This window comes from Nylanderia fulva, unplaced genomic scaffold (genome assembly GCF_048542155.1).
Source record: "Nylanderia fulva isolate GAGA-0341 unplaced genomic scaffold, ASM4854215v1 Scaffold390, whole genome shotgun sequence".
NCBI classification, from domain to species: domain Eukaryota; kingdom Metazoa; phylum Arthropoda; class Insecta; order Hymenoptera; family Formicidae; genus Nylanderia; species Nylanderia fulva.
Window position 1 is genome coordinate 5,667 of NW_028190467.1, and position 72,089 is coordinate 77,755.

The window sequence follows — 72,089 nt, forward strand, 5'->3', positions numbered from 1 at the left end:
CATGATTGTCAAAACAATCTAATAGTTTTTCCTAAAGTTCAGTCGCAAGGTGACGGTTATAATTGTGGTCCTATGGCAATTGCGATTGTTACATCTATTCTGTTTGGCGTAAATCCTTGCATCGTGACGTATAATCAATCGTTGCTAAGACCTCATTTGTCCGCAATGTTTGAAAAACAAACAATAACTCATTTTCCGTACCTCTATGATTCAATTGCTCCATTAACGCTACTGCCGTTGGAGACATTGAAAAGACGAGAGAGGGATGCACTGAGAAAAAGACTTGCACGTAGTAAGGAAACTGAGGAACAGCGTTCGAAACGAATCGAAAAAGATGCTTTTTCTCACAAAGAAAAATATTTTATGAATCCTGCAACAAAACGTCAGATAATGCGTGATCAGTACCATAAGGATCCTGAAACAAAACGTCAGATGGTGCGTGATCAGTACCATAAGGATCCTGAAACAAAACGTCAGATGGTGCGTGATCAGTACCATAAGGATCCTGAAACAAAACGTCAGATGATGCGTGATCAGTACCATAAGGATTCTGAAACAAAACGTCAGATGGTGCGTGATCAGTATCATAAGGATCCTGAAACAAAACTTCAGATGGTGCGTGATCAGTACCAAAAGGATCCTGAAACAAAGCGTCAAAAGATGCGTGATATAACGTTCGCAACGCTCGTACCCAGACGAAAACACAATGCGATGCCTCTCACTCGCACCCGCATGCTCTCCGGTCCGATGAGCTGGTCGCCGCTCATAATTTTTGGATTCGACGGATTCAACTCAATCTATTTGCTGACGACATAGCTCGCCTAAAACAACTACGTTGCGTCTCAAAGTCCATTAGCTTCGCTTTCTCCTTACATAGACAGAGACAACTTGTTACGCGTTCGAGGCCGATTAAAGCACGCAAGCCTGTCAGATGACGCTAAACATCCGCTTATTTTAAAATCACATCCATTGGTCCACCTCCTTATCAAACAGATTCATGTTGCGGCCCTACACGCCGGTCCGCAACTCACACTCACGCTCCTGCGACAACAGTATTGGCTAATTCGCGCTCGCGCCACTGTGCGTACCGTCCTCTACCAATGTATTGTGTGCACACGGGAGAATGCACGCGTGCCCGAACAGCTTATGGGCGACCTGCCGGATTTCCGCGTGAACCCGACTTCACGCGCCTTTAATCATACCGGCGTCGATTACGCGGGTCCGTTACTAGTGCGTACGACTAAAGGTCGTGGTCATAAAGCCCAGAAGATTTGCCAATATTTTGTGGAAGTATGAACTTATTACATTCATAATTAATTACTGTATTTTAATCAAATATTTTTATATTTCTTATTCAATTCGGTTAAAATCGTAGATATTTTGTAGATATGAACTGGTAATTATCTATAGTTTCTGTTGTCGATATCAGTAGGCGCGACGGCGTCGCTCTAATTCAAATTATTGTTGATCAACTGGTGGCTTGTACAGCCTCGTGAAGGCTCGCTCCGAGAGGAAAGTGATTACAGCAACGAACATATGTTTACTTGTATTTGCAGCTGATCGATAGCACGGTTCGCAGAGATCTGATTCTCGGTTTTCGGGAGAGTTCCGAGTTTTCGTCACGGAATCCTCTCTTTCTCGGGATCGGATGTTTGTTTCGGCGAATCGGAGCAACGAAAGAATAGGAGTAAATAAAATGTACACGTGACAGCGTGACTCTTATCACATGGGATGGTGAACAAGGTCGATAATGTTGTCGTGTGTCGGTTCGAACGATCGAACCTTTCCGTTGATATACGAGCGATTAATATAAGAGTCTATTGATTATACAAATTTATGACATGCGTCAACAGTTTCTGTATTCGAAAGTCCGGAGGAGATTAAAAAAAGAAACATTTTTCAATATTTCTGTGTATGTAGATGTGGTTGACTATGCATTGCCATATCTGTAAGATTTATGATTAAAATATATACTTCACTGTAAATGTTTTCATAGGCTACGTTTTGATATTTACTGCCAGTATTATAAATCTGTAGTACATAATATAAAATATAGATTTTCAACTAGCAGAATGAATATCAAAAAGCAGCCTTAGCCTTAGCTGTTAATTTTAAATATACATGCTTTTATTTTAGATGGAAGCATACTTCTTGGAGATGCTGCACATCCATGCCTTCTCCAATTAATTACTCCATATCGGGATAATGGACATTTGACACAGGCCCAAAGAAATTTTAATCGTATACACAGTCAATGCAGAATTTCAGTTGAGCATGGATTTGGAATACTGAAACAACGTTTCAGACAGTTATATTTCCTCAAGTTGAGGAATATGCAATTTATCGTCAAATTCATCTTCGCTTGCTGCGTTCTTCACAATTTGGCTGACTTGGATGATTTGCAACACATGGAAGAACCTGAAGTCGACAACCATGCTGATATAAATGCGCAGGTATTGTTACATAATGTCCCAGCAGCAGATAGAAATGAAGATCCGGATGATGATCGACATGGTCGCGATCTCAGAGACGAATTATGTAGACAACTGTTTCAACGATGATTTGAATAAGAGTATCCAAATAAATTTGTTTAAATATTATGTTCTAATATTAATATTTAAATATTATGTTTATTATTTTTTTAAATATCAATATCGTGTCGTTGTCAACGTCGACATATCACATACTGCATTGTATCAATCTGTGTCGTTCAATTAAAAATATGTATGATATGTATTTAATGTACAAAACTATTAAAGTGCTTTCAAATATTTATGTTTTTTTAGTTATAAAAATTAGGAAACAATGTACAATTATAGTTTCAAGATTATAACGATTATAACCATAACGATTACACAAATATATTTCATTTATTAATAATTATGAATATTACGATTATATATCTTCTATTCAGCTCATTTTAATTAAAAATTATTAAAGTTTGATATTAAATTTTATAAAATAAATTCTTATGTAATATGTAAGACAACAAATAAAACAATTTTGTTAAAAATTTATCCATACATCAGTCTTTTATTGCCAGTCATATACGCCTATTTTTCATACAAATAGAGAAATATAACTGCATAATGCAAATATATATTTTATTATGATTTTTTATCGATAATTAACAAAAAAATGTAAATTGAACAAGAAATGACAGTTTTGATTTTCAATCACGTTTTGTACGTTTGACTGCAAGTAAATAATGCTGCTTTATTATGTAAAAAAAAAACTCGATAAGTAAATGCAGCTTTTCCCAATTAAAAAAACTCAATAAATAAATGCAGCTTTTTTCAACTAAAAGAACTCAATAAGTAAATGTAGCTTTCCTCTCTTGCAGAGCTTGATACAGCTTTGTCACGCTGTTTATCAAAATAACAGAAAATAAATAAATAAAAAACTAAAATAAACTTTAATAAAATAAAAGTTATTTCAACTTGAAATAAAAATTTTAAATAAAATTAACAAAATTATATAAATTTTAAATACATATAACTTCATTTACGTGAAATGTTCATAAAGTTTGTAACTTTGGTTATAAAGTAAAAAATGAAGTGATTGAAAATGTGTACATTTATTAGCTTTTTTTTACCTTTGAATCCTGTAGAGTTACACATTTTTCCCAATGATGAAAGATCTAATTATTAGATCTAATTAAGATATAATTATTGTAAAAACCAACACACTTGTCTTTTAACAAAATTAAAATTAAACTTAATAAACTGTTCATAAATTTTATAAATTTGTAATAATATCTTATTAACATTTTTTAAAAGACAATGTGTCTATTTTTATAATTACTATATCTGACAGATCTTGTCAGGAAAAATGTGTAACTTCGCAGAATTTATATGTAGAAAAGATTAATAAATGTGTTTTACTACATTTTCTCCTTTAAGTAGGCAAAGGAACAAACTTTATGAATGTCTTATGTATACATATAATTTAGTAAACCTTCAGTCTTATTATATCTTATTAATCTTCTTCGTCTGATAATTCTTGTGTTGAGTATTTTTTACTTTCTATTCTCTCTAGTATCTTAAGTTGCCTTTGTAAGATACTATTTCGTTCTTTTTGCAATTGTAATTGTTCTATTTGTAATTCATTACATTTTTTAAGCTCCGTCAGATATTTTGTACGTGTTTCTTGTTTGGCATCACTTTCTCTTTGTAGCACAGCACAGATGGATTCCTTAAGTGATTGTAGAGTATGCGCCAATTTGCCATCTCGTACTTTTGCTTTTGTATTTATTAAAGATGAGCAACTGCTATCCGTCATGGACGATTTGCTGCTACCTATTACTGATTGAGATTGACTGTTAACTGCAGATGGTGTCGAAGGTGGCGAGTCTAGTGCAATAGAAGATTGTTCTTCATTTACATTCCTATAATAGAAAACATTTTAAATTATATCTAAAAATATATCTAGAAATGAATTAAAAAACATTTTAAGGAGATGATTACTCACTGAGACAAATGTTGACTGACCACTTTTTGCAAAATGTTTTCTTGAGAAACCATTCCATTGCGGCCAGCTACAAAAGATGGTACTCCACTGTGACTTTTTCCAAATAAGTTTATCATTTCACTGTAAAGATACATATGTATTCTATTACTTACTTGTTAAATACTAAATATAATACTAACTACTTAATAAAAACAGAATATTGTAAGAATGACAAAATAAAAATATGAAACAAATCGACTGAACTATTAATTATAATGTTTAATTCAAAAATATCATATATATAATTATATACAGAAAACACAAGATAGAACTTACTCTTTAAATGGAAGAGGTTTAGTGCCTTTTCCAGAACTATTTTTTCCCATGGTCTGTTTGATATGTTTATCCCATTTCTTCTTCAACAATTTAAATTTATTTTTCATGTGATTTTTAGTAGCATTCACATAACCTCTTTCTTGGAAGGATTCTGCTATCGCTTGAAACATAGCCTCTTTACTTTGATATTTTCTTTTCTGGAATTTTTTTTCATGCTGTTCATACTCTGTGAAAAACAACATTATGGTTTTATAGTCCCAAATAAAATAGCCATCATTATTGACACCAGAAGTATTCTCTTTTTCATTATCTGAGTCTATAATTGAAGAGTCCAATGAAGACACAATTGTAGGCGTGTGCTGCATAAAGCTTGTTACAGGAATCGTAACAGAAGAACTCTCATGGATTTTAATTTGAGGCTGAATTTCAGAAGGACCTGCTTTATTTAGTAAAGCATTCACAATTGAAGAGTCTAGTGAAGACAAAGTTGTAGGTGTGTACTGCATAGAGCTTGTTACAGGAACTGTAACAGAAGGACTCTCGTGGATTATAGTCTGAGGTTGAATTGTAGAAAAACTTATTTTATTCAGTACAGAATCCAAAGGCGCAGTTGTGGTTAGGAACTGTGTCGAGTTTGTTGTAGCAGTTACAACAGAAGTACACGCAAAAGTCTGGGGAGGCTTAATTAATTTTAATGATACCAGTTTAGGTTTCACAGCTGAAAAATAAAACTATTAATATAGTACAATATTTATGCAATTTAAATTATCTTAGAATAAAATCATTTAATCTATCTCTTAGAATTTATTTTATTAGTTAATTAAGTAAAAATATAAAAAGTATTATGAGTATTTAAGTAATCAGCATCATATATAAAATTCTTACCTGAATACTTAAAAGAAGTTTCCATTGTGAAATATCAAGACAGTGACGGCGTAGCCGAATAATAAAAGCGAGATTATTGGACTACCCGACTCTTGAGCAGTGGATACTGTTTACAGTACAAGCTTCACACGCATGCGCGATAAAATAGCCCCAAATGCACCACCTTCGAAGGTGAGGCAAATAGAGCGTGCTCTTAATTGCTCCTTAGAGTATGCTCTAACGTGACGCGAACATCTAGTCGCCATCTTGTTTCCGGTGACACGAACGTATTGGAGCGCATTGGAGTGAGAAGGAGCATCTTAGGGCATGCGACGTGAACAAACCTTCGAAGTCATGCCGGCGGGGGCTATGCCCCTGGTAGGTTCAACCTTGCCGGATGAGTTTGGAAGGAGAGGACAGACTAAGAATGCACCAAACGTCTTAAGCCAAGGTGTAAGGCAACGTGCCGATGGCTGCTTGGCCACGAAGACGTGAAACAGCGCGGTCGCAAACGTTCCCTCTGGGGTACCTGCCGACCCCCCAGAGTAGCTAGGCTTGGTGATATCATGGAGGCTCTGAATCACTTGATACTTGTTCCTACCATACTCGTGGGATGAAAAATAGAGAAAAATGAAAAAACTAAAAATACATTCAAACCAAAGTTAACGATGAAACACAAACCCGGAGATAAAGAACAGGACCCGTTCAAGAGAAGGGAGTCTATTCCCAGATCACCACCACCGTCGGCGAAAATAATAACTGGAGGAATAAATAGGCCTTGCTTTAGCGCTTTGCTTGAACAAGGTTAGGAGGCATACGACTCTCCGGCTGAAAAAAAAACGACAAAACGCCCCAGTTCAAAAAATACCAGAGAAACTGATGATAATGATGTATTTATTTTTCCTGAACCTGTTCAAGAAAGCAGTGCGAATAGTGTGGAAAGAGAGAAACTGGAACAAAAAGGTTCACCGAAAGTTGAAAAGGACGACAAGGAAGTTACGCTAGAAGAAGTGAGATCTGAAAGAGTAGCTCTAGAAGAGTTTCTCTTTAATGAAAACAATAAAATCAATAAGAATACAATTAAGTTCATATTGTCTAAGTGGGTGCTACTAGAAGGGAAATTACAAGAGAGTATCGTTGAGAGAGAAAAATTAAAGTGTACTTACCTGGCATCAAAAAATTCTATCAGTTCGATGTCCTATGTTCAAGTGGCGTTCACTCCATGGTCCGGAACAGCAGCATCTGAAACAGAAAAAAAAGAAATTATCCAACGTACTACACTAAAAAGCGGATTCAAGACTAATTCTTCGGTAATGATTGTTAAGCCTTTAAATGAAAAGGACAATTTAACGTGTGAGGATGTCAAAGAAAAACTTACAAAGAAAATGAATCCGTTAATTAAAGAAATAAGGATTAAAAGAATGAGAAAGGTGGGAGACAGAGGCATTCTAGTGGAAACGGAAGGTGGAAACGAATTAAAAAAGATCCAGCAGATAATAGAAGACAATGAATGCGGGCTGAAAACAGAGCTGCCTAAGAAAACTGGACCCAGTATGATAGTATATGACGTAGAAAAGTCGGTCACAAAGGAGCAGTTTATGGAACAATTTTGGTCTAAGAATGTTGAAAAACTTGGAATCGCCAAGCAGGAAAATAAAAGCAGGGTTAAATACAGATACAACACATTTGTTAAAACCAGAAATACTAATAACTGGGTAATAGAGGTGACAGGAGAGATAAGAAGAAAACTCTTGGTGCAAGAACGACTATATATTGACTGGAGATCATACAAGGTTAATGATTACTTAGCCTTGACTAGGTGCTTCCGTTGTCTAGGCTTAGGCCACAGTGTTAAACACTGCAAGGAAAAGACCCCCACTTGTGGACACTGTGGGGGGGGGCGGGCCATATAAGCACCAATTGCTCAGAGAGAGAGAGAAATCTGCAGTCTGCGCTAATTGTACAAGAGCTAAAAGGAAAGACACACATCATACTGTAAGTGATAAGAGATGCCCGGAGTATCTAAGAGTAACTAAAATCGTAAAGAATAAAATAGATTATACATAATGATAAAATTCTTTCAAATAAATGTTGGCCGTTCGCAGACGGCATCATACGAATTAAGATTAAAAGTAGAGGAACAAGGCATTGATGTGTGTCTGATACAAGAACCATACGTATTCCAAGGACAAGTCAAAGGCTGCGCTTCACTTGGTGCAAGAGTTGTTCAAAGTAATAAGGTGACAGATACAAAAGCTGCTATAGTTGTATATAATCAGGAAATAACTGTCACAAAAATCGAACAGTTTACGGACGAACATATAGCTTGCGCACATATAGTACATAATGAAGTAAACTTATATTTGGTATCAGTTTATTGTCAATTTTCCATGGAGCTAAACTATTTTATTAATAAGTTGGAGACTATAATAGAAACGTTCAAAAGCCACGACATGATCATATCAATGGACTCCAATGCTCACTCCAAAACTTGGTACTGCAAAGAGAACGACGCGAAAGGCGAATTACTCGAGGATTTCCTAATAAATAAAAATGTATACATTTTGAATCAGCCTGGAAACGAACCAACGTTCTCTACTATAATAGGAGAGGCCAATATAGACTTGACTGTGGTGAATAGTGGAGTCCTGAAGGATATTAATGATTGGAAGGTCTTCCCGAAAATGACTTCCTCAGACCATAATTGTATATACTTTGAACATAACAACAATAAAAATTCAGAAACAAATCAGGTAATCACAGGACAACTCTATAACTTAAAGAAGGTCAATTGGGATCAGTTTGGCGATGTTATTAAATCAGAACTCAATGGGACCTTTTGTAAAGAAATCACAAATACAAGTCCGGAGAACGCCGTTAATCTATTTAATAGAAAGATTGATCTTATATGCAGTAGCAATCTAAGTAGGAGAAGACCTCTGTCTAGGAAAACAGTACCGTGGTAGAGCGAACAACTGACAAACTTAAAGAAAAGATTGGCGGCATTTCGTAGAAGCTGTAAACGGTACAGGAAACTTAAATATGAAAAGGCGTTTCCTGCCTTCCAAACAATTTTTAATATTTCCGCTGTTATTTAATCCGGACCAGGAACTTTTTTCTTCTTTGTTCTTTTAATTGCTTCATCTATTTCGTCCATTCTTATTTCCTGTTCCATATTGTAGTTTAAGTATTCGCTATATCTGTTCTTTATGTTTTGTGAATCCTCTGCTTCTGTACTTTCCTCTCCATCCGGCATTAATGTTTCCAAAAGTCTCTTCGCCGATGAAGTCCAATCAGTTGTAAAATCGCTACCTAATTTAATCGTACTTAGGATATTACTATTTTTAATCTTTCCCATCATTAGCTTGTATGCCAGTCCCCAAGGGTTTTTCGTAGTGTTCCGGTTCACGAAATCATTCCACGAGTCCTTTTTTGCCTTTCCAATCTCTCTCTTGTAGTCCCTTCTTAGTCTGCAGTATTGTCACGTCCGGCTTCATTAATATGTCAGGGTATGTAAATTTTTTTCCATCTATAAGAAATAAATCCTAAGACTATCAAACATTATTTGAAAAACGCGCCAAAGCCGGCCATGACGCTTAACTCCGCCTAGAAACTAAGCGTGGCGCTTCGTAGCGCCTAAGGGTCTCCCACCACGGTGAGAGTCCCTACTCCGGAGAGTTCCCCCTCTCCAGGCCGCCGCAGGCCCGAGCCGCCGAAACGAAGGACCTCAGAACAGTCCCGAATTTCGTCAGTTCTCTGCGCGACACCGAACAGTACAGTCGCACTTCTAAATTCTAACTCTGAGTCCAAATTCTAACTCTAATTCTAAAATTCTAACTCTAAGTATAATATCCTAACTCTAAAATCTAAATTCTAAGTCTAAGTCTAAATTCTAAGTTCTAGTTTCAAATCCTGTACTACTATACGAATAAATCAGTGTATTCATGTGTGAAAACTAGTGTTCAGTACTCCTCAAAACTTCCACTCCCGTGATAAAATACGACAGCATTTAAATCTGTCATACGGCATTTGAATTCAGAATAATTTAAACTGTTTTGGAGCGGACCACCGCTCATCACAGTTAGAATTAACATTCTCAGCATTTGCCAAAATAAGGAATTGATAGTGAGGTCCGCCGCATATCAACCCTCCTTATTTGAGTAATCATTCAGAGGATGCATCAAATTCAATATGCCTAAGACGCGACGCGCGGGAAGGAAGAATCAACTACGAAAACTAAACCGACTCTATCGTGAATCAGCGACCGAGGAATACTCTCAATTTCTCGGAGTGGAGTATCAGGCCGATCCTGAATACGAGGACATTTTCAACATTAAAAATAATAAGAGCGACGAACTCCTACAGTGGAAGTGTATACCAATAACGTTCCAACCACGACGCCTGCCGCCGCCAAACATCCCAGTGAACGACCCTCGCCGCACGCACTACCTCCAAGTACGAGCCGACACGATCAAGAAAGTGCTACTAAAGGTAAGTGAAATTCATGTTAACCTGAGGAATCGCGCGTGTTAGCAAATTCAGAGACGGTTTTACCACGTGGAAGAGAACATTCTAGAAAAATCTCCGACGCATTTTTCCTCTTTTCCATCGTCACTGCGGAAGCTATAAAAAAAGGGTCAGGCTATAAAACTAGGGTCGTCCACTGCACACGGTACAACTCTCGAACTTCTAACACGGAAAAACGCAAATAATTCAATCTTTTAAAAATCTTTGTGTCTCAGGAAATAACTTCGTAAATCCGTACAACAAAGTAGTCATTTAACCAATAAACTATTAAGAACACTCTCGATTTACCAACAGTATACCGACGTACGTTCTTTTATCGACGATCTTACCAACGATTTACCACCGGCTTATACCGACGGCCTTTACCGACGATCGTTACCGATAGTTGCCGACGTTATATCGACGCCACATCGACTCACTTTGCCGACATTTACCGACCTCTCGACAACGTCCGGTCTCATCAACCACCTACGAGCGAACAACGCATGATCTTTTAATACAACTAACGTGGCAAGTATAGATGTGCCCAATCCCCTTTAGAGGTGTAACCCCTCTTCCAGGAGTTAATCTCCTAATATCTCTCGAGCCTCCGTATTACTGTCAAGTCGGTATCGGGTACATCCATTTTGAAACTAAAGCCGCTCTTTGTCTTTCATGCTTCGCCGCATTACCTCGAACTTCTCAATTGTTCTGGACGCGGATCCGGAAACATAGCCTAACCATAGGTGGATTATTAGTTGGGATAGTTTGCGGAACTTGCAGCAACCGCCTCACCCTCTCTCGGGCGGGTGACCTATGCGAACTTTGCGAGTCTGTATACGAAGACTACTCGCGTAACCCAGATAGCGTCCCGGCGAGGATAGAAGACGGAACCACGATCATAACTGTAGAATTACAGATAGGCTCCACGCCGTAACTGCTACTTTAAGGGTAACACATTCTTTCCCTTTCCTCCGCATCGTGCAACCTTTGTCGGAAAACCCTTCGTCGTGGGTATCCCCGGAAAAATTTCCGTAATACGACGTTGTCTCGCGCAATAGTTCGAGTACGTGCAACGCGAATCATACACTCGCGAATAACACGCCGCGACTGCGAACGGGACGTAACAAAATTGGTGACAGCGGTGGGATACGTAATTTCCGAGCTATGGTTGACACGCGCCGGAAACAAGGAGAAAGGGAAGATTCGGTAGAAAAGGAGGGAACGAGGAAAGAGTTTTCCGAAGCAGAGTTAGCTGAAATTCAGTTGAAACTAAAACAACGAGAAACCGAGTTAGCCGAAACTCAGACTAGACTAAAGACTAGGGAAGCCGCGTTAAGGTCTAAAGAAAATAGTTTGAAAGACGAAGCCGCCTACCTAACCGACTAACGTAAAAAGCAGGATAAGAGAGAGCGCGAGTTGGAAACCCTTAGAGAAATAATGCAAAAAACTTCGGAGGACGCCGCTCCTCGAGAAATGACGGCGTTAAAAGATAGCATCCTCGCTGAAATGGAGGAATTGCGCCGGGAAGTAGCTCGTCTCCGCAGAGAGACCAGTCCGTCTCTACGGCTCTCTGGACAACCCTTATTGTCCCTCGACGATTCAAACGGGCAACCCGGCCCACATATGGAGTCGCCTCAACTCCCCAAGGTCTCATTTCGCGAAGCAACGGAATCTGTACCTTTTTTCGACGGATATAACGTACCACTAGGGCAATTCACGCGAGCATGTCGTCGCGCTCGGGAAATTATTCCTCCTTCCTCGGAGCGGAACCTCACTGCTCTGCTAAAAACTAAACTTCGTGGACGCGCCTATTACGCCGTCGAGGACGAACCTTGCGAAAGTGTCGTACAATTAATAGACCTACTCAATAACGCTTTTGGCTCCGCGAAAACAATCGATCAATATAAAGGAGAACTTAGTACGGTGTACTTGAAACCACACGAGCATATGTTAGATTACATTAGTCGTGTTAAGGAACTCAGATCCGCGATCCTAGATGCCAAGCGCCGTACAACGGGAAATGTGAACGACGAAATTGCTCTCGAAATCGACGAACTCACGGCACGATCATTCTGTGACGGTCTACCTCTTCAGTACAGACTGCAGATGGATAGACGCCTTTTTTCCGTACCGTTTGAGGCATTTGCAAGGGCAAAGGAACTTGCAAAGAGAGAGGAGCTGGACAGAGATCGAAATAAGCCGCGCGACCGTCGCAAACCGGACCCCCCACGTAATGAATATACACGCCAGGCGCAAACTGATACTATTCCGCGCAATGGAAATTATTCTCGAGAGCGTTATCCGAATAATTTATCGCGTAACAATTACGCGAGACCCCCTGTAACGCGAGAAAGAGAGGATCGTCCAGCCTACAACGACAGACGGCAAACCTATAATAACGCGAACTCTAATAATGCTCTTCTTCGTCAAAATGACCGCCTTAACAAATGGTGTCGCTATTGTAAAAACAATGGACACGAAATCGAGGAGTGTAGAAAACGCGAATACAATAATAACGCGCGGAAGAATGAGACGGGAAACGCATCGAGCCCTGCGGGAAGGTCGGGTACACTTCACCAAGGGGCTTCTCCCCAAACGACCCGTCCGATAAATCTAGTCGAAGGAACGAGTACCGAGAAGCCAGAATCGCAACATTAAATTTACCCGGTCATTCACACGCGCCCACCGTCGCCTTAATTGCTGACGGACTTTTACAAGAAACAACATTTATGATAGATACGGGGGCCGCCCCTAATCTCATTAAAATTCGAAATCTACATCCCGAGGTTAAAATCCGTCAAGATGACACGTTGTACCTTAGCGGTATTACAAACGAGAAGATAAAAACACTCGGGTCCACCGAAATCGTGTACATGGGTTATCCCCTCTATCTCCACGCGGTACCAAATAATTTCCCAATCCTTCAAGAAGGGATCCTAGGATCCGACTTCCTCCAAGATGCTAGCAGCATTAATCTCAAGGAAGGGTCAGTGTACTGGCGAAATATTCAAATTCCTTTCTCGCAGCGCGAAACTATAGTAGTACCTGCTCGATCGCGCTCAACGTTCTACGTCAACGTACAAAATTCCGACGTTGCAGTAGGATACGTCCCGCGTCTTAGCGTCTGCGAAAACGTATTCCTCGGAGAAGCGATAGTCACTAATCACGGTGGAAGGGCATACCTCCACGCAATCAATGCTAGTGATACAGACCGCGAGTTAGTGGTCCCTACGATAGACCTCCAGGAAATAGAACAAATCTCTAGCGGAAGCGAATCCGATGCAACCTTAGGGTCATCAAACCAAATCCTTTCTATTTCCTCAACCACAGAGTTATCCTCTGTCGAACAGAAATCCACTATCCGGGATCTCCTTCGTCTCGACCATCTAAACAAAGAAGAAATTAACCATGTAACTAACCTAATAGAAACGTACAGCGACTTGTTTCACCTGCCAAACAAGAAGCTAGGGTACACAGGGTTGCTATCTCACAAAATTACGACAGCCGACGATCAACCCATACATACCAAACAATATCGTTTCCCTCCAATCCACAAGGAGGAAATTGACAAGCAAATAAAAGAATTACTAAACAACGATGTAATTAAACATTCGGAATCACCGTATAATTCACCCTTGTGGATAGTACCTAAGAAACCCGATTCGAAGGGAAACAAGCGTTGGAGAATGGTCGTGGACTATCGAGCACTAAACGAAAAGACGATAGGCGACGCGTATCCTTTGCCGAACATAACAGAAATTCTCGATCAGCTAGGCAGCGCAAAATACTTTAGTGTATTCGACCTCGCGTCCGGATTCCACCAAATACCGATGCACGAGTCGCACGCGCAAAAAACTGCATTCTCGACACCGCATGGACATTACGAGTTCAAGCGAATGCCGTTCGGCTTAAAAAACGCCCCAGCGACGTTCCAACGACTCATGGATCAGGTTCTATGCGGACTACAAGGAATCGAACTTTTCGTTTATCTCGACGATATCGTATTGTACGCCAGCTCACTCCGGGAACACGAAATCAAGTTCAACAAACTAGCCGAGAGATTACGCAAGGCTAACTTGAAGCTCCAACCAGACAAATGCGAATTTCTGCGCAAGGAAGTCGGATATTTGGGCCACATAATTAGCAGCGATGGGGTAAAACCAGACCCATCTAAAGTAATCGCGGTAAAGGAATTCCCCAGGCCCCGCAACGCGAAAAATATTAAACAATTCCTTGGCCTTGCTGGATACTATCGTAGATTTATCCCGGATTTTTCTAAAATTGCACGGCCCCTTACAGACTTGCTAAAGAAAGACAAAGCATTTGTTTGGGAAAACGACCAAGAAAAGAGTTTTACGAAACTCCGCGATGCATTATGCTCTAAGCCCATTCTCCAATTTCCCGATTTTACGCGACCTTTCGTCGTCACAACAGACGCTTCCGGTTACGCTATCGGAGGAGTCTTGAGCCAGGGGGAAATCGGCAAAGACCTACCCATTACTTATACATCTCGTCTTTTGAATAGCGCAGAAAAAAATTATTCAACAATCGAAAAGGAACTACTAGCTATCGTCTATTGCGTCAATTACTTCCGTCCTTATATATATGGACGAAAGTTTACACTAGTTACGGATCATAGACCGCTGGTGTGGATGCATTCCGTAACGGACCCCACCTCACGGCTCATCCGATGGCGCTTAAAACTTGCGGAATACGAATATAGCGTAGTGTATAAGCCGGGAAAAATTAACGATAACGCCGATGCACTTTCCCGAAACCCAATCCAACCTGCTAACCTAAACGTGATAAAGCAAATCCTACCTCTTGAACAAACCCGAGAACTCTCCAGTTCCGAGGAATCATTATTTAACCCAAAAAAAAGGCGATCCGTCGAAACGCCGCAACAAATCGGAAGATCGTCGCAGCAAACGGAAAGCGACGATACAGACGACCCACCAAACACGCGATCTTCTAACAAAACCGATATCAACAACGACGATATTAACAATGACGAAACCGGCGAAATAAGCGAGACTGAGAGCGACAACAGTTCCGATCCTAGCGACGACACCCCTATTTTCGATAATATAAATGATCGATTCGTGCAAAGAACTAAAATCGGACCGCAAGTTATATCGATCCCAGATAATTTCGTCACGCGTAAGGATAACCTAGTCGTTTTTGTCACACAACAAGGTACACCAATCGACCTTGGAGCTCGCATGCTCCAAGAGAACAAATCTTTGCCCACGATTAGAGGAGCAGCTCTAGCCAGGGCAAAGGTAAACCGCGACGGAAATCGCCAAATTATATCGTTAGTCGTTAAAGAACGCGAATCGGGAATTACCGAAAAAGAGATACTACAAGAATCATTACAATCGCTGTTGGATGTCGTCAGAGAATTGGAACTGTCTTCTATCTCATTAGCCAGAGGCGATATCGACAACGTCCCCTGGAACGCGGTACACTCTTTACTAACGCGCATTCTAAGCGAAATTAATGTAAAAATATTCATTTGTAATAACGAAATATCTATTCCCAAAAAAACCGAGAGAGAAAACATTATCGCCGAAAATCATAATTCAGCGATCGGTGGCCATAAAGGCATCACAAAAACATACCAACGTATAAAGAAACGCTACCAATGGAACGGTATGAAAAATGACATTCAAATTTTTATAAAAAACTGTCGCCCTTGTCAACTAAAAAAATTAGTCCGCGTAAAGACCAGACAACCCATGGTTCTAACGGACACTCCTGGCACAGCCTTCGATAAAATCTCGATGGACATTATGGGACCGTTACCCGTCACACGGACTAATAACAAATATATACTTACCATACAAGATCTTTTAACAAGATATTCCTTAGCAATCCCTCTGCAACACGCTAACGCGATTGACGTAGCTGACGCGTTCACCAATGAACTAATATGCGTCTTCGGAGCGCCAAAAGCTATTCTAACAGATCAGGGATCGCATTTTCTAAATAGCCTAATGCGTAACATAGCAAAAAGGTTTAAAATTAAGCACTTCAAAACGACGGCTTACCGGCCGCAATCTAATGGCTCAATAGAGCGATCCCACCATGTCTTGTGGGAATACTTAAAGCAATACGTAGATAGAAACAATGATTGGGACAAATACTTAAAACTAGCGTCATTTTCTTATAATACTAGCGTACACGAAGGGACGCGATATACTCCCCATGAATTAGTCTTTGGGAGGATAGCCAAGTTGCCTTCCAATTACCCCGATGTCGCCGACGTTACGGACGAGAGTTACGCTAACTATCTTACAAACCTTTTTAACAAACTGAGTGACGCCCAAGCCGTCGCCCGCGGAAACTTAATAGCCGCTAAACAAAGGTCAAAGGTCTACTACGACCGCCGAGTTAACGCCCAACAGTTTCAAGCGGGAACCTACGTGTACTTATTAAAAGAACCAAATAAAGGCAAATTAAGCAATCAATACACCGGTCCCTATAAAATCATTAGTCTCTTAGGTAATCGTAACGTTAAGTTAGCCATAAGTAGAAATAAGACAAAAATTGTACACGAAGACAAGCTAAAAACTTCCCCACATCAAGACCCTATCGAGGAAGACCCCCACTCCGGGCCAGACGACTATATCTTGGATGCATCGGCGGAGGACCGGCCAGTAATCGACGAACCTCAGTAGAATGAAGACCTACGCTAGTATCCTAATAGCAGTCTCGCTGTTAGCCATAACCTCTGACGGACTAATAGGTTATGACTGCGGAGGGCATGGTCTAAACATTACTTCACTATCTCTCACGGATATCAGAGAATGTAACCTAGATAACATTGAAGCGGACAATGAAGAAGTATATATACAACTGCTACAACTGAGCGAATTCGACCACACCATCGGACTCCAATGTAAGGTTGAAATCGATCGAACCATCTACTATTGTGGGATGCACTCACATGTATCCTTGGTGCACAATGGAAGGCGCGAATACATCCGCGAAGTATCGGCAGAAACCTGCAAGAAACTATACAACACCGGAACTATATTCCTGGGAAACAACGGCCTCATCACGGACATCAAGGTGAATACCACCAACCACCGTAGCTTGACCCTCGCAGGAACCACCAGAACCGACGGAACATGCTTCGGAACTCAGTTCAGCGACCCGTTTGGCACTTGGGATAACGTGGTCGTTCAAGCATCTATAAAAATTACCACCCGAAGACTCGAGCTCCCCGTCAGACATAGCACCAATGAAGTAATATTACCCTCCGGTGCTCGATGTCCCGTAGCTGAAGGAGAATGCAACGACGCAGATGGCTCAACCACATATTGGACGGCGCTACCCAGCGATAACTGCCACTTCAATCGCTACGACGTTCTCTACCAAGGCCTAGCGCACCGCCTCTCATCTAAGCCCACACAGAGGGAATCACCGACTATCTACACAGTCACCACGCAAGAAACCACTTTTGCTTTAGCACGAACCACGGAAATAAATGTGTGCGGCTACAGAATTTTGAGGACGGAACATCCCAAACTCTGCATACTCGAGACTCAACCTGGACATACGTTTAAGGGCCACTCCAGAGTCCCAATCGATAACCTCGATATATTTTCCTACGTAAATTCCAAATTCATTTACGTGGAAAAACACTTGAAAACACAATTGACACAATTGTATCAAGACATAATGGAACAAAAATGTGCTTTAGAGAGACAAATTCTACAAAACGCTCTCTCTCTCGCCAGCATCGCCCCGGACGAAATGGCGCATCGAATCATGAAGGCACCAGGCTACACCGCCATTACGGCAGGCGAAGTCCTCCATTTGATCAAATGCGTACCGGTGGAGTGCCGAGTACGACAAGCTGAAAGATGCTACAACGAACTCCCCGTCACCCACCAAAACAAATCCCTCTTCCTGTTGCCAAGATCAAGGATACTTACCAAAACAGGAACACCCAGGGATTGCCACGAACTACTTCCAGCGATGTATCAAGTACACAACATCTGGTATCGTTTAACTCCAAAGCCAGTGGAATCAATGGCGCCGCCGATGATTCAACCACTAACCAAACCACAATGGAGATACGTCAGTCCGGATTCGCTCGCCTCCAGCGGCATCTATACCAGCGAGGACCTTGATCGTCTTCGCGACCACATTATGTTTCCCATGGAGAAACCCTCTATGCTCAATACAATTGCTAGAGGAGCAATGGGACAAGAAGTCCCCGCGGGAAGCCTCTCTATGCTAAACCTGTTGGACGAGAAAACCCTCGACCAGCTAGCAGAAAATACGGGAGCCCGCTTGTGGAAAGGATTCGTAAGTTTCGGATCAGCAAGCGCTGGAATCCTCGGAATATTCGTCATCGTCCGTGTCGCCAAACTAATTATCGACACACTAATACATGGCTACGCACTCCATTCCGTATATGGATGGAGTTTGCACCTCCTGGGAGCCGTTTGGACCTCAGTAACAAACGTTTTACTGCACCTCGGAAAACCAGCGGACGAGAACCAGGACAACGGACAAGAGCTAACACCCCTAAATCCCCCTTCGACGACCGAAGTTTTTGCACCCCCGACAGAAAAAGTCCAAAGTGAAGTGCCCATAGACTACAAAGAACTGCGTAACCTCCTTAACGAAGGAGTATAGATCAACGATAAGTTAACAAAATTATACCTTGTAAATTCTACTACTAAGATCGGAAAACGTTGGAACATGGTCCAACATTTTCTTCTAAGGGGGGAGGTGTCACGTCCGGCTTCATTAATATGTCAGGGTATGTAAATTTTTTTCCATCTATAAGAAATAAATCCTAAGACTATCAAACATTATTTGAAAAACGCGCCAAAGCCGGCCATGACGCTTAACTCCGCCTAGAAACTAAGCGTGGCGCTTCGTAGCGCCTAAGGGTCTCCCACCACGGTGAGAGTCCCTACTCCGGAGAGTTCCCCCTCTCCAGGCCGCCGCAGGCCCGAGCCGCCGAAACGAAGGACCTCAGAACAGTCCCGAATTTCGTCAGTTCTCTGCGCGACACCGAACAGTACAGTCGCACTTCTAAATTCTAACTCTGAGTCCAAATTCTAACTCTAATTCTAAAATTCTAACTCTAAGTATAATATCCTAACTCTAAAATCTAAATTCTAAGTCTAAGTCTAAATTCTAAGTTCTAGTTTCAAATCCTGTACTACTATACGAATAAATCAGTGTATTCATGTGTGAAAACTAGTGTTCAGTACTCCTCAAAACTTCCACTCCCGTGATAAAATACGACAGCATTTAAATCTGTCATACGGCATTTGAATTCAGAATAATTTAAACTGTTTTGGAGCGGACCACCGCTCATCACAGTTAGAATTAACATTCTCAGCATTTGCCAAAATAAGGAATTGATAGTGAGGTCCGCCGCATATCAACCCTCCTTATTTGAGTAATCATTCAGAGGATGCATCAAATTCAATATGCCTAAGACGCGACGCGCGGGAAGGAAGAATCAACTACGAAAACTAAACCGACTCTATCGTGAATCAGCGACCGAGGAATACTCTCAATTTCTCGGAGTGGAGTATCAGGCCGATCCTGAATACGAGGACATTTTCAACATTAAAAATAATAAGAGCGACGAACTCCTACAGTGGAAGTGTATACCAATAACGTTCCAACCACGACGCCTGCCGCCGCCAAACATCCCAGTGAACGACCCTCGCCGCACGCACTACCTCCAAGTACGAGCCGACACGATCAAGAAAGTGCTACTAAAGGTAAGTGAAATTCATGTTAACCTGAGGAATCGCGCGTGTTAGCAAATTCAGAGACGGTTTTACCACGTGGAAGAGAACATTCTAGAAAAATCTCCGACGCATTTTTCCTCTTTTCCATCGTCACTGCGGAAGCTATAAAAAAAGGGTCAGGCTATAAAACTAGGGTCGTCCACTGCACACGGTACAACTCTCGAACTTCTAACACGGAAAAACGCAAATAATTCAATCTTTTAAAAATCTTTGTGTCTCAGGAAATAACTTCGTAAATCCGTACAACAAAGTAGTCATTTAACCAATAAACTATTAAGAACACTCTCGATTTACCAACAGTATACCGACGTACGTTCTTTTATCGACGATCTTACCAACGATTTACCACCGGCTTATACCGACGGCCTTTACCGACGATCGTTACCGATAGTTGCCGACGTTATATCGACGCCACATCGACTCACTTTGCCGACATTTACCGACCTCTCGACAACGTCCGGTCTCATCAACCACCTACGAGCGAACAACGCATGATCTTTTAATACAACTAACGTGGCAAGTATAGATGTGCCCAATCCCCTTTAGAGGTGTAACCCCTCTTCCAGGAGTTAATCTCCTAATACCTCTCGAGCCTCCGTATTACTGTCAAGTCGGTATCGGGTACATCCATTTTGAAACTAAAGCCGCTCTTTGTCTTTCATGCTTCGCCGCATTACCTCGAACTTCTCAATTGTTCTGGACGCGGATCCGGAAACATAGCCTAACCATAGGTGGATTATTAGTTGGGATAGTTTGCGGAACTTGCAGCAACCGCCTCACCCTCTCTCGGGCGGGTGACCTATGCGAACTTTGCGAGTCTGTATACGAAGACTACTCGCGTAACCCAGATAGCGTCCCGGCGAGGATAGAAGACGGAACCACGATCATAACTGTAGAATTACAGATAGGCTCCACGCCGTAACTGCTACTTTAAGGGTAACACATTCTTTCCCTTTCCTCCGCATCGTGCAACCTTTGTCGGAAAACCCTTCGTCGTGGGTATCCCCGGAAAAATTTCCGTAATACGACGTTGTCTCGCGCAATAGTTCGAGTACGTGCAACGCGAATCATACACTCGCGAATAACACGCCGCGACTGCGAACGGGACGTAACAGTATATATCAAAACTGTATTCATACGCCTTTTCATATTTAAGTTTCCTGTACCGTTTACAGCTTCTACGAGATGCCGCCAATCTTTTCTTTAAGTTTGTCAGTTGTTCGCTCTACCACGGTACTGTTTTCCTAGACAGAGGTCTTCTCCTACTTAGATTGCTACTGCATATAAGATCAATCTTTCTATTAAATAGATTAACGGCGTTCTCCGGACTTGTATTTGTGATTTCTTTACAAAAGGTCCCATTGAGTTCTGATTTAATAACATCGCCAAACTGATCCCAATTGACCTTCTTTAAGTTATAGAGTTGTCCTGTGATCACCTGATTTGTTTCTGAATTTTTATTGTTGTTATGTTCAAAGTATATACAATTATGGTCTGAGGAAGTCATTTTCGGGAAGACCTTCCAATCATTAATATCCTTCAGGACTCCACTATTCACCACAGTCAAGTCTATATTGGCCTCTCCTATTATAGTAGAGAACGTTGGTTCGTTTCCAGGCTGATTCAAAATGTATACATTTTTATTTATTAGGAAATCCTCGAGTAATTCGCCTTTCGCGTCGTTCTCTTTGCAGTACCAAGTTTTGGAGTGAGCATTGGAGTCCATTGATATGATCATGTCGTGGCTTTTGAACGTTTCTATTATAGTCTCCAACTTATTAATAAAATAGTTTAGCTCCATGGAAAATTGACAATAAACTGATACCAAATATAAGTTTACTTCATTATGTACTATATGTGCGCAAGCTATATGTTCGTCCGTAAACTGTTCGATTTTTGTGACAGTTATTTCCTGATTATATACAACTATAGCAGCTTTTGTATCTGTCACCTTATTCCTTATTACTTTGAACAACTCTTGCACCAAGTGAAGCGCAGCCTTTGACTTGTCCTTGGAATACGTATGGTTCTTGTATCAGACACACATCAATGCCTTGTTCCTCTACTTTTAATCTTAATTCGTATGATGCCGTCTGCGAACGGCCAACATTTATTTGAAAGAATTTTATCATTATGTATAATCTATTTTATTCTTTACGATTTTAGTTACTCTTAGATACTCCGGGCATCTCTTGTCACTTACAGTATGATGTGTGTCTTTCCTTTTAGCTCTTGTACAATTAGCGCAGACTGCAGATTTCTCTCTCTCTCTGAGCAATTGGTGCTTATATGGCCCGCCCCCCCCCCCCCCCCCACAGTGTCCACAAGTGGGGGTCTTTTCCTTGCAGTGTTTAACACTGTGGCCTAAGCCTAGACAACGGAAGCACCTAGTCAAGACTAAGTAATCATTAACCTTGTATGATCTCCAGTCAAGTCAATATATAGTCGTTCTTGCACCAAGAGTTTTCTTCTTATCTCTCCTGTCACCTCTATTACCCAGTTATTAGTATTTCTGGTTTTAACAAATGTGTTGTATCTGTATTTAACCCTGCTTTTATTTTCCTGCTTGGCGATTCCAAGTTTTTCAACATTCTTAGACCAAAATTGTTCCATAAACTGCTCCTTTGTGACCGACTTTTCTACGTCATATACTATCATACTGGGTCCAGTTTTCTTAGGCAGCTCTGTTTTCAGCCCGCATTCATTGTCTTCTATTATCTGCTGGATCTTTTTTAATTCGTTTCCACCTTCTGTTTCCACTAGAATGCCTCTGTCTCCCACCTTTCTCATTCTTTTAATCCTTATTTCTTTAATTAACGGATTCATTTTCTTTGTAAGTTTTTCTTTGACATCCTCACACGTTAAATTGTCCTTTTCATTTAAAGGCTTAACAATCATTACCGAAGAATTAGTCTTGAATCCGCGTACGTTGGATAATTTCTTTTTTTTCTGTTTCAGATGCTGCTGTTCCGGACCATGGAGTGAACGCCACTTGAACATAGGACATCGAACTGATAGAATTTTTTGATGCCAGGTAAGTACACTTTAATTTTTCTCTCTCAACGATACTCTCTTGTAATTTCCCTTCTAGTAGCACCCACTTAGACAATATGAACTTAATTGTATTCTTATTGATTTTATTGTTTTCATTAAAGAGAAACTCTTCTAGAGCTACTCTTTCAGATCTCACTTCTTCTAGCGTAACTTCCTTGTCGTCCTTTTCAACTTTCGGTGAACCTTTTTGTTCCAGTTTCTCTCTTTCCACACTATTCGCACTGCTTTCTTGAACAGGTTCAGGAAAAATAAATACATCATTATCATCAGTTTCTCTGGTATTTTTTGAACTGGGGCGTTTTGTCGTTTTTTTTCAGCCGGAGAGTCGTATGCCTCCTCACCTTGTTCAAGCAAAGCGCTAAAGCAAGGCAGGCCTATTTATTCCTCCAGTTATTATTTTCGCCGATGGTGGTGGTGATCTGGGAATAGACTCCCTTCTCTTGAACGGGTCCTGTTCTTTATCTCCGGGTTTGTGTTTCATCGTTAACTTTGGTTTGAATGTATTTTTAGTTTTTTCATTTTTCTCTATTTTTCATCCCACGAGTATGGTAGGAACAAGTATCAAGTGATTCAGAGCCTCCATGATATCACCAAGCCTAGCTACTCTGGGGGGTCGGCAGGTACCCCAGAGGGAACGTTTGCGACCGCGCTGTTTCACGTCTTCGTGGCCAAGCAGCCATCGGCACGTTGCCTTACACCTTGGCTTAAGACGTTTGGTGCATTCTTAGTCTGTCCTCTCCTTCCAAACTCATCCGGCAAGGTTGAACCTACCAGGGGCATAGCCCCCGCCGGCATGACTTCGAAGGTTTGTTCACGTCGCATGCCCTAAGATGCTCCTTCTCACTCCAATGCGCTCCAATACGTTCGTGGGCGACTAGATGTTCGCGTCACGTTAGAGCATACTCTAAGGAGCAATTAAGAGCACGCTCTATTTGCCTCACCTTCGAAGGTGGTGCATTTGGGGCTATTTTATCGCGCATGCGTGTGAAGCTTGTACTGTAAACAGTATCCACTGCTCAAGAGTCGGGTAGTCCAATAATCTCGCTTTTATTATTCGGCTACGCCGTCACTGTCTTGATATTTCACAATGGAAACTTCTTTTAAGTATTCAGGTAAGAATTTTATATATGATGCTGATTACTTAAATACTCATAATACTTTTTATATTTTTACTTAATTAACTAATAAAATAAATTCTAAGAGATAGATTAAATGATTTTATTCTAAGATAATTTAAATTGCATAAATATTGTACTATATTAATAGTTTTATTTTTCAGCTGTGAAACCTAAACTGGTATCATTAAAATTAATTAAGCCTCCCCAGACTTTTGCGTGTACTTCTGTTGTAACTGCTACAACAAACTCGACTCGACACAGTTCCTAACCACAACTGCGCCTTTGGATTCTGTACTGAATAAAATAAGTTTTTCTACAATTCAACCTCAGACTATAATCCACGAGAGTCCTTCTGTTACAGTTCCTGTAACAAGCTCTATGCAGTACACACCTACAACTTTGTCTTCACTAGACTCTTCAATTGTGAATGCTTTACTAAATAAAGCAGGTCCTTCTGAAATTCAGCCTCAAATTAAAATCCATGAGAGTTCTTCTGTTACGATTCCTGTAACAAGCTTTATGCAGCACACGCCTACAATTGTGTCTTCATTGGACTCTTCAATTATAGACTCAGATAATGAAAAAGACAATACTTCTGGTGTCAATAATGATGGCTATTTTATTTGGGACTATAAAACCATAATGTTGTTTTTCACAGAGTATGAACAGCATGAAAAAAAATTCCAGAAAAGAAAATATTAAAGTAAAGAGGCTATGTTTCAAGCGATAGCAGAATCCTTCCAAGAAAGTGAATGCTACTAAAAATCACATGAAAAATAAATTTAAATTGTTGAAGAAGAAATGGGATAAACATATCAAACAGACCATGGGAAAAAATAGTTCTGGAAAAGGCACTAAACCTCTTCCATTTAAAGAGTAAGTTCTATCTTGTGTTTTCTGTATATAATTATATATATGATATTTTTGAATTAAACATTATAATTAATAGTTCAGTCGATTTGTTTCATATTTTTATTTTGTCATTCTTACAATATTCTGTTTTTATTAAGTAGTTAGTATTATATTTAGTATTTAACAAGTAAGTAATAGAATACATATGTATCTTTACAGTGAAATGATAAACTTATTTGGAAAAAGTCACAGTGGAGTGCCATCTTTTGTAGCTGGCCGCAATGGAATGGTTTCTCAAGAAAACATTTTGCAAAAAGTGGTCAGTCAACATTTGTCTCAGTGAGTAATCATCTCCTTAAAATGTTTTTTAATTCATTTCTAGATATATTTTTAGATTTAGATATAATTTAAAATGTTTTCTATTATAGGAATGTAAATGAAGAACAATCTTCTATTGCACTAGACTCGCCACCTTCGACACCATCTGCAGTTAACAGTCAATCTCAATCAGTAATAGGTAGCAGCAAATCGTCCATGACGGATAGCAGTTGCTCATCTTTAATAAATACAAAAGCAAAAGTACGAGATGGCAAATTGGCGCATACTCTACAATCACTTAAGGAATCCATCTGTGCTGTGCTACAAAGAGAAAGTGATGCCAAACAAGAAACACGTACAAAATATCTGACGGAGCTTAAAAAATGTAATGAATTACAAATAGAACAATTACAATTGCAAAAAGAACGAAATAGTATCTTACAAAGGCAACTTAAGATACTAGAGAGAATAGAAAGTAAAAAATACTCAACACAAGAATTATCAGACGAAGAAGATTAATAAGATATAATAAGACTGAAGGTTTACTAAATTATATGTATACATAAAACATTCATATAAAGTTTGTTCCTTTGCCTACTTAAAGGAGAAAATGTAGTAAAACACATTTATTAATCTTTTCTACATATAAATTCTGCGAAGTTACACATTTTTCCTGACAAGATCTGTCAGATATAGTAATTATAAAAATAGACACATTGTCTTTTAAAAAATGTTAATAAGATATTATTACAAATTTATAAAATTTATGAACAGTTTATTAAGTTTAATTTTAATTTTGTTAAAAGACAAGTGTGTTGGTTTTTACAATAATTATATCTTAATTAGATCTAATAATTAGATCTTTCATCATTGGGAAAAATGTGTAACTCTACAGGATTCAAAGGTAAAAAAAAGCTAATAAATGTACACATTTTCAATCACTTCATTTTTTACTTTATAACCAAAGTTACAAACTTTATGAACATTTCACGTAAATGAAGTTATATGTATTTAAAATTTATATAATTTTGTTAATTTTATTTAAAATTTTTATTTCAAGTTGAAATAACTTTTATTTATTAAAGTTTATTTTAGTTTTTTATTTATTTATTTTCTGTTATAATAAGAAATCGCGGGTATATAAACTCGTTTATATAAAAACGTAATATAAAAGTCAGAAATAAATATTTTTATCGGCTCTCAATATAAATAATATAAGTATGCTGTCTTCTAAGTTGGGCAATAGAGCCAAGGAAACGAAACGAAAAATTAATTAAACGGAACTGTATCTCAATTTGAGATCCCAAAGTTCCACATATAAATTAATTTCGAAACTTACATATGGAGAAATAAGCGAGAAAAATATAGGTCCGAAAAGTCGCTGAAGCGGGAATCGAACCCGCGTCTTTCACTTTCCGGGCGACTGCTCTTACCAACTAAGCTATTCAGACCCTTTCGATCCTATATTTTTCATTTGCCTTTTTAGTAGATGTTAGTAAATACCGCCGTGATTAGCCCAAGGCGTGAATAAACTCAGAAATAAATATTTATTTCTGAGTTTATTCACGCCTTGGGCTAATCACGGCGGTATTTACTAACATCTACTAAAAAGGCAAATGAAAAATATAGGATCGACAGGGTCTGAATAGCTTAGTTGGTAAGAGCAGTCGCCCGGAAAGTGAAAGACGCGGGTTCGATTCCCGCTTCAGCGACTTTTCGGACCTATATTTTTCTCGCTTATTTCTCCATATGTAAGTTTCGAAATTAATTTATATGTGGAACTTTGGGATCTCAAATTGAGATACAGTTCCGTTTAATTAATTTTTCGTTTCGTTTCCTTGGCTCTATTGCCCAGCTTAGAAGACAGCATACTTATATTAGTAATATAAAAGGTTTATATAAAACATTTATATAAAAGCGGTAATATAAAAACGTATATAAGTATACGTTTTTAAACCAATGTTATCGAGGCCTTAAGTCGTCTACAGATGATTCCGAGTCTCGACCTCAAAATACTCATGTTCCACCGTTAAACGCCGTATCGTCGTAGCGGTGATATTTCGACCACGGACCGTGGCGCCGTACGGAAAATCGGGCGACGGCGGGCCCGATGACCGTATACCATACTTACAAGACAATACTATTATCCATTAATTAGATTATTAGTATTGTCTTGGAGATATTTTTTTTCACACATTTTCTTTCACACACACGCACACGCACACGCAACGCGCACGCGCACACACGCGCACACACACACACACGCACACACGCACACGCGCGCGCACACACACACACAAGCACACAAACAAACAAACAAACAAGCACCTGTATACCCACTTTAAACGTAAGCATCATCATACATTGACATCGACTGCACCCGCACTACGCTGCAATCAGGTACGAAAAGTCCAACTTTGGAGTGCTGTATCTCAAAAACTACCCGTGATCGGACCTTGGGTCCATGGAAACTTTTGTTCTACGTGTTGAGAACTACAACATATCAAATCTTTAAAAAAATTAGCCGAGAGCCATTTCCCATAAGGATTCTGCGGGGTCCTTTAAATTCTCATTTTTCGTAATAAAGGACGGTATTCCATAGTCCGTTCGTTCTTATATTTAAGACTGTCTTAAGCACAAAGTCTTTTAAGATGCCTTTCTCTTCTTAAGCATGTCTTCAAAACTAGTCAGATTCATAATCAAATCTTGATGGCCTTATTTGAATCAAATGAGATCATGTTTATTAGAAAGTAAGGTTATGTTTTCAAGTCAGTCGTACATGACTTTAAGATAAGCTTATTATTAAATATTATGGAATTAATGAAAGAAATTGATGATATTGAAAATAATGATTGATCGTGATTTTCAAGTAGAGAACGTATACGAAAACGATACATTTGTGATGGACTTTAAAACCCTTTTATAATAATTTACAATTAAAAGACGCTATAGATTAATAAGGATTTCTCCTATATGAAATATTAACAAAAATTGAAGAAGGATTAGCAAAAATTAACAATCGTGGTCTGCCGGTTCCACCAGTACAATACAAATTGTTAATATGCTTAAGATACTACGCAACACACACACACACACATAAACACAGAGAGAGTGTGTCTAAAAATAAATATATTGTTACGTCCTCCGGACGTTATTTCTCGCAAAAGACGTCTCTCGCACACACTCTCACTCACTCGCGGCTCGCGAAATAAATACACTCTCTTATAAAGAAATGATCCTTTATACAATGATGAAATACAATGACTAATGTACACGCGAAAGAAAGAAGATTGCTCTCTGGTCAAGTCACGTCCGTACGAGATGACAGCCAGACCAAAACTGTCATGGAGCCTGAAAACAACCACCGGGCGGTTGTCAATAAACAACCCCCCTTAACGATGAAGCTCCACGACACAAGGGATGATATTCAGGGGATGAAAGATCAGGGATGTAACACTGCCCCCGTTCTTCAAGATTGTCGTTCCGACAATCAAAAACAGAGGGCTATCCAACGCTGTACAATAACTCTGCATTCCGATGCCGACCTCAGGACTCCGACGAATTTTTTTGTTCTACCCTGGGCTGCTGCCGCAGGTTACCGAGCGACTCCGTCAATTTGGTCCCAATCGACTTACAAAATTCCTTGAAGATAAGTCCCAGTCTCCCTTTGTCCTCCGGTTCAGACAGGGGGGGGGGGGGTATCTTCCGTGGACCCATTGTCCCTCATGGACTCCCCAAGTCCCTGTCTCGGCATTTGCCCAAAGTACCGCGGGAAAACCACGGATCAAAAACCGCGGGCAAGACAGTCTTTTTAGAGTAGAATAAAGACGGATGAAGATTTTCTCCCTCGAAGACTAAGCTGGGAGATCAATTTTTCCGCCATTCAGGAAACTTTTCTCAGGTCAAAGACAAATTTCTTTCCAAATTGAAGACTCTGTAACGAAAAATAAAATGCGCAGTAACTTATTCTATTTTTTTTAAATTAAAACATCCTCCCGAATTTTTAAATGTGTTCAGGAATAAGCCTAATCCTAAAGTATAGGTCGTTCAATTCTCCGTTTATATTATCGTTCGACATCTCAGTAATTATTCGCGCCAACGCGGGACAACACGTCAAAAACACATGTGATCCACGTGTTACTCGCCTGTCTTTTCCTTTGCTCGACGCGAATCGCCTGCGCAAATCCCCAAAATTCTCGCTTCGCGCCTTGGCTACGTGTCTCGGATCATTATTGAGCGTCCAGCCACGAGACGAGATAGATCGATACACCTTTTGTTGAAATATCGTCCGCCTCGTTTCTAACACTCTTATTATAATTTGTGATTTGAATAAAAGTATATTAAAACGAATCCGCGAGTGACCATTAACGAAAATTACCGCCTTGGCGTGCGAACCTTCTATACAAGGTTTTACCAACGAGAAACAAAACATTTTGGTCCTTCGAGCCGGATCGTCGCCAAGGACAATTATTGGCATTCCGAATCACGATCGTCGATATGAACACCTCGACATCTTTCGAAGAGCTTTTGGCTCTGCAAACACAGAAGATGAGTTTCGTATCACGGGCGCTCATCAATTACAAGAAGCTGGGGCAAGCCAAAATGACACCTGCGGTGACACGTCAACGTCTCGTCACCTTGAAGGAAGCCTTTGCCACTTGCCAGGAGCTCGACAGTCGAATCGGGCTTCATGCGGACGATGACGACAAAGCATCGCATACCTACTTCACAAAGAATTCGTTTCTGGAATGTGAGGACTGCTACAACGAGGCTGCCGACTACATGGCTGAGGTATTAGAGAGCTACGAATCCCGCATCCCTCCCGCTACATCATCACAAAACGTAAGTGGCTTGCATGATGTTTTCCGACCCGCGTCGCATCTTCCGAGGATCAACCTACCGACCTTCGACGGGAGCATCGACAAGTGGGAAAGCTTTCGCGATAAATTCCAGTCGATGATTCATAATGATCATAGTTTATCAAATGTCGATCGCTTACATTATTTGTGCTCATGTGTAAAAGGGGATGCAAGTAACGCGCTTGACCACCTCGCGGTAACCAATAATAATTTCGACGTCGCGTGGAGAATTCTAGTCTCTCGGTACGACAACAAACGTCGTCTTGTTACAACGCATTTACAATCGCTGTTAAATTTGCCGTTACTGACCACAGAAACCGCTCATGACCTTCGTCAGCTTCGCGACCAAACAAACAAAGCAATCCAAGCGCTTAGAAATCTCAACCGTCCTGTCGAACATTGGGATGATTTGCTTGTTTTGCTCGTCGCACAAAAATTCGATAAATACTCGCGTAAAGCTTGGGAACTCAAGCTCGGCGATACGGTGGAATATCCGCGTTATAATGAGCTCGATCAATTTCTTGAGTCTCGAATTCGCGCTCTCGAGGCGATCGTACCACTTTCTAAAGAAAAACCATCCTCTACCTCTAAAGGAAAAATTCTTGTGTCGCATACCGCGTCCACCGTTTCGTTCGCATGTCCGTTGTGCAAGGCCAATCACTTATTATACCAATGTTCGACATTTTTAAAGCAAACACCCTCTCAACGTTTCGATTTTATTAAGCAGCGAAAACGATGTTTAAACTGTTTTAGTAGTAAGCATTCCGTCAAAGATTGTTCGAATTCGCGCGTATGCCGCCAGTGTAATAAACGTCATCACACGTTATTACATTTCGATAATTCGACTCCGCCGGTGCAAACGGAGTCACCGCCAGCAACAAGCGCAAATGTAAACGAAGTCGTGTCGCATTTACTATCGAAAACCGTCGCGCCTAATTCTAATATTTTGCTTGCGACTGCCCGGGTGAGAGTCTATTCGCCTGTTGGACGTTTTATAACTGCACGCGCACTTCTGGATCAAGGTTCCGTTTCTACGTTTATTACCGAATCGCTCGCGCAACGTTTACGACTCTCTAAAATAAATCGTTCAATGTTCGTCACCGGCATCAGCGAGATGCAATCCGTTGTCCGTCACGCCGCTCATCTTACAATTACGCCGGCGAATCGCGACGAACCCGCTTATTCAACGACCGCACTCATTCTTCGATCGTTGACAAAATATGTACCGAATCGAATAAGCACGACGGGTACGTGGAACCATGTCGACGGACTCCAATTAGCGGATAGTGACCCCATGAGTACCGACCCGATTGATATGATAATCGGAGCGGATTTATACGGCATGCTCGTACTCGATGGTGTTCGACAAGGTTCCGAAACGGAGCCCACCGCGCAAAATACTACTCTCGGTTGGATTTTGTCCGGGCCAATCGCTTCGTCCCCGACCAATCTTTCGATTTTTGAGACCGCGCATCACGGAGTCGTCCTTGAAGCGTTAGATTTCGACCTTCGTCGTTTCTGGGAGACTGAAGAGGTCCCTCAGACCCAACATCATAGCCCTGACGAGCGCAAGTGTGAAGAGCACTTTCTCGCTACCCATTCCCGCACTCCTCAAGGACGCTATATTGTTAGATTACCGTTTAAAACCGGACCACCACTCTCGTTAGGAGAATCTCGCTTCATTGCCGAATCGAGCCTCTATCGCTTAGAGCGACGTTTCAAACGCAATCCATCTATCGCTTCAGAATACCACGACTTTCTCAAGGAATACGAAAACCTTGGTCATATGATCAAAATTCCACCGACAGAAATTGTCCAACCGGATCAAAGTTATTACATACCGCATCATGCTGTCTTACGTGACAGTAGTGCAACTACTCGACTGCGGGTTGTTTTTAATGCATCCTGCCGTACCACTAACGGAACCTCGTTAAACGATAATATGTTTATCGGACCTAAACTTCAAAAGGATTTGGCCGCTGTCATAATGCAGTGGCGCCAATATCGTTACGTATTTACCGCCGATATCGCCAAAATGTATCGTCAAATTTTAGTTGACTTCCGCGATACTGATTACCAGCGCATTCTATGGCGCTCTTCTCCCAGCGAACCTGTTCGCGACTACCGTCTTCTTACCGTGACGTACGGCACTGCCGCCGCTCCGTATCTCGCTCTTCGAGTGCTAGACCAACTCGCTGAAGATGACGGTGCTCAATTTCCGTTGGCCGTCCCTGTTCTACGTCATCAAACATACGTTGATGATTGCGCGTTCGGAGCCGACGATCATATCCTTGCACGGCAAACACGAGACCAATTAATCGCGCTTCTCGCTAAAGGAGGCTTTCGCCTACGAAAGTGGGCAAGTAATTCTCCAGATCTTTTGTCAGACCTCGATCCTGCCGATCATGGACTAGCCACTCACAAAGTCCTCCAAGACGATGAACACCTTAAAGTGTTAGGAGTTAGTTGGAATCCAAAGCTCGATGCGTTTCAACTTCGCGTATCTCTCCCGTCTTCGCCGGGAAAAACGAAAAGAGCTATTCTCTCGACAATCGCTGGGTTTTTCGATCCGATGGGATGGGCCGCTCCCGTCATCATCGGTGCAAAGATCTTTATGCAACGATTGTGGTCGATCCAATGTCAGTGGGACGACGACATTCCGGGTGAACATTTCGACCACTGGGCAACTTATCATCACCAACTACCGCATCTCGAGACGCTCAGTATTCCGCGTTGGACGACGCACGGATCTCATACTCTGCACAGCGCACTCCATGGCTTTTCCGATGCCTCAACTATGGCTTTCGCAGCCGTTGTTTACCTTCGCTTTGTTAATGTCGACGGCTCAATTAACATCTCTCTTCTCATCGCAAAATCGAAAGTGGCTCCCCTCAAGACGATAAGCGTTCCCCGATTGGAATTGTCGGCGGCGCTCCTTCTCGCTCGGTTAGTTAATTATGTGCGGTCCGCTCTTCAACTTCTGAGTATCGAATGTCACTGTTGGACCGACTCAACCATCACACTCGCTTGGCTAAGTCAGTCTCCATCTCGATGGAAAACTTTCGTTGCCAATCGCGTTTCGATCATTCAGTCCTTGCTGCCTGAAGTTTCTTGGCGTCATGTTCCAACGCAGGACAATCCTGCCGATTGTGCTTCTCGCGGTCTAGCTCCCCATGCTCTCGCAAATTATAATTTATGGTGGTCAGGTCCTTCATGGCTTTGCCAATCTCCAGAATCCTGGCCGACTTGCGAGCTCTCGATACCAGCCGAGACCGCCCTTGAACAGCGTTCTCAACCACCTATTCATTCTTTACATGTAACCCCTAGTTGGGATCTCGCATCACGTTATTCTTCGTGGCCTCGATTGCTCCGAATTACCGCTTATCTTTACCGTTTTCTTTATCGACTCCGATCCTCTAAAAGCGCATCGTCTTCACAAGCGATCCTCCATCCCGAAGAGATCCAGAAAGCCAAACATTACTGGCTCCGAGTTATGCAATCCGAGATGTTTTCCGTTGAAATCTCGACTTTACAACGGCAACTTCCGTTACAAAAAACTAGTTCCTTATCCACACTCAATCCTTATTTAGACGCTGACGGACTTCTTCGCATCAGAGGACGGCTCCGTCATGCTTGCCTTTCAGAAACGACGAAGAATCCGCTCGTATTACGAGCACATCCATTGCTAGTTCTTATTATTCAGCATCATCATCTCAGAACGTTACATGCTGGTCCCCAATTAACACTCGCTTCATTACGTAATGAATTTTGGATCCTCCGATCTCGCGCTACCGTTCGTGCTGTTCTGTATCAGTGCGTACAATGCACTCGTGAGCGCGCTAAAAAACCTGTCGAACTCATGGGCGATCTACCGGAGGCGAGAGTTAACCGTGCCGCTCGCGCATTTATACATACTGGCGTTGATTACGCTGGACCAATCACTGTCCGAACCGCGCCCGGCCGAGGACACAAATCGCAAAAGGCTTACATTGCGCTGTTCATATGTTTAACGACCAAGGCTATGCATTTAGAACTTGTTTCCGATTACAGCTCGCCGACCTTTATTGCAGCGTACCAGCGATTTGTCTCCCGCCGAGGACTACCGCAGTCCATGTACTCAGACAACGGTACAACCTTTCATGGCGCTAATCGAGAATTATCCGAAGCTCACGCGAAAGCAATTCGCGATCCAAGCTTTCGTAATCGTCTCGCTAGCGATGGAACTGCGTGGCAGTTCCTACCCCCGGCCGCACCACATTTCGGCGGACTGTGGGAAGCCGGGGTCAAGAGCGTCAAATACCACATAAAGCGTTGCATCGGCCTCCATACATTAACTTTTGAAGAAATGACCACGTTTCTTTGTCGCATTGAAGCTTGCTTAAACTCTCGTCCGATCGCTCCCGTCTCCGATAATCCTGACGATTATCACGCGTTAACGCCTGGTCATTTCTTGATCGGTACCTCTCTTCTCGCTCCCGCCGAACCAAGCGTGCTTGAATTTAACGAGAATCGATTGTCGCGTTGGCAAATGATTCAACGTCTGATGGAAGAGTTTTGGCGGTCCTGGTCAAGCGATTACTTGCATTCTCTTCAACAACGCCCAAAATGGCGCGTTATCCAGCGACTTGCCAAAGTTGGCCAAATAGTCCTAGTGCGTAATCCCTTGGCTCCGCCCAGCCATTGGGACCTTGGACGAATTGTCGCCTGTCATCCAGGAGAAGATGGCCTGACGCGCGTTGTCACGGTCAAAACCTCCCGTTCTGAATATAAACGACCGATCGTGAAACTATGCTTCTTGCCTGTTGCGATTAATACCGAAGAAGTAAAAGATTCCGTTATGGCGGGCGGAATCTCGTCTTAATATGCGCTAACACCCCGTTCTTTGTTATTGAAGTATCTACGAGATACTGATATTCTTTGTACAGCGTTTATTCCATTATGTCTTTTATTATTGTTAAACCATTTGTACTTTTTCGAATGCCTACATTCGAGGCGGGCGGTATGTTCAGGAATAAGCCTAATCCTAAAGTATAGGTCGTTCAATTCTCCGTTTATATTATCGTTCGACATCTCAGTAATTATTCGCGCCAACGCGGGACAACACGTCAAAAACACATGTGATCCACGTGTTACTCGCCTGTCTTTTCCTTTGCTCGACGCGAATCGCCTGCGCAAATCCCCAAAATTCTCGCTTCGCGCCTTGGCTACGTGTCTCGGATCATTATTGAGCGTCCAGCCACGAGACGAGATAGATCAATACACCTTTTGTTGAAATATCGTCCGCCTCGTTTCTAACACTCTTGTTATAATTTGTGATTTGAATAAAAGTATATTAAAACGAATCCGCGAGTGACCATTAACGAAAATTACCGCCTTGGCGTGCGAACCTTCTATACAAGGTTTTACCAACGAGAAACAAAACAAAATGAAAATCGACATTTTCGGGCTCCAATCTACTTAATTATTTTTCTAAACTTCTCTCGAGAAAAGGAGCTAATCTATCTAAATGTACAATTTTCCTCTTATGTCTAGACTATCTTTCTATGCAAAACACCACGTCACTAAGTTTTTTTACTATCCGGAATGGACCTTTGCAACTTCCTTGTAATTTCGGAGCTTTCCCTTTAACCCTACGAGGATTATAAAACCAAACCTTCTGTCCTACTTCGAAAAGAATTCTTCTGGCACTACGATCATAACGAATCTTCATCTGAGAAGATTTCAGATTCATTCGCTCTCTAACCGAAGAATGAATTTCTTTTAACTTCTCTTTTAGATTTCTAGTAAAATTTTTTCTTGGAAGTCTTCCTTCAGAAGATTCAGGATTTCCTCGTAAAAGATCCATTGGTAACCTTAGTTCCCTACCAAAATATAGCTCTGCCGGAGTCACGCCAGTGGTTTCATGCTTCGAAGATCTGTAAGCTAAAAGAAACATGGGAATCCATCGATCCCAGTCTTTTTGATCTTCCGATACGTATTTCGCTAGGAAATTTGAAATAGTCTGATGTTGGCGTTCTACTTGTCCATTAGATTGAGGATGCAAGGCGGTAGTTCTGGTTTTTCTTATCCCGAGTAATTTCATTAATTCTGAAAAAAGTTGTGATTCAAAATTCTTCCCTTGATCAGTGTGAACTTCACTTGGAATTCCATGCCTTGAGATAAATTGATTAACAAAGACTTCAGCGACCATTTTAGCTCTGATATTTTTAATAGGAAAAGCCTCCACCCATTTAGTGAAGCAATCTACGATAACAAGCAAATATTTGTTTCCGGATCTTGTCAAAGGAGGAGGACCAAGTATGTCCATCTGTATTCTCTCTAATGGAGCTCCAACGTTAAAAATTTGTAAAGAAGATTTCCCTTTTCCTGAAGAACCTTTCTTTGAAACACAGATTTTACAGGTTTTGCACCATTCCTCAACATCTTGTTTGCAGGTTGCCCAGAAGAATCGTTTTCGAATTTTTCCTAGAGTCTTATTGGCTCCGAAATGTCCTCCTGTTGGAGAATCATGCGTCTCCTCTAATATTTCCTTTATTCGTACTCGAGGAACCACGAGTTGGAGAAAATTTGATTTTAAATTTGGAGCTTCCCATTTTTTATAGAGGATCCCATTTTTCACAATCAAAGAATCCCAATACGACCAATATATTAGAGTTGAAATGTCCTCTCCGACTATTTCTGAGCGTGGGGGACGAATTTTTGTTTCCTTGGCACGAAGAATAAATGAAATGTCAGGATCTTGTCGTTGCATTTCACGCCAATTTTCCAAATTTTCGCCTTCGAACACAATACGAGAAACTGTTTGTTCCCTCTCCTCTAAATTTTTCTTTTCCACTTTTGCACAATATTGACAATTGTTTGATACACAAAGTTTTCTAGACAATCCGTCAGCATTATTGTGAGAAATCCCTTTACGATAGATAATCTCAAACTCGTATTGCTGTAATCTTTCCATCCATCGAGCTAATTGATCTTCCAAATCTCTGAAAGATAAAAGCCATCGTAACGAAACATGATCCGTACGGATTAAAAACTTTTGTCCCAAAAAATAATGACAAAAAAATTTTATAGAATCTACTATCGCTAAAAGTTCCCGACGAGTAACGCAATAGTTCCGTTCGGCTTTATTAAGCACACGACTAAAATAAGCAATTACTTTCTCTTTTCCATCTTGTTTCTGAGACAACACTGCACCGATTCCTATATTCGACGCGTCGGTATCTAATAAAAATTCTCTCTTTTTCCTTGGAAAAGAAAGAATTGGAGAAGAACATAATAAAAACTTTAACTTTTCAAAAGCTTTTTGACATTCATCTCCCCATATGTATTTAATTTGACCTTCTGTCAACATGTAAAGGGGTTTAGCTAAGGAAGAGAATCCTTTAACAAATTTACGATAATAAGAACAAAATCCCAGAAAACTTCGTAATTGTTTTTTTGTGTGAGGTATTGGCCAATCTTTAACAACGGAAATCTTATCGGGATCTGTAACAACGCCCTCCGCAGAAATCACATGGCCCAAATATTTTACAGTTTTACTATTTAAATAACACATATTTCTTCGGATTTATTTTTAAATTTGCTTCTCTTAATCGTAAAAATACTGTTCTAAGATTGTTTATCATTCAGTCAAACTTTCCAACAAAATTAGAACATAGCCACATAAACAAGGAAAATTTGTGAGAATAAATTTTGTAAGCCTTATTTCCATAAGGCGCTTCACCAGGTTGCCGGGGCCCGTCACCAACCCAAGGGATAATTGTAACTGCCAAAGTCTTTACTCTGAAAAAAGCGGTTTCTCTTTGTCTTCGGGACGGATCTTATTTTGCAATAAAGAGCTTTATTAATACGGTTCAATGAGAATTACATAAAGGTAAGGCAAAAAAGATTTTTTTTTTAATAAACAAATGGTCTGTAACATAGTAACGAAGGTGTAAAAACGTATAAGGTGTAAGTGTATATGTGGTGTAAGTGTAGATGTAAAAATGCTATAGTTAATGCTGCAGTAACGCCACAACTCTATTCCTTTCATATGATTATTGAATACTCTCTGGAGTTCTTTCCATACATGAGAAAAGTCGACAATGCGACGGCCTTCAGGCAAGCGTTCCTGGATACGATTTATATCCAGAGGGCCATTCTCGATAACAAAATAATCATCTTCGCAAAGTTCGATATCTTTATTACAAATATCTGTTTCAGAAATTGACTCCAGGCATTGCTACCTTTTTGAGTACTAACTTTAGAATCTGTTGTATCGAAATTCAATTCCACCGATTTTTGAAAATCGATGGATTCATGCTAGTATTCTTATATGTGCTATTCCTAGAGTCATTTTTCTCTTGGCCTTCGGTTTTAGTTTTTAAGACTTTCCAATTAATTTAAATTGGCACTCTATTTCTTTCATGCTATTGAATGAACTCTGAAGTTCATTCCACATATGAGAAGAGTCGACAATGCGACGCCCTTGAGGCATGCTTTCCTGGATATTATTTATATCCAGAGGGCTATTTTGCGATAACAAAATGATTGTTATCTTCGCAAAGTTCGACATTTTGTACTACCCGACCTGTATTTGAATTTGACTCCAGGCATTGCATCGCGGGGTACTAACGATTGGATACTAACTTTTCAATCCATTGTATCAGATAGCAATTCTGCCGATTTCTGATTATCGATGGATTCATTGTTAATATCCTAAATGTGCTATACCGGAGTCATTTTCCCTTGTCTCTCTTTCTTCGGCATCCGTCGCCTGCAAAAAAAATATATGTTAAAATATTGTTAAAAAAATTAAATGTATCAGTTATTATATAATTATCAAAAGATTTTTGTGAAAAATAAATGCAGTCTCTTGTTTATAAATCTATATCTTATTCAAACTATATTTATATTATACAATAAAGTTTCAATATAAATGTTTTATTTTTATACTAAGCAGAGGATGACATAAACCGTATCTGATGTAAAGAAGCAGTTTACGAATAAATAAGTCTGGCATAAAATATCTTCAGAACGCACATGCAAATCGTTCTGGAAGAAGATAATTTTTAAAAGCAACCTAACAACGAATAAATCGTCTCTGATATAAAATATCTTTTTTTAATAACCAGAACGCACATGCAATTCGTTCTGAGAGAAGATATTTTTAAAGGCAACTAACGACGAATAAATCGTCTCTGATATAAAATATCTTTTTTTAATAACCAGAACGCACATGCAATTTGTTCTGGGAGAAGATATTTTTAAAGTAACTAACAGACGAATAAATCGTCTCTGATATAAACTATCTTTTTTTAATAACCAGAACGCGCACATGCAAATCGTTCTGGAGAAGATATTTTTCTTTTTTTGTTACTACTAGCAACTTTATAACTATAGTATTACTATTGTACTATTGTAACTACTACTATTATTACTATAATATTTCTACTACTAACAACTATTTAAAATAGCAAGAGACTGCTTTATATTCAGAAATTGTTACTTTAGAAAATATGTATATAATGTAAAAAAAATTTATAACAATTGAACTCCATAAATATGTGAATAAGAATATAATCTATATATATATAAATACACACACACACACACCACACACACACACACACACACACACACACAACATATATATATATATATTTATATAATACAGAGTATCCCAAAAAGATCGGAACACTGAAAATCTCGAAAAATATACGTGTTACAAAAAAAAGTTGTTAGACAAAGTTATAAAAATCTATCTTATTGATCGTATCAGTTTGACCTTGGACAGTGTTACCAAGGTCAGAATAAAGTTACCTTAAATTTCTTAGATGTAATCCTATATTTTTTATTACATATTCTTGTAGCTTAGTCTCGAAGGCTTTCCAAAACACTATAATAAAATGATTTTTTCCAAAGTGCTCTTTGATTTATAAAGGTTGAAGCTAACAATTTTTTGACATAAACTATATCTTTATAAAATATTCCATTTTCGATAATCATACGTACTTTTTTGCACAGTATAATAAGAAAATCAATTTATTAAAGAGAAACAGATAATTGAATATGTAATATTCAATATGCAGCAGCATACTTTTTTTATAAGCAACTGTGTTTTTTTACACCATTCATTGGTCTCATTATTCCGTGCAAAAAAGATATGATTACCGAAAATGGAATATTTTACAAAAGATATTTTATATTTTATGTCAAAAAATTGTTAGCCTTATAATCAAAGGGTACTCCATAAAAAATATTTTTATTAGTGTTTTGGAAAGCTCTCCAGATAAGCTACTAAGAATATGTAATAAAAATTATAGGATTTCATCTAAAAAATTCAAGGGACCTTATTCTGCCCTTGGTAACGCCGTCCAAGGTCAAACTGATAAGATCAATAAATAGATTTTTATAACTTTTGTCTGAACTTTTTCTGTAAAACGTATACTTTTCGGATTTTTCAGTGTTCCGATCCTTTTTGGGGAACCTCTGTATATATATATATCTATAGATATATATCTATATATATATATATATATATATATCATGTTTAGTAATATAACATCACACTCACAATTCAATTCAATTGGATACTCACATACAAAGAATAAATTTAATATATTTTATATCTCTGCTTTTTGTAAAGCGATAAAAGATTATAATATTTAATACATAGATTAAAGTTATATTTATTATACTTATTAAAGTTAACTTATTCAAATTATATTTTAATAATAATCTGTTATGAAATATAATATTTTTTAATACTACCTATATATTATATAATTTTGTATATACGTAATAATTTAATTCTTTTTTGACACAAACATATACGGATTACACATGTATACATTTGTATTTAGAAAGAACGAAATTAATGATGATTTTCCACACCACCTATATGGAGGTACCATCAATGCGCGTTAGGTTTTTTTAATAGACCTTCGCCTGGAGCCATATTAATACCCACATTATATTACATAATATTGTACTATATTTCTTATTTATAAATGTAATGTCTTTACAAAATATTTTTTACACACTTGTCGTTGACAAGTGTGATGTCTTTTAAAGATATTTTTACATACTGATTTTTTACAAGTACGACATCTATTACAGACAAATTTTATTTCATATACATATATATAATTAAGTGAGCAAAACTATTATTACATTATAAAAATAATAATGTCTATTTATATAATTTATTTTATTTTGAAAAATATCATTCTATACATCATTAGCTAATGAAATACTAGGATTATTATCGGTAACATATAACGTTGAACTATGCTTCCTTTTTTAGGACAAATAGAATATAATTTGTACCCTTTATAACAAATGCTTTACATTTATTAATCTTCATGTCCAGAAGAAATTTTTTTCTTGCTTTTATCATTGATTTTAACACACAACTAACATTTATATATTCGCACAAAAGTTTATTTCAATTTTTTTTGTTTTTATATCTGATAACATAGAAAACATTTTTTCTGAATTGCAATTGGAAAGTTATCTAAGAGCATTCAAAAGAAACTTTATATTGAGATACTTGTGTTTTGAAATTTATTTTCACATCTCATCAAAATTTATTTATTTTTTATTTTTGATAAATGTTCTTTTTCTGCTACTTGTAAAATCTAGATATAATATTATATAATTCTTTATATAATTTTTAAAGCATTGTTATTAATACCACCGAGGATTTAAATGAAAAAGAAAATATCATTAAATAATGTTTCTTTATCAATACTATATGTAGAATACTATATTTTGTTGGAAAATTTTTAATCTATTTTTAATAGATAATTTTTTACTAATTTCCTCGGTAGCAGTTATACAAAATTGTAGATAATTCTCTTGAACATTTCTAAATATGCCTGCGTGTTCTTCTTTCATTAATTTCTCGCGAGACATTTTTTCACAAATATTAGATTAATATCACTTACTAATTGCTGTAATTCTCTACTATCTATTTTAGAAAACTAAAATTAATATCACATCCTTTTTTTAAAAGCTGATTTTCAAATAATTTGGAAAATTATTATTAAAAGTTGTAATGACTTTGGCTGCAACAATTAAATGTTTGTTTCTAGAACTTGGAAAAATTAAAAAATTTAAACTATGTTTTAGAAATAGGAAATATGCCACACATTAGAATTTTATATTAGAAATATATCAGAAATAATAAATATTGTCTTGATTTTTTTATTTTTGATTCATAATCTTTTTGGTCAAGAAAAAGTTTTATAGTATCCCAAAAATTTAAAAGTCATATATGAATGATAAGATAGCCACTGTTTATTGGATTATTATTTATATATTTATATTTATCCATTGTGATTCTTCTTTTACTCTTAGATACAATATTAAATAATATAATGTAGTATATGGCGCCAGACAACAATTCACTTTTAAAAACTTAATATGCCAATGGTGGTACTTCATGGATGATGTGGATAATCGTTGATCATTAATCATTTTATTGTTTTAAGATACAAACGTATATATATTGTCAGTATACATGCGTGCAATTAAAAAATTATATAAATACACACACACACACTATTTTTTTTTTATATATACATGTGGATTTTATTTAATGATTTTTGTATATTTTTTAAATTAAAAATAAAATTCTTTGTGTAATATATATGTTACACATTTTTTTTAATTTATTTTTTTTCCCAAAATGTCAAATTATTCATATCAATGTATGATTTTAATCAATAATGATTTCATTAATAAGTATATCGTAAGGCTTAATAATTTATATAAATGTTTACATTTTTGTATCGAGCACTAGTGTATATTTATAATTATAAGGAATATTTATTAATTATTATAATTTAGAAATTTAATAAACATTCTATTAATTCCTCTATTTTTTATACATATATATTAATATCACTGATATGTGAGAATATTATATAACATATTAATAGATAAAATTTACTCACATTGTTCTAAAAACAATATATATAAATTCTTACCACCTCGTTGCCATTGTTTACATGAAATGGATTCATCATTAACATAAAACCATTTTGATTTATTACTTTTATAGTCTCTTAACATGTTTGTGTAATGACCTTCATGTAAATTATTTCCATGATGAAATATTGCACTAACGACTTTATAAAAGTTTGTTCCAATAGATATTTTGGCAGTTGAAAGACCTTTAATGTTACATTTATTTATAATTCTAGATGTGTCTTTATCATTTGATGAAAATATCATTAATTGCATTACAATTATTTCTTTAAAAGAACATATATCATATTTAATAAGCAATTGATTGTTTTCTTTGCAATTTTCACACATTCCTTCGACAGATATCCAATGAGAAAAGTTGCGTTTCATTAAATATTGTAAATATCATACATATCTATGCTCTGTTTTAGATTTGTGGGAATAGTAAGTGTAGCTATTATATTTTTTTGCTTATTAACGTTTGTGTAATTACATTTTTTGCAATGGATTGTTGTAGAAAAGTCGTGTTCAATGATATCTTTAAGAATTGTAATCTTTGCACAGAGCGCTATTAAAAATTCTGCCGCATCTCGTTGAACATTCAGTAAAAATGAATTACCAAGAAATTGTCTTATACTTATACTGTTTAATACATTCTTGTCACCAATATAATCGTCAATTAATTGCTTCATAAGATCTGTTTCATCGTGTTGTAATAATAATTTTCTAATAACAGTATTATGTACAATACATTGTAAAACGGTATTTGCATAGCAGGAAACATTATCTGTATTGATAAAGCCTTTAATGGACGTTAATGAAATATTTTCAAGATTTGTTGATTCTTCATAAATTTCCTGTCCAGCAAGAAATCGGACAGACACTGTCCATTGTCGATCTTTAATCTTATTACATTGATTTTTTTGCATAATAATGCTTTCTATATCTTGACGATATAAGTTTCTTAAACGATTATATTCAACAATGGCTAATTTATTAACTTTTACAGATCCTGGATCAAAATTTATCAAATGCCCGAATTCAAACTTAAGGCTTGACTCTTATGAATTGTTATTCCATAACTAAGTGACAATGAAAATTGTTTTCGAATAATGTATGCTTTGTCCATTACTTCAAATTTGACACTTACACGTTCTATATTGAATTCTTTTCCATTCGATAAAGCAATTGTTAATGTATTTACATCCTTATTATCAATATCACGTAAACATTTTGTAATTGTACCAATAGTTCCGTTAACAAGTCCTAATGTGACGTCGATATTTCTACGTAGCATAATTTTTGCCCCTATTTTCACAATTATCTCATTTGACAGTCCACCAATTTTCGTACTATCCTCATCATCTGCACCAATAATTTTTAATATTTTTTTCTTTAAATATTGTGGACAATCAATACTATCTTGTGCTAACAATGAAATATTTTCAGAAGGTATGCGTTCCAACATTGCGGTATTAAAAACATTACATAAATTACATGTTGGTAACAAGCACACTGGATCGCAATTTTGCAATATAATTACATAATTCTTCTAATCTATCATTACATAATGTAGATTTAAAGTTTATTTTTCTGAAATTCAATGTTTCAATATCAGTATCTGTTACAATTCCAAGTCAAATTCTAGAAAGTAAATCTCTGTAACTGATATCACTTTTTTGACGCATATTAATCCTAAGTTTATCATATGTAAACAAATCATTCCATAAATTTGTAGCTCCTAATGTTTCCAAATATTTTTCTGTCTTAGCTTTACTCATATTAATAAAAACAGACTCTTCGCGTACTGGTGGCAATTGTAATAAATTACCTAATAATAATATGTGCTTTTTCCCGAACCATTTATCATCGTCATCAAACGTGTTGAATATTTCTATTAATCTAAGATGTATATATATAAAAGTGATATTTGATACCATTGATATTTCATCGATTATAAAAAGAATAGTATTCTTTAATTCATCTCTTAATGTTTTTAAAACAACATCGGATAATTGTCTGTATTTAGGAATATAGCCATCCTCCACTGGTAATTGAAAAAGTCTATGAATAGTGAGTCCATCAATATTAAAGGCAGCAATACCCGTGGGTGCAGCTACCGCAACATCCTTATTTAAATTTTGTTTCACCCAACATTTAATAGTTTTTATGAGATAACTTTTGCCTGTTCCACCTTCGCCACTTACATAATGTCTCAAGCATTTCGAATCAGATTTAATGGTATTTGTAATAGTATCGAATACTTTCCTTTGATCATCATTTAGCCCAGAAATTAAATCATCGATATTTGTTTCGTCTGGTTTAGCTAAAACATCTCTAAATTCTTGCATAGCATTTCCTGCTTCCAAAGCAAGAAATTTTGTTTTATTATTAGATTGCTTATTTTCCTCTTGTGATTTTGCTATTTCATTTAAATAATTCTAAATATTTTCTTTAATATTTTTCAAGTAATTTTGATCATTAACAATTTTTTCATGATAAGATATTGCTTCTGGTAATTGCGAACATATACTTAAAAATGCTTCTGCATAAGTAGAATATTCTGATTTTATTTCTGATAAATCTCTCCATGCTTTGAATAATAATAATAACGAATAGTAATATTTTTCTGGTTGCATTTCAACATTGTATTTATAATAATTCACCAGATATCCACGCTGTCTTTTCTTAATATAATGTGGATATTTACCTTAACCTTTATAAGTATAAAAATTATTGGCAGGTATTTTCTTTGTAATATCATACCATTTCGCAAAATTATAAAGGCTCAACGATTCGAGTTCTTGTGGTCTAGTTGGATAATAAAAATCAATCATTGATTTACAAAAAATGTCTGTTGAATCTGCGTCCAACAATTTAATTTCTTTAAGTGTTTTTATTTTTCAGCTTTTAATTTGATTAACATCTAGCCATCTAATTGTTGTACATGGATCTATTCCATATAGTGATATACCGAGAAGTGTGTTGCATGCTTCTAGAGCACCACATTCTCTGTTATTTAAATTACGCATTGCAAAGTTCCAAAGACGACTACGTAATGATTTTGTAGAGTTAACTGCTTCGAATGTATCATTTGCATAACTCGACTCAGATTTTGTAGTATATTTTGTACAGTACCAATTTAACAAAGTTGATTTTTTACCAATAAATTGCATATCTATGTTACCTTTCCATGCAGTTAAAATTACAGGATTATAATCATTAATATTCTTTTCTTTTTCTTCTCGTGGAAGATCGTATAATCTGCTTTTTGCTTTTAAAGTTCTTCTTCCTGCTATCGACGATACTAGATCTTTTAAAATTAAATTCTTGGTGACTAGACGTGGAAATCCAAATCGATAAACACGAGTAACACCCTTTTTACTTTTTTTACATCGTAAACAGTAATTATTATGAACGTGACGTTGATGAGTATTGACTCTTCGATATAATAAAGGTGAAATATCTGTATCGGGTAATTTACATGATATATATTTCAATAGAAACTTAACAATTTCTTCATTAGAAGATTTGCCGATTAAAGGAGCGTCTTTTATCCATACTAATAAATGAAAATGTTGAGTACCTCTATTTTGATACTCACGTCTCCAAAAGTAATGTGTTACTTCACCAATCGGATGATCACTCGAACATATGAAATCGAGCATAGCGCGAAATTGATTTTCCATATATCTAGATACGGACACGGGATCAGATGCAATAAGTTCATTTGCAGATTTTGTGGACATATTAGGATTTATTTCTCGAAGATATTCAATCATATGTGACCACAGCCATTCGCTTGGACTTAGAGTTAAAAACTAGGTAGCAGGTTTATAATAATAGATCATACAACTTAAATCACATCTAGGTTTGCGCCAATATTGTTCACTGTTGCGAAGTCTTGAAAATATTGTACTTATGTTTATAAATTTAACATATATAAGACAGGCAATAAGAGCCAAATCGCGGATGACAGTGCGTTATCCTAAACGAAACTAAATTTTTTCGTTAGAATTAAATACCTGTGCACAAGGCACCAAATTTTACTTGGACACGGCCAAGATATAGAATTGGAATAATCTCTACAAGAGATTTTTAATTCCATGTATCCCCTATTCCCCCTAAAGAAATAAATGCGAGAGAAAATTAATGAATCATATATATATATATATATATATATTTAGTATCATAATAGCTGCATACCCAGTGACCATCATATTTCGATGTACTGCTATGCAAGATTTGTATATGTTCTTGCATAGCTGAAATAGGCTCTATTGTTTCGGGACATTGAATTCTCCATGTATCACGAGGACAAAAAGAAGAGCAATTTTTTAATATAAAATTAAATGCATCGATATGAATATCTTCCAACCACGTATTATTTTGTTTTACAATATTTATATCGTAATTTGATAATTTTATTATATTTTTAATTATTATTTTATTATTTTCTGTATTTTTTTCAATTAAATAAAAATAAAAATATAATTGAAGTACTTACTTGATCCTGTACTTACTTTGTAACTACCGCCAACTATCGCATCAACTGCCAACCCAACTCCTTTAAAAAATGTAAAATTTAAAACAATACTAAAATTATAAACATTATTTAAAAGTACTATGACACGAAACTTGTAGAGAATATGAAATTAAGAAAAGAGACATGTTATATAAATTAAAATATATATATATATATATAATTTATATAAAAATATATATAATTGTTTAATTAAATAAAGCTCGATTATATATATATATATATATATAGAAAGTAAAGTTATCGTCCGATCGCTGAAGTTAACTAATGCTTGAACATGATCAATATTTAGATGGGTGACCGCTTGGGAGCATTATTATTTTGTATAATAATATATAATCATATATATTTATATATATTTCTTATATATATATATATATATATATATATATTTATTTATATATGCTTATATATGAAATATTTTTTATATTTCGGATATTCTTTTAAGTTATTGGTTTTTTGAATAAATCTAAACATATATTAAATAAAATATGTCTCAATATACATACAAATTTGTGTCAAAGTATATATATATATATATATATATATATATTCCTATACTACCTATTAAATAATCTTTAAAATTATTATATTATATTTTACGTATATGCATATATGAAATTTAAAAAATAATACAGAGATGAAAATTACCTTTAAATATTGTCACTTCACCAATATTTATAGCTCCAATACTTCACTATCACTAACAATCACAGAAACTGTGGAGATGAGTCGCACTGTTATCGCACGGTCTGCGTAAAAGTGATAAAACTATTTCTCTTGCTCTTAAATTCTTTATGTTTTTGTTTTGATTAGTACATATAACATGTATGGAATGCGTTGTATATGCGTATATACAAACATAAACTCTTTACGTTTTTGTACTGTTTAGTACAACTTGTATGGAATGCATTGTACATACACATGTTTATACATATAAAAATCTTTATGGTTTTGATTGTTTAGTACAACAAAGCATATATACTGTATATGAAATACATTGTGTACCCGTGAAAAATATGTATGTGCGTCTATATTACATACGTATATGTGTGTGTATACACACGAATATACATAAATAATACATATATGTATATAATATAAATCGAAGTTTACATATGTAAAATCTTTTCAAACCTACTCTTTTTCTTTCTCTCGCTCTCTATCGCTTTCTATCGCTCTCTCACGATTTCTCTCGTTTCCTATCGTCCTCTTACACTCTCTATCGTTTTCTTTCGTCCTCTCGAGAAAAAGCGAGAGAAAGCGAGAGAGAGCGAAAAAAACCGAGAGAGAGCGAGAGAAGACGAGAGAGAGCGAGAGAACGCGAGAGAGAGCGGCAGAGAGCAAGAGGGAGCGAGAGACAGCGAGAGAGGGCGAGAGAGAGCGAGAGAGAGCGATACAAAGCGGGAGAGAGCGAGAGAGAGCGAAAGAAAGCGAGAGAGAGCGGGATTGATTGATTGATTGATGAGCTTTTATTTAGCTTTCTCAGCTATTTTCTTATACATTTTAACATTTACATATGTAAGATATGCGCTTTTAATCTTCTTTTAAATAATTCGAGCCTATCGCAAGTTTTAATTTCTACTGGCAGGACGTTATACAATATACTTCCTTCATAAAACAAACTTTTCTGTGCACTCCTTGTTTTTCGAAATTGAATTTCGATATTACCCGCTTGTCTTGTTTCCCTATCGCATTTGTTCCCTACTATTTGTAACTTATCTTTTAACTGAATTGGTAACAGGTTATTCAATATCTTGAAAATAAATATACATATATTATATTGTAATCTTTGGCGTACTGACATAAATTGCAACGCCTCTAGCATGTCTTCCACTTTGGTGTATCTATCACATTGAAGTATTATCCTCATAGCTCTGTTTTGTACCTTCTGAAGTTGGGTTATCTGCGTCTCCCCCATGACTATTAATATCGTCGCGCAATACTCAAAATGAGGAGCTATGATTGTCTTATATATAATGCATCTAGTATACACTGATATGTAATTACCTACTCTATTTAAGAAACTCGTTTTTTTACCTATTTTCTTTAACATATAATCACAGTGATCTTGAAATCGAAGTCTGTCATCGATAATTATACCTAGATATTTCATAGTCTCTACACGCTCTATTTCAATTCCGTCCAGACATTTCAAAATAGTATTACCTCTCAATTCTTTTCGAATACTTCTAACTATCATATACTTTGTTTTACTTGCATTCATTTTTAACTTATTTATATTCATCCAACGTTCGATTATATTAAAAGCCGTGTTCAATTTTATCTCTATATCCGTGCTACTTTCTCCACTTACGTATATAAGCGTGTCGTCTGCAAACATTTTTATATTGCACCCTTCTGGACAGCCTTCGATTATATCATTTATATATATTATAAATAGTAAAGGTCCTAGTACCGAGCCTTGTGGCACTCCGTATTCTGTTGTCAATAATTTAGACCATGTAAGGTTGAAACGCACTTGCTGTTTCCTATTATTTAAATATGATTTGAACCATTCTAAGGCCATTCCTCTAATTCCATAATAATACATTTTTCCTAATAATCTTTCTCTGTCTATTGTTTCAAACGCTCTCTTAAGATCCATGAAAATTACACCTACCATTTTTCCTTCGCTTACTATTAATTTCCATTCGTCAATGACAGTTTGAATCGCTGTTTCACACGAGTAATATTTTCTAAACCCCGACTGATGTTCTGTTATAATATCGTTAGTTTCCAAATACATTTCAAGTTGTTCTTTTACTACTAATTCTAACACTTTCTCAAATATTGGTAACATATTTATAGGCCTATAATCGCTCGCTTTTTTCGCTTTATCTATCTTTGGAATCGGTATTATCGTAGAGGTTTTCCAACCTTCCGGACAGAGACCTTCTCTTAAAGAATTGTTTATTATATTCGCAAATTCCTCTTTTATTACAGAAAAAGTTGTCCTCAATATATCGCTAGTTATTCCCTCTTCCGTACCTTTCTTTTTCGGCAATCCCATAACAATTTTTTCTAACTGCTCTAGTTTAATAGTCACGAAATTTTCCATAAGTCCTTTATTTTCGATAACATAAATAATTTTCTTATTTATATTCATCCAATGTTCGATTATATCACCGGATCTAACGACCTTTATAGAGTTTATTATACTATTAATACTTTGTATATAATATAAATTAAATTTATCAGCTATATTGCACTCTTCGATATCGCCTAAAATTTCAAAATCTATATTTCCTACTTCTTTTATGCCTACTGGCTCGCCTCTAATTATTTCTTTCAAGGTTTTCCACATAGACGTAGGATTTTCTTTATTAAGATCTATCATATTTTCATAATATTCTTTTTTCTTCTCCCTAATTAATTTTACTACTGTATTTCTTTCAATTTTATACTGCGACCAATTTTGTTCGGTATCGTCATACAATGCTCTTCTATATGCCTTATCCCTTCTATCCGCAGCCTCTCTTATTTCGTCTGAAAACCATTTCTTCCCTTCCCAAACTTTCGGAATTCTAAATTTTTTCCTCGGCGCCATTACATCTAACGCACCCACTATACTATCGACAAGTTTTTTCGCCCTCTCACTGACACCCATACATTCACACTGACATTCCTGGCTTTCTTGTAATTTATTTTTCACTAATATAGCAAATTTACTTTCATCAAACTCTTTATAATTCCTAGCACTAAATTCTCTATATTTACTTTCAGTTTTACTAACACTCAGCTCAACTTTCAGCCACGCGTGATCCGTAATTTTAGGTTCATGAATTACCTGTACTATTTTATTATTATTAGCGAAGATCAAATCTATAATTGTCTGACTGTCTTTCGTAATTCTCGTCGGTTCGTTAACATATTGTTTCATACCTAAGCTTAGCATTGTCGTTTGCAGTTTATTTGCATAAAACGAATCTCTCATAAGATCTACAATATATTAAAATCTCCTATTACCATGCATTCTCCCTTTATTATAAACTCTTCTACTATATCCTCGAAAAATCTCAAGAAATCTCCGTGCGATGCGCTCGGTGAGTGATATATTACCATTATCACTCCTTTATATAATTTATCTTTTACTTCTACCGCAACACACCAACAATTTGATTCTAATTTTTTTTTTCCTCTAATACTATCTCATATTTAATATCGCTTCTAACGTATAAAATAACTCCTCCCGTATTCCTATTCTCAGCATTACATCTAACTATACTATAACCCGGAACGTTCACTTCACTGTCTTCGACATCCTCAGTCACTCTGGTCTCCGATAATGCTAAGAACGCAGGATTTATTTTCTTCATGATCTGATGTTGTATCTCATCTCTGTGCGCAATTAAACTTTGCGCATTTGTATATAGTATTATCTCCGCTTCTTCCTGTGGTTGCTATTTAGCGTTCTCCCAGCCTGCTCTCCTCTTCTCCTCCCGTAGCGCCCTCTTAAAGGTCGGACATTCCGGACTAAGGGCGTCATGGTCATCGCTTATATTCAGATTGTATGTTCGATTTTTGAACATACAATTCACACATTTCTTCTTTGTCGCTGTACAATCACACGAGTTATGACTTCCTGCACATTTATAGCATGCTTCCTCCCGCGTACAATTTTTTGCAATATGATAATATCCCCAGCATTTGAAACATCTTTTAACATTGATGTGATTAAATACAGGACACTTCTTCCATCCTACACTTAGCTTTCCTTTCTTCAATATCAGCTCATGTGTCTCTTCATCTGCTTCTATTATTATTGACCCTTCTTCATTTCCTTTTCTTTCAGATTGATTATTTCTCCTTTCTTTGATCATTCTCTTCACAATTCGCATATTTGCTGTATCTATTTTATCGTATCTGCATCTTTATCGTATTTATAAGTTCATTATCATCTAATTTCATCTCTTCTACACCTATATTAATGATTTTTATCTTTGGTTTTGATTGAGGCGACTCTATCACTTTATAATTTTCTCCCAGCTTAGCTTGAACTGTCTCCTTCAATTTTTTCACCTCCTCGCCGGTTTCACAACCCATGATCACTGTTCCCTTGCTACCTTTCCTTAATTTCGTTATTCCCATAGCCATACTCTTAATATCCACCTTTTCTTTTATCAATTTTTTAGTGGCTTCACTCTCTTGTTGCATTTTCGGCTTAACAATTATAACGTTTTCTTTCTTCTTCCCTTTAACCGCTTCACTGTAGCTTATCTGCGATCCTTCCTTTGATACACATGTTACTCCCTGTATCATTTTCTTCAAGTTTTCCAGTTCTTGCTTAACATGTACTAATTCTTCTTGAACTACTTCTTTAATCATTAGTTTAATTTCATTTTTACAGGCTGTTTCATTTTTTATTTCCTTTACAGTTTTTATGATCCAGTCTACTTTTACATCAATGCCTGATCCTTTGAGAACGAGAGAAGGCGAGAAACAGCGAGAAAAAGCGAAAAAAACCGAGAGAGAGTGAGAGAAGACGAGAGGGAGCGAGAGAGAGCGATAGAGAGCGGGAGAGAGCGAGAGAGAGCGAGAGAGCGAGAGAGAACGAGAGAAGGCGAGAAACAGCGAGAGAAAGCGAGAAAGAGCGAAAAAAACCGAGAGAGAGCGAGAGACGACGAGAGAGAGCGAGAGAACGCGAGGGAGAGTGGGAGAGAGCGAGAGAACGCGAGAGAGAGCGGCAGAGGGCGAGAAAACGCGAGAGAGCGGTAGAGAGCAAGAGAGAGCGAGAGAGGGCGAGAGAGAGCGAAAAAAGACGTGGGAAAGCAAGAGAGAAAGGGAGAAAGAGGGGTGAGAGAGGGGGGAGAGAGAGAGTAGAGAGAGCGAGAATTTATTTTTTTAAAAACTCCTATATTCATCTCGACTAAGAGCCAAACGCGATGTTATTGCGACAAATTAAGATAAGAAATTTTTGGAAACTGAGGAATTTGAATCCTATGGTTGGGATCTCAGAAATTCCCCTTGTTCCTTCTCTAAACATCCCCCTTTTTTTTTGTGTGTGTCGCTGGGGAAACCATCATGGTACAAGCGGAAGGTCTCAGGTTCGATTCCCGATTCAGCCGACTTTCGGACCAATATTTTTCTCGTCTTTTTCTTACAGGGGATGTTTAGAGAAGGAACAAGGGGAATTTCTGAGATCCCAACCATAGGATTCAAATTCCTCAGTTTCCAAAAATTTCTTATCTTAATTTGTCGCAATAACATCGCGTTTGGCTCTTAGTCGAGATGAATATAGAGTTTTTAAAACAATTGGAGAGCTGACTTACAAATATTCTTATTAAAATTTATTTTTTGTTTGGTTGCTTAAAAGGTTAAGCAGCTGAGGAAAATGTCACTATACTAGGATGGGTGACTGCGGATAAGGTAAAGCAGCTTCGGACAGAATCACTTTGTCGGGATGGGTGACCGCGGACAAGTACGACGCCGTAGTCTTAAAAAAAAGTGACACCTTTTCGACCAAAAAATAACTTAAAAAATTCATATCTCCGCAACCAATAGAGCTATCAAGTTCCTTAAGGTCTCATTTTACTCGGAAAAAATCGCGCTTTCGATTGATATGGTCATCTTTTGAAAAATATGTTCCCGTTCATGAAATATTTCAAATTTTTGTTTTCAAGGTGACGAAAATCGTGTTACGTCCGGTAAAGGATACACAGTAGCGTCCTACGGATAATTTTCGCTTTTGTTTTGATATTTTCGCTATCTTTTCGATATCTTTCAATATTTTTTTTGTTTTTTTTGTAGATTGTATTTCAATTTGACGAATGAAAGATATAACTTAGCGAGACGCTACCGCGTCTCCTGATTGCATAATAAATAAAAATTCTCTCTTACTTTTTGGGTAATTAATGAGGAATTATTAAATTCTTGGCAGATACAATCCCACGCAGCTTCTTTTTCGCGTAGTGTATTAATGTTACTTTTTTTACATTCGATAACTTGTTTATATTTATTTAAAATTTGTAAAAAAAGACTTCTTTCCGCTGGCGTATAATGCTTACTTTTGCTTTTGTTTTCCTTTTCTATTTTTTCCATTTTTTATAAGATTCTTTAACTTATAAGATAAAAAAAAGTAAAAATGTTTATGCACATACATACTACGAAATCAGACTAACCTGTAATTTCAATGGAACGAGCAGAATAGCCTTCTGTCATTGGTTGTTTCAACGGAATTATTCCGAAAATTTCCGAACGCAAACGAACATTGTCTTAAGCACGGTCTTTATAAAGATAGTCTTATACGACACAAGACGATCCTAAGGATTAGCTTCTTCTTAAGAATTATCTTATGCATAGATTATGAATTTATAATGTCTTAAGACGATCTTAATTGAATAAGATGATCTTCATGAAGATGATCTTAAGCATTGCCTTGAGAAGGGACTATGAATACGGGCCTAAGTGACGATGTAATCGCCACAATATATATAAAAACACAAACCTAATACATATATGTATAATAGTATGTTGCACTTGTAATCATGAATACATATTATCAATAAAAAAATTAAAATAAATAACTTTACAAGTATTGCTTTTATACATATAATATAAATATATGAAAAAATCAAAATAAAAACTTGTGTAGCTTTTGCTTTCTTTTTTATAAAATTCTCGCAATGTAACTTAACTTTTAGCTTAATGTGTTATATAATTAATTTCACATATTGCACTTGTAATCATGAATACATATTATCAATAAAAATTGTAATAAATAACTACACAGTACTGCTACTTTACATATAATATAAATATATGAAAAAATCAAAATAAATAGCTTGCGCAGTGCAGCTTTTCTAACTTTCTTTTTTATAAAATTCTCGCAATGTAACTTAACTTTTAGCTTAATGTGTCATATAATTATTTTAACATATTGCACTTGTAATCATGAATATATATTATCAATAAAAGAATTGTAATAACTACACAGTACTGCTACTCTACTTATAATATAAATATATGAAGAAATCAAAATAAATGACTTTGCGCAGTGCAACTTCTCTAACTTTCTTTTTTATAAAATTCTCGCAATGTAACTTAACTTTTAGCTTAATGTGTCATATAATTAATTTCACATATTGCACTTGTAATCATGAATATATATTATCAATAAAAGAATTGTAATAACTACACAGTACTGCTACTCTACATATAATATAAATATATGAAGAAATCAAAATCAATGACATTGCGCAGTGCAACTTCTCTAACTTCTTTTTTTATAAAATTCTCACAACGTAACTTAACTTTCAGTTTAATGTGTTGAAATAATAAAAATTAGGTATTCTACTTATTTTTTGCATTTGCTTAAATACAAGTAATCTACGTATTATTTTTGAATAAAAATTAAAATATTTTCGATTTGACTACATAAATGATTTCTGAAAAAATATTTATTCATTTAGTGACGTTTAATTTTGCCAGATATATAGTTAAGGATTTACGTTTTAATTTGAGAAACGGATCGATTAAATAAGCATTTATTTTTTTCTTTTATACAGGAAATTTTTTTGTTAGATGGCAGCTGTGAAGTGATAATTTCTTTTTGAAATTCTTTCAATATTGTATTACGTTCTTCTTCCGTCCAACGTCTTCTTTTTGTTATACCAAATGGAGATGCTACAAAATAAATTAATTATCTATGAATCAGAATAAATATTTCTATATAAAAAGCAATAATTTACTTAACTTTTATTTAAATGTATTTTTATTTATATTACTAATACAATAAGATTACTTTAAAATTCTCTTCAGAGTACTGACAAACTTTCATTAATAAGAAAATATTAAAATTATAACGTCATAATTATAAGAATAAAAAGAAATAGTAATACAAAAATATAAAATATAAAATAATATATATAATACAAATAATATAAATAAATGTATAATTAAATTAAGCTAATGTGTGTGTGTGTGTGTGTGTGTGTGTGTGTGTGTGTGTGTGTGGAACCTTTATCATTTATCATTATTTTTTAATAAAATATTGTTATTATGTACATTAAAATTCTATCAAAAAATGCATTATAAATAAAAGCTTAATATATTAATATACTTTGACATAGTCACATGAAAATATAATACTAAATAATATTTAAAAGAAAATCCACTCTGACTTGATAAATTTATAAAAACTGAATACAATATGTGAAAATGAGAAAATCCTAAAAAAATCATAAAAATGAAAAGGTCAGGCCATGTTCAAAAGAATGTACTCAAAAATTTAAACGATCTTATAATAAATTATCACGAAAAGTAACTGATATGTTATTCAAGGTGCCAGTTCAAAGTGAACATACGTAAAGTGTATATTATCTAAATTTAGTAATAATATATTACCATGAAAAGTAACTGTGATATTTTATTCAAGGTGCAAGTTCACATTGAATATACATACATATAAGTAAAACTGATTACAATTTGATTCTAGAAAATAAGTGCGATATGTTATTCTTAGTGCACAAAATATAATAGTCGTTTATAGAGACTTCCGAAGCGTACTTTTATGAAACTGCTTACGAGCAAAGGAAAAAGTTTGAGCAACCACTTATAATGAGACAATCCTCTCCTCACGGAGTAATAAATGTTTTGCCGTTAATAGATAACAATGTTAAAAAGTTAAAAATGTGGCATTGTGATGAGAACAAATGCCACATAAATGATACTTCCATGGAAAAGTTTGTAAAATTTTTGGAACTGTTTGAAGAAGGTACTTTGAAAAAGATAATGAATGTTAAATTCATAGCGCAGCAAAAAATTGTTCCGTTTCACGTACGAGTAGCAGATTAGGACATCCTCCGGAATGCTATACAAATCCGAATCTTTGCAAGTCATACATTGCAACGATAAACACTATCACCTCATTTTCCTTTCGTGAGGAATATTCGAAGAAATGTTTACAAATTGATCGACAATTATAAGTTTTGTCAACTGTTTTCATCTTTGAGATTCATCAATATGGATAAATTAGTTGAAATTTTCAATGATTTTAAGAATAAAGCAAGATTTTATCCAAAAAAATGTAACTGATGTTTGTTTGGACGAGGAAAAAATTTTCTCGCAAAATTACGAAGCATTTAAAGTCATGAAAAAGCGATTGTTGGATTTACCACGTATCTCTTGCATCTCTTGCGAAAAATTATGCTTGAGAGGAGACGTTTCTAAGCTCGAGAAGCTGAGGAAAACAATAGACGGACCTTTTTGGAAAGATCTGATAGCAAACGTAATAGAACACAGTAATAATACTGAATTTGTTTGTAAGCTTTGTTTGGGTAAATTTTAAAAAGGCGTGTTGCCTTCTACTTGCATTTTGAATAATCTTGCGGTAAAACCATTACCAGATGTTTTGTCAGATTTCAGTGATTACGAAAAAATGTTAATCAAGAGAATGAGCAGCTTTCAAGTAGTGCAATTGATGGGCAATGTTTCGAACAAACATACCGCATAGACAAATGATCCGCAAAGTAAAAGGTAGAACATTTCATTTGCCTCTAACTTTACAAGAAACATTGGATAAGGTATGTCCTCCGGAAGATCCTATAAATTTGAATCACGAGTTGCACATTCTCGTTTGAGGTATACCCAAGAAATCTAAAGTGGTTTGGGAAAATTTGGTAAATATTAATAAAGTGTATAAGGCTTTACAATGGTTGAACGAAAATAATCCTCATTACTCGAAAATTCGTCTTCCGGCGTCATCTGATGATCTATTAAAGGATAAGTTGCAGGAAACAGAATATAGGATTGTCGATGAGGAAAGCGACAATGACGAAATAAATGAGGTGGTTGAGAAATTACCAGCATTGAATTTGTACAATGTACAGAAAAACAAAAATAATAATGATCAAATCGTTTTAAAACGTAGGGCTTTCCTCACACAAATCACTGAAGATTCAAATATTAACGATCAGTATACAATATACCCAATACACGCGAAAAGAATCGATAACGAATCTGCATTGAAGCTTTATCAAATGATAAAAATTGAAGATTTTCCAATGGATAATCGTTATAAATATCTGGATGTCATGTGTTTCCCTGATTTATATCCTGATGGTGTCAATGGACAACGAGAAGATAGAAACTTTGCATTGCCGGAATATTTATTTATTAGAACACGATTGATGTCGAAACATAGTAGATTCAGGTTGAATCTGCAGTATCTGTTCTTCCTTCTCAATGATGCTAACTACCGACAGTTGAAAAGTGGTATCTATTATACGATGATGGTTACTAACCCACGAGAGAGATACACTGCTGGTAGATACTTGAACGTATTGAAAGGTTACGAATTAGAATCGAATTTAATGAGTATTTTTGCAAAATTGAGAAATACGGATCAATTTTGGCGACAACCGTCCAATAATGTAAAATGCATGACTTTGCATTACGGTCCAGCGACGTGGTTTTTGACTTTGAGTCCTAGTGAATGGAAATGGTCCGATTTGGGTAAATATTTACGAGATATGAATCCCGATAAAGAGAAGTTAGGCATCAGCGAACTAGTCGCATACGACCCTGTAAGTACTTCTAGATTCATGTGCATAAAATTCAAAGCCATGATTGATTTTATTTGTTCGTCCGATAATCCAATAGGAAAGGTTATTTATTACTTTTGGCGATTGGAATATCAAAGTAGAGGTATTCAGCACATGCATTGTATGATTTGAATAAAAGATGCTCCAGTAATAGGAAAATCGCCGGATGAAGAAGTTGCTACGTTTATTCAAAAATACGTAACGTGTGAAATTCCAGATGAAAATGTTTCGCCAACGTTGTACGATACGGTAATAAGTGATCAGAATCATAAACATAACTCGTATTGCATGCGTACGAAAAAAACGGAAACTAATATATACAGAAAGTGTCGGTTCCATTTTCCTCGGCCAGTTACTGAGAATTTCGTTTTAAGAGACGTTATCATTTCGATAGTCGGTAGAAAAAATTTACGCAGTAAGAGCAGAATGTACGATCTTCCTCGCAAGGAGTCGGAAAGGTTTATAAATGATTATAATCCGGCTATCAAATTAGCCTGGGAGGGAAATATGGACATACAATTTATTAGAGAAAAATCAGAGTTTTTAAATTCATATTTAACAAAATACACGACAAAGTCGAAAAAATGCAATACAGACTTTGAAGTGATAGATTCGAATAAGTCCTTGGCATCGAAACTGTGGAATTTTGCAATGCGTTCATTTAATAACAGAGAATGCGGTGCTTTAGAAGCTGCGGATACACTATTAGGGAATACCTTGTACGGTACGGATAATGATACCATGGTCAAATGGATCGATGTTAATGAGGTGAGAAATAGAAAAGTTAAAACATTTAATGAAGTTTAAGCTCTCGATGAAAATTCTACGAATATTTACTGTTCGTCACTCATCGATGATTACTATCCAAATAGACCTCAGGAATTAGAATCATTGAATTTGTACGATTTTGCCAGATTCTGGGAAATTACGAAACAGATGCCAAATAATGACGAAGTCAAGTGTTACAAACTGGCATCGGGTTTATTTTAAAAAAAACGAAAAAAGAGTTATTTAATTAACCATTATCGATTTAATATAAAAACTGAACCCGAAAAACACTTTTACTCGCTGCTTCTTCTGTTCAAACCATGGAGAGATTTGAGTGAACTCAAAGGTACATTCGAGACTTACACGGATGCCTTTAAGAATTCATAGTCTGTTTTAACGAAGGCAATGAAATATCACGAAAGGCTCGAAGAAATACAGAAAGCTTTTAAGAACGTTGCTGAATTAATCGAGAAGCGCGAAAATGATCTGAAAACAGCAGACAGAGACAAATCCGATGACGATGAACTGGATTGTAATCCGATAGAAGCTGACGACGCGATGAAAGATCTGGAAGATTTTGGTAAGATTGACGACCCGATTGATTTATCGCTAATGATGTCGCAATTGAACGAAGACCAGAAAAGAGTCTTTGATGGAGTATGCCAAGTTTTACAAGATAAGAATCAGATTCTGCGACTGTACGTAAGTGGTGAGGGTGGTACAGGGAAAAGTTTTCTAATTGAAACTATTAAACATTAAATCAGAATAAATTTGGAAAAAACGACTGCCATATCTGCTCCCACAGGTATCGCAGCATTCAATATCGATGGCTTGACAATCCATAGAATGTTTCAACTACCCGTTAGTCATGAATCTACACCAAAATATACGCAATTGTCAGACATGGTCTTGAAAACTTTGAGAGACAAATTAAAGAATGTCGAATTATTTATAATCGATGAAGTATCCATGATTTCAAATGTGACATTTATGTTTATCAATCTACGATTATGTGAAATCTTTGATACGACAGATACAGATGATGGTTTCTTTGGCAGAAAACACATTCTCCTGTTTGGGGACTTGTTGCAGCTTCATCTTGTAAAAGGACAATTTTCGTTTGTTAAAATGTCTCGATCAGAGATTCAGAAGTATTTAGGTACCATAAGTGGATGTGATTTGTGGAGATTGTTCGAGTACGACGAACTTTTGATTAATATGCAACAAAGATGCGACAATACATATCGTGATATACTTTCTAGAATACGAATAGGTTTAGTAACGGATTCTGACATCAATGTTCTTCAGTCTAGAAAAATCAATTTTAAAGAAAGTAGTTGCGACGAAAGATTGAATGAACTTTGCACTTATATGAATCAATTACCGATTGATACAATTTGTTTATTGCCCACGTGTTATTTGTGCAAGGTTTTGAACACAGCAATGCTCGATAAAATCGACAGCGATGAAATTCTACTGATAGCAGAAGATGATGTCGACTGTGCTTCAGCAATGAAAAAAAAGGTGCATAAAATTTTGGAAGACAAAGATGATAAAGTGTCTGAAACAGCTGGCATTGAAAGAGTAATAGCGATTAAAATTGGCGCTAAAGTGATGATTCGACGAAACATTGACGTAACTTTGGGACTTGTCAATGGAACGATAGGCAATGTAGTTGCAGTTAATCGCTCTGCTGACGGCAATCGTATTGATTCCATCAAAATATTATAGTTATTTCGGATAACAAAGAAATCGCAATAACAAAAGTAGATATTAAATTTGAAGTATTCCACAAATTAGTGGTACATCGGAAACAATTTCCACTGTCTCTCAGTTATGGAATAACTATACACAAAAGTCAAGGAATTACATGTAACAATGCAATGATGGATTTAGGAACGACTGTATTCAGTGATGGTCAAGCCTATGTAGGTTTGTCACGAGTAAGTAAATTGGAAGGTCTACATTTGATAAATTTCAATCCAGCATCAGTTAAAGCAAACTCGAGAGCCATTGTAGAATATAATCGACTGAGATCTATATTCAAATCTGAACTGCCACAAATCAATCCGTCCGAGAAAAAGGTTGTGAAAATGTACGTCGATGGGCTTATCCCTAATATCATTGATGATGTGCAGAATTATGATTGTGAGGAACCAGAAAGTATAGTTACGTGGAAAATATATGGTCTTTGCAATAACGATACTGTTTCGTGTTACGCTAATGTAATATTACAATGTGCGTTTCATTGCGTACGTATTAGGCAACAAATACTGAAAAATAAAGCATCGAATGCATTGACTGATGCCATCTGCGCGTATGGTGAACGTAAATATTGCAACATTCAAGCGGTTAGAAGATCTGTCGGAAAACGCTTCGAAGAACGAACACAACAAGTTGTTTCGGAATTTTTTACGGCTCTAATGTCGACGTATTCCGACATCAATGATGTATTAGAACTCGAATTAAAGCACGTAACATGTTGCTCGAATGTCAAATGTAATTACAATGTAACTAAGCTGGAAAGCAGTAGTTTGTTAATATTACCTATACATTCGACATTAAAAAGGAAAAAAGGTGTCACTCTACAAAGTTTGATTAATGTAGAATTTTCTAAATGGGAAACGATAAACGGCAATTGTAACGAATGTAAGGGTACCGTGTTGAAAAAGAAAACCGTAATCGAATCAACTTTATCCGTCGTAGTAATACAGCTCAATTTATATACCTTTGTAAACGGTGCTTCTAAAAAAATTATCAACAATCGGATTACCGCCGTGCCGACGAGTAATATCACGATTAATAAAAAAAAGTACAAGGTAATAAGCGCTATATTTCACGAAGGTGCAGAAATGAATCGTGGTCACTACACGTGTATGTTGAGAGCTGACACAAAATCGGAATGGTATTACTCTAATGATATGGAAGTGTTCAAGAAAAAATGGCCCAAAGGAGCACAAGGGGCATACATATTGTTCTTAGAACAGATTAAATAATGGCGCTGTATAAAGGCTGCCGTAAACGCTACATTAAAACATCAACTGTTCTAGCGCTGTATAAAAGTTGCCGTAAGCGCCAAAATAAAATATCGGCTGCTCTGGCGCTTTATAAAAGCTGCTGTAAGCGCTGCATTAAAACGAGTGCAATAAGTTTCTTATTTGACCTAGGCGTCATGACATTTCAAAAAGTATCATCAAGAAAAAAATTATCAGATAGAAATATGTATGTCGTGTTAAAATCGGAGAGACGAAAAAAAATATATGGTTGCGTTCTCACGAGAATGGGCGATGGAGGGGCCCATTCTTTATTTTCAATATTCATACAAGAATATAAATTCATTCTGTTACAATTGAAATAAATGTGCAATGTATCGTTAAAAGTTATTACAATTATACAAACATTTACATATATGATTAAATAAAATATATATGTATACTATAATATAATTATATATTTTATATATGTACATATATACCATATATTTCAATTATTTTGAACTGTATTGCATAAATTGTTACTTATACAAAGTTATGTGATAAGAATCGAAAATATGTTGTGTTAAAATCGGAGAGACGAAGAAAAATATATGATTGCGTTCTCATGAAAATGGGCGATGGAGGGGCCCATTCTTTATTTTCAATATTCATACAAGAATATAAATTCATTCTGTTGCAATTGAAATAAATGTGCAATGCATCGTTAAAAGTTATTACAATTATACAAACATTTACATATATGATTAAATAAAATATATATGTATACTATAATATAATTTATAATTTATTTTGGCGCTTACGGCAACTTTTATACAGTACTAGAACAGTTGATGTTTTAATGTAGCGTTTACGGCAGCCTTTATACAGCGCCATTATTTAATCTGTTCTAAGAACAATATGTATGCCCCTTGTGCTCCTTTGGGCCATTTTTTCTCTAACACTTCCATATCATTAGAGTAATACCATTCCGATTTTGTGTCAGCTCTCAACATACACGTATAGTGACCACGACTCAACATACACAAATATATAATATAATTATACAATATATTTTATATATGTACATATATACTATATATATTTCAATTATTTTGAACTGTATTGCATAAATTGTTACTTATACAAAGTTATGTGATAAGAATCGAAAATACATATATTTGTGATACTTGAATTACTAGAAAGCTGCTCTATATATTTGTACTTTAAAAAGTAACTGATATCCTAAAAAAATCATAAAAATGAAAAGGTCAGGCCATGTTCAAAAGAAAGTACTCAAAAATTTAAACCTTTAAAAATTTAAACGATCTAATAATAAATTATCACAAAAAGTAACTGATATGTTATTCAAGGTGCCAGTTCAAAGTGAACATACGTAAAGTGTATATTATCTAAATTTAGTAATAATATATTACCATGAAAAGTAACTGATATGTTATTCAAGGTGCCAGTTCAAAGTGTGAACATACGTAAAGTGTATATTATCTAAATTTAGTAATAATATATTACCATGAAAAGTAACTGTGATATTTTATTCAAGGTGCAAGTTCACATTGAACATACATACATATAAGTAAAACTGATTACAATTTGATTCTAGAAAATAAGTGCGATATGTTATTCTTAGTGCACAAAATATAATAGTCGTTTATAGAGATTTGATTTAAAATTCATACTAGCCCGTACAATGAAAAATAATTGCTCGTAATTCCAGAGTACCAATTTGTTAATGACTCAGAAAAATAACATGGCGGCCTGCTCTCAAAAAACTATGATGTTTTTCGATGTCCATTTAGAAATAATGTTGAAGCTCTTACAGAATAATTACTACAACATTTGAAGTACGAAAAGTATTACATTAGAAGAAGATTAGATTAGAATAAGGATTCAACGTATTTTTAAAAGCTCTACACACAACGAAGTGAATATACAAAACTATATACAAATACCTTTTTCTTCTGTGTTTCTGAAGAAAATTGTAAGTCAAATGAAACATTGCTATTCAAAACCTATTCTTCATGATCGCAAGACACTATTTTCTATTTAAAAGACGTCTGCTAAAATTTTAATAAATAGATATTATTTATGATAGAAATGAAGAATTTGTGCTTTACAGTATATGGATAGTACATGGTTATTTCAAACACTGAACCGATGCATACAACAAAATTTTTCTCTGTCTGTTCAATAAATTACTGATAATGTTAAATCCCAATCACATATGCCACCTTGCCTAGGTTAATGATGGTCATTAACGGGAAATTTTACTAAAAAAAGATTGGAGATTTTTAATTTATACAATTTTCACAACTCTTATTTTAATTATTTATTCTATCCATCGAAAGTTTTTTGAGAGCAGGCCGCCATGTTATTTTTCTGAGTCATTAACAAATTGGTACTCTGGAATTACGAGCAATTATTTTTCATTGTACGGGCTAGTATGAATTTCAAATCAAATCTCTATAAACGACTATTATATTTTGTGCACTAAGAATAACATATCGCACTTATTTTCTAGAATCAAATTGTAATCAGTTTTACTTATATGTATGTATGTTCAATGTGAACTTGCACCTTGAATAAAATATCACAGTTACTTTTTATGGTAATATATTATTACTAAATTTAGATAATATACACTTTACGTATGTTCACACTTTGAACTGGCACCTTGAATAACATATCAGTTACTTTTCATGGTAATATATTATTACTAAATTTAGATAATACACACTTTACGTAAGTTCACTTTGAACTGGCACCTTGAATAACATATCAGTTACTTTTTGTGATAATTTATTATTAGATCGTTTAAATTTTTAAAGGTTTAAATTTTTGAGTACCTTCTTTTGAACATGGCCTGACCTTTTCATTTTTATGATTTTTTAGGATATATATATATATATAATCCTGATGACGTCAGCGGACGCGGACAGAGAAGAAGAAGAAGACGACGTTACTTCATTTTTCATTAAAAACGTCACTTTTTGACCGCTTGTATCTCCAGAACGGCTTGACCGATTTTATTCCTTCTTGGCTCAAATTACTCGTGGCGATGCCGCCTTTCAGGTTATATTACGTGCAATTCAAAATTTTTTATATTTTAGTAGTTCTACACCCCCAAAAAATGGACTTTGATGGTGCAGGATAAGGAGACTTGTAGTGTTTTTTAAGGTCTTTTAGGGTTTGAACATGGCCGGAGACACTACCGCGTCTCCTAATAAATAAATAATAGTAATAATTATTTTTACCTGCTGTAATTTTGTGCTTAATGATTTGTATAAATCTAAATGAGTTTCTTTTGTTATACCTTCGCGAGTAAAAAAATCGTCAATAGTAACCCGTTCTATTTCTCCTGCTTTTCTTCTATTAAAAACTTGCATTGATGTAAGTGTAACTTTTGCAAGTTCTAGCCATGTTTTGTATTTAAATTTCTCCTGAAGTTTTGTATATAATAATTTTCTTTCGTTATTTAGATATGAGTGTAATTTTTTTATATCTTCCATAGATGGAAGCATAACTTACTTCTGTCTTTTATTTTGTGTCATATTTTCTTTTACTGTTTTGTTTATAGATATACCATAATCTTCTTGTAATAATTTTAAAAAGTTTTCTGTAGCATTTTGCTTTTCTATATCATTAGCTTTTATGCATTCAGTTATTAACAAATTACCAATTTGTTTTAAATATGTCCCAATATTTGACGCAACTGATGGTGCACCATATTTTTTATTAATATCATCAAAATGAGCTACTTTATTTACTGCTTTCAGACAATCATCATATATGGAAGGATTATATATATCAGAAAACTCTGTTATGTTAGAGTTATATTCTTTCACTGCGATAAGAAACCTTCCTAATAATCAAAGTTTAGCATCTTGTTGGTGTTGATGATTGTACTTGATACATAATTTGTTCGCAAATGTTATTAATAATTTATCATATTTAATACTTTGTGTAACATCATCTTCCCTTAAAACTGGGAATACAAATTTTCTTACTGTCTCACTTGCACATTCATGAATTCTGCCCATCACAGCACGTCCTAAAACTTGTACATTTCTGCCTTTGGATTCTCCTACACATTCTTTAAAATGATGCCTGATATTATTTTTAGTGAACCATCCTTTACACTTTGCGCAACTTATAAAATCTTGTACTGTTTTGCAACTATTTTTGGCAGGCCTTCCACAAACAATTAATTCTCCCGTATTTAAGGAAGGATCCGTATTGTGTATGAAATTCCCTTTCTTTCTAATAGACTCTATAATTTGTTTTCTTTCTAAATTACCTGCAATAAGAATATTAAATAATGTATATATGTTTACGAACGCGCTGCGAGAGAAAGGATCGCGCGGCACCCAAAGGATGAATCACCTTTTGTATTAAAACCGACTTTAATATTATAAACAATTAAGAACGAACACTTCAACAAACGTTTACAATCTTACTTAATTTACAGAAAAAATCGGAATCATAATCAAAGTGCGGAAAAAGCGGCAATTGACAATGAGTTTTTAGCGGTTTTACAAGTATGCGGTTTGCGATATGCGGTTCACGGCGGAAGACGATAAGGCTGACAAGCCGGGTGTGGGCTCCTCTTTTATAATTTTTAGAAGAGAGCCCACCTTCGCGTGATGCGCCAATGATTTTGCGCGTTTTGAAAATTGCGCGAGGTGACCCGAGCGCAGTACGCGTAATTGGGTCAAAATTGACAGGATGTCGACTGTGAACGAGCATGCGCGAGCGGGCGATCGCGATGATCATTGGTAAAACGAGGCGCCCGTGAGGCGCCGCGCATGCTCGTAGAAATATGACTATTAGGCGGAACGGTTTGCGATACCGTTAGTTGTTAGTATTTTGGTAGGTTTTTTTACATGACAGAATGATTTATGTCGCGGTATGGTTTCTTAAAACAAACATGCAAAAAACGATATGAGTGTTGTATGGTGAAGGCAAACCGGTCTTCTTGAGGATGCCATCGCAGGCCCAAGGTCAAATGGCTCTCGTCGTCCCAGGAATGTGGTCCTTGCTGCAGCCGATGCTCCTGTGGGACTCCGGTGAGGACGTCCGGATTGTTTGAAGCCCACTTCCTCAGCGGAAACCCGCCCGCCATGCAGAGGTTGCGCAGCTCTGTCTGGAGGTTGATGGCATCGTCGAGGTTGTCCGCTCCGGTGACTACGTCGTCGACGTAGCAATCTCGCCTCGCCGAAGTGCTGTGGCCCCTTGAGGAAACTGTGCCCCCTCGTCCGCACAGAGCTGCCGCAACGTTCGGATGGCCAGGAACGGTGCACAAGCCATGCCGTAGGTCACCGTCAGCAGCTCGTACTCCTGGATCTTGTTCGTTTTGTTATGACGCCACAGTATTGTTTGAAGACTGCAGTCCTCAGGATGTACGAGAATTTGGCGGTACATCTTCTCAATGTCTGTGACAAAGACATACCGGTGCCAACGCCACCGCAGCAGTACGTTGGTGAGAGCTGGCAGTAAATTCGCCCCAGTCAGCAGATGTGAATTCAGCGAGGTACCGGTTCGTGTCCGTTGAGAGCCGTTGAACACGACTCGAAGCTTCGTCGTCGTGCTCGACTCCTTCAGGACCCCGTGATGCGGTAAGTAGCATCTGATCTTCTCCGCCGTTGTTGCGATGTTTACCCTCTTCATGTGTTGCAGGTCCTCGTATTCCTGCATGAAGCCGCGACGCGATAGAGGTCGTCAAATCGAGGGTCTCGGGCTACCCTTGGACTCCATGGCTTTCAGGAGATGCTCCGCTGGGCGGCGAGTGTCTTGAAGAGTCGTCGGTGATGATGCGAGAGGCAGTCTCACCATGTATCTTCCGGTGGGCGTGCGTGTGACGGTGCGCGCATAGAGCTCCTCGCACTTGGTTTCGTCAGGAGTGAGTGGAGCCCGAGATATTGGCTCGCTCTCCTGCTCCCAAAAGCGGCGAACGAGATCGGCGAGGTCATGATCGGCGGTGCATCGGAATGTGCGGCGATGTCCGTTGACTGTTGCTGCGTCGTATCCGCCAGAGAGGATCTACCCCAGGTTTGTTTGCTGGGCGATCGGCATCCTTGAATCTCCCTTGCGGAGGCCTTCCTCGAGAATCAAGGAATAGACCTCGGCTCCTAGAAGTAACTCAGCTGGGTCGTCGTCCAAAAAGCGAGGATCGGCCAGCTGGAGTCCTTTGAGATTGAGATGAGGCCAGCTGCGTTCTCCTTGTGAGACTGATCCTTGCTGCAGTGATATGCGAGGCAGCACAAAGGCTACCACGCTGAGCTCGGCGTTGGTCACGTCTGATGTTACGTGCAGCGTTACTTTGCCTCGAGCGGATCCTGAGCGGGTCCCTCCGATGCCGAAGATCGAGAGATCCGTCGAGACTCGAGGAAGGCGAAGGCGTTGTGCCAAGGTCTCTGAAATGATCGACACCTCAGAGCATTGGTCGATCAGAGCGCGTACGGCGTGTGGTGAACCGTACCGATCGGCGATGTTCACTCGAGCTGTTGCCAGAAGAACGGCCTTATGATCTTGATGTTGCAGAGTCGTGGTCAGTGTGGTGGCGCGTGTGGTGACCTCAGCTGACAGTGAAGACGTCGGTGCTCCGTGCAACATCGTGTGGTGTCGTGCGTCGCATGTGAGACAGTTCTTCTTTGACTGGCAGCGAGATAAAAAGTGGTTGCCTAAGAGCTTGCTTGTCTCTATGAATGCTTTACGCTCATTGACTGTCTTGGCCTTGAAGTCTCGGCAGGTCATCAAGGTGTGCTTCTCGCGACACAGGGCACAGTGCGGCGGTTCAGGTCCGTGGTGTTTCGTGACGTGTGCCTTGGCGATCCGTGGAGCATCTCCGGACGGTTTGCTGACGCCCTTCGGTCGTGCGGCATGGAGAGTCAGGATCCGCCGACTAATAAAGTCACCGAGTGCCTCGTTCTATGCTGGCTCTGATGAGTCTGAAATGGACGACTCCCACTCCAGACGTGTGCGTGCATCAAACAGCTCAGTCACCAGGAAGTTGAAGAGGTCCATCCCGTGGGAGTTTATTGGACGCCCGATGACCTCCTGACCGTTGACGGCAGCAGTAACGGCGTTGTGGATGCGTCTCAACTCCTCTGCGGTATCTCCCTTCATCTTTGGCACGGCGATGAACGTGGAAAAGTTGGAGCGGATCAGTTCCCTTTTATTGTTGTAGTGCTTGTCCAGTATCGCCCAGGCACGCTCATAATTGTCGCTAGTGACAGGTAACGACTTTATTAATTTTTCAGCCGGTCCCGTCAGACATGAGCGGAGGTGATGGAAGCGCTCGATGTTGGAGATCGCGTTGCCACTCACGACGGAGAGAAAGAGATCCCGAAACGACGGCCAATCAGCGTAAGCACCCGAGAATGGCGGTACCTTGATGCGCGGCAGTGACGACCGTGGCGTGACGTCGGCAGAAGGAGCTACGTTCGGTGCACGAAAGTGTTCGGCGTAGCCATCAAGTATGCTTCTCTGACTTACGTACAGATTTTCTGTATCTGCATAGAAATCTGATTTGAAATAATCGCTCTCACTGAATTTGTCTTTCAAGGCCGCTCGGATAAGGTCATGCTGCGTCTCGAACTTTGTCCACAGCTGATCCAGGATTCTGGTGCGTGTGGCGATAGCACTTATGGTGATATTGGCGCTGCCCTGCCCAGCTTCTTCAAGTACTCTACGGAGCGTGAGATTCGGATTTGAATCTCACGCTGACAATCGACCAGCGTGGGCACATCCATGACGGCTGCGCACACAGATGTTCACACCTTCACTCACACGAGGAGTCACGCTCGCGAACTTGCGGTTGCCGGTGCGACGGATCCGGCTCGAAGGACCAGAAATATGTTCACGAACGCGCTGCGAGAGAAAGGATCGCGCGGCACCCAAAGGATGAGTCACCTTTTGTATTAAAACCGACTTTAATATTATAAACAATTAAGAACGAACACTTCAACAAACGTTTACAATCTTACTTAATTTACAGAGAAAATCGGAATTATAATCAAAGTGCGGAAAAAGCGGCAGTTGACAATGAGTTTTTTAGCGGTTTTACAAGTATGCGGTTTGTGATATGCGGTTCACGGCGGAAGACGATAAGGCTGACAAGCCGGGTGTGGGCTCCTCTTTTATAATTTTTAGAAGAGAGAGAGCCCACCTTCGCGTGATGCGCCAATGGTTTTGCGCGTTTTGAAAATTGCGCGAGGTGACCCGAGCGCAGTACGCGTAATTGGCCGCTGTCAAAATTGACAGGATGTCGGCTGTGAACGAGCATGCGCGAGCGGGCGATCGCGATGATCATTGGTAAAACGAGGCGCCCGTGAGGCGCCGCGCATGCTCGTAGAAATATGACTATTATGCGGAACGGTTTGCGATACCGTTAGTTGTTAGTATTTTGGTAGGTTTTTTTACATGACAGAATGATTTATGTCGCGGTATGGTTTCTTAAAACAAACATGCAAAAAACGATATGAGTGTTGTTATTCCCGCTTGGTATAGAATATTCTAAAATATTCTATATGAATATGATATTTCCTTACGCGTATGATATCACATAATTCTAGTATGCATTTCGAACAATATATAATGTCAATAATGTATATGTAACGTAAATAATGTATATATAATATAATGTAAATATATTAATAAAAATTATAACATATTAATATTATATTAAAAAAATATTTATATTTATTAATATTTATAAAAAAATATACTATAAACTTAAATAATTATACAGAATTGAAAAATATGATCACCTTTTGGTAATAATACAAATTTCTTTACTTCAGGTTCCAATTTATGCACGTTTTCTAAATGACGTGCAATTTTACTCTGAAACTTTTTGCAATAGTAGCAAAAATTTTTTTTTTTATGTCTTTTAGGTTGAGAAAACATAAATTGTCTTCTCTACAACCAAATGTATTGATAGAAGAAAGATCTATCAGTGATTCTGAAGAATTTTTATCATTAGTTGCAGAAACGTTATTGCGGAAGCTTTTATGTTCCGTAATTTCTTTTTCAATTGTAATTTCCGATGCTGAAGGTAGATATTCCGAAGTACTTGATGTGTTTGCAGAAGCAATATTGTCATTAATATCATCACGGAAAATCATATTATTATCACTATCA

General features: G+C 37.1%; 6 protein-coding genes and 1 pseudogene across 6 annotated transcripts; 3 read left to right on the forward strand and 4 right to left on the reverse strand.

The window, feature by feature from the left end:
- Window positions 1-3,244: 3,244 nt before the first annotated feature.
- LOC146721960 (uncharacterized) lies at window positions 3,245-4,523 on the reverse strand. Its single transcript, XM_085485797.1, has 2 exons — window positions 4,471-4,523; window positions 3,245-4,387 (listed from the first exon to the last, which is right to left on the reverse strand). The coding sequence occupies exons 1-2, from the start codon at window positions 4,521-4,523 to the stop codon at window positions 3,979-3,981; spliced, it is 462 nt and encodes a 153-aa protein (XP_085341923.1). The 3' UTR covers window positions 3,245-3,978.
- Window positions 4,524-17,108: 12,585 nt separating this feature from the next.
- On the forward strand, window positions 17,109-18,810 carry LOC146721961 (uncharacterized). Its single transcript, XM_085485794.1, has one exon. It carries the CDS (start codon window positions 17,845-17,847, stop codon window positions 18,808-18,810), a length of 966 nt encoding a protein of 321 aa, XP_085341920.1. The 5' UTR covers window positions 17,109-17,844.
- A 6,070-nt stretch (window positions 18,811-24,880) lies between these two features.
- On the forward strand, window positions 24,881-25,847 carry LOC146721962 (uncharacterized). The gene is made up of 3 exons (XM_085485798.1): window positions 24,881-24,997; window positions 25,193-25,312; window positions 25,402-25,847. Exons 1-3 carry the CDS (start codon window positions 24,891-24,893, stop codon window positions 25,808-25,810), a joined length of 636 nt encoding a protein of 211 aa, XP_085341924.1. The 5' UTR covers window positions 24,881-24,890; the 3' UTR covers window positions 25,811-25,847.
- Window positions 25,848-29,788: 3,941 nt separating this feature from the next.
- LOC114928143 (uncharacterized) lies at window positions 29,789-35,011 on the forward strand. The gene has a single exon (XM_029299230.2). The coding sequence runs from the start codon at window positions 29,789-29,791 to the stop codon at window positions 35,009-35,011; it is 5,223 nt and encodes a 1,740-aa protein (XP_029155063.2).
- A 25,955-nt stretch (window positions 35,012-60,966) lies between these two features.
- LOC146721963 (uncharacterized) lies at window positions 60,967-68,070 on the reverse strand (annotated as a pseudogene).
- A 62-nt stretch (window positions 68,071-68,132) lies between these two features.
- LOC114939737 (uncharacterized) lies at window positions 68,133-68,642 on the reverse strand. Its single transcript, XM_085485795.1, has one exon. It carries the CDS (start codon window positions 68,640-68,642, stop codon window positions 68,133-68,135), a length of 510 nt encoding a protein of 169 aa, XP_085341921.1.
- A 1,233-nt stretch (window positions 68,643-69,875) lies between these two features.
- LOC146721964 (uncharacterized) lies at window positions 69,876-70,699 on the reverse strand. The gene is made up of 2 exons (XM_085485796.1): window positions 70,669-70,699; window positions 69,876-70,459 (listed from the first exon to the last, which is right to left on the reverse strand). The coding sequence occupies exons 1-2, from the start codon at window positions 70,697-70,699 to the stop codon at window positions 69,876-69,878; spliced, it is 615 nt and encodes a 204-aa protein (XP_085341922.1).
- Window positions 70,700-72,089: the final 1,390 nt, after the last annotated feature.

Bases quoted from the DNA above. Each gene is read 5' to 3' on its own strand.
- LOC114928143 (XM_029299230.2), top strand. From the start codon at position 29,789: ATGAACACCTCGACATCTTTCGAAGAGCTTTTGGCTCTGCAAACACAG.
- LOC146721962 (XM_085485798.1), top strand. From the start codon at position 24,891: ATGAAAAATAAATTTAAATTGTTGAAGAAGAAATGGGATAAACATATC. The intron at 24,998-25,192 runs GTAAGTTCTATC...GTATCTTTACAG, and splicing joins AAACCTCTTCCATTTAAAGA to TGAAATGATAAACTTATTTG. The intron at 25,313-25,401 runs GTGAGTAATCAT...TTTCTATTATAG, and splicing joins GTCAGTCAACATTTGTCTCA to GAATGTAAATGAAGAACAAT.
- LOC114939737 (XM_085485795.1), bottom strand. From the start codon at position 68,642: ATGCAGGAATACGAGGACCTGCAACACATGAAGAGGGTAAACATCGCA.
- LOC146721964 (XM_085485796.1), bottom strand. From the start codon at position 70,699: ATGGATGTGCCCACGCTGGTCGATTGTCAGC. The intron at 70,460-70,668 runs GTGAGATTCAAA...ATTTCTATGCAG, and splicing joins CACGCTGGTCGATTGTCAGC to ATACAGAAAATCTGTACGTA.
- LOC146721960 (XM_085485797.1), bottom strand. From the start codon at position 4,523: ATGGTTTCTCAAGAAAACATTTTGCAAAAAGTGGTCAGTCAACATTTG. The intron at 4,388-4,470 runs GTGAGTAATCAT...TTTCTATTATAG, and splicing joins GTCAGTCAACATTTGTCTCA to GAATGTAAATGAAGAACAAT.
- LOC146721961 (XM_085485794.1), top strand. From the start codon at position 17,845: ATGGAACAAAAATGTGCTTTAGAGAGACAAATTCTACAAAACGCTCTC.